The 60,948-nt window shown below is 40.1% G+C and overlaps 3 protein-coding genes across 14 annotated transcripts; 2 read left to right on the forward strand and 1 right to left on the reverse strand.

Annotated features, from left to right (window-relative positions):
* Positions 1 to 11,310: 11,310 nt before the first annotated feature.
* Positions 11,311 to 12,066, forward strand: LOC136164110 (A-kinase anchor protein 5). Its single transcript, XM_065928916.1, has one exon. It carries the CDS (start codon positions 11,311 to 11,313, stop codon positions 12,064 to 12,066), a length of 756 nt encoding a protein of 251 aa, XP_065784988.1.
* A 4,074-nt stretch (positions 12,067 to 16,140) lies between these two features.
* On the forward strand, positions 16,141 to 27,465 carry TM4SF20 (transmembrane 4 L six family member 20). The gene is made up of 4 exons (XM_065930448.1): positions 16,141 to 16,914; positions 23,269 to 23,334; positions 25,301 to 25,452; positions 27,174 to 27,465. Exons 1-4 carry the CDS (start codon positions 16,732 to 16,734, stop codon positions 27,463 to 27,465), a joined length of 693 nt encoding a protein of 230 aa, XP_065786520.1. The 5' UTR covers positions 16,141 to 16,731.
* A 4,250-nt stretch (positions 27,466 to 31,715) lies between these two features.
* Positions 31,716 to 59,972, reverse strand: MFF (mitochondrial fission factor). 12 transcript variants are annotated; one of them, XM_065930432.1, is made up of 12 exons: positions 59,821 to 59,972; positions 56,624 to 56,735; positions 55,673 to 55,848; positions 54,515 to 54,735; positions 53,295 to 53,464; positions 49,057 to 49,148; positions 46,230 to 46,304; positions 41,639 to 41,797; positions 37,967 to 37,999; positions 36,406 to 36,465; positions 33,427 to 33,511; positions 31,716 to 32,576 (listed from the first exon to the last, which is right to left on the reverse strand). In XM_065930432.1, the coding sequence occupies exons 3-12, from the start codon at positions 55,708 to 55,710 to the stop codon at positions 32,445 to 32,447; spliced, it is 1,065 nt and encodes a 354-aa protein (XP_065786504.1). In that variant the 5' UTR covers positions 55,711 to 55,848; positions 56,624 to 56,735; positions 59,821 to 59,972; the 3' UTR covers positions 31,716 to 32,444. The 12 variants fall into 12 exon arrangements, with proteins under 12 accessions (XP_065786504.1, XP_065786505.1, XP_065786506.1 ...); XM_065930433.1 differs by having other exon boundaries at positions 49,057 to 49,145; positions 59,821 to 59,971; XM_065930434.1 differs by lacking the exon at positions 37,967 to 37,999.
* Between the last annotated feature and the right edge of the window lie 976 nt (positions 59,973 to 60,948).

A 60,948-nucleotide genomic window follows, 5' to 3' on the forward strand; every position in this document is an offset into this window, starting at 1 on the left:
GTTTGCTGTCCCTTTCTGTAGAGTAAGGAGCAATAGTGATGGTACCAGTACTATCTGGTCTGAGAGTACCAGACCACCTGGCTTTCCAGGTGGCACAGTGGTAAAGAATCCGCCTGTCAATGCAGGAGCCACGGAAGACAGGAAGATCCCCTGGAGGAGGGCATGGCAACCCACTCCAGTATTCTTGCCTGGGAAATCCCATGGACAGAGGAGCCTGGTGGGCTACAGTTCATGGGGTCGCAAAGGGTCAGACTCGTCTGAGCAACTGGCCATGTACACAGTACCAGATCATACTTTTTGATGCCCTGGGAAGAGGCATCAGATGGAGAGGCTGAGCCTCAGAGATGTAAAACAAATCCTGGAGTTCCATAACCAGAAAAAGCAGAACCTACATCCAAACTTTATCTCTGAGCTTGTCAATACCTTCCAGGGCTCCTCTCTCCATGAAGCTGTGAGTGACAGGCCCTAAAGGATGATCAGGTGGGACTCTCAGCCACCACAAGCACAAGCAGAAACCTCACCGGTGAGCAAGCATCCAGACAAAGAATGGATGGTTGCTGAGAAAGCAGCGGGAATCTGTCACAATCCATGCTCTTCTCATGGTGGGTCCACCGTGCTCACTTGTCTTGGAAAGCCAGCCCTGACTATTTGGACTGCTGTCTTAATAGAATCCTCCTGGATGTGGCTGTGAGGAAGGGGTGGGGGCAGGACACTGTTTCTCCTGTTTCTGCTCTATGGCAGGCACTGTTGTGAGCCCTGGGTCTACACGGTGAGTTCAGGGTCTACAAGGGTGCAGGATCTAATGTGCGTACAGGGTCTTCGGTTGTGCCTGCGTGCATGCTCAGTTACTCAGTCGTGGCCAGCTCTTGCAATCCCATGGACTGTAGCCTGCTGTGCTCCTCTTGCATGGAATTTTTCAGGCAAGAATACTGGAGTGGGTTGCCATTTCCTCCTCCAGGAGATCTTCCCAACCCAGGGATCGAATCCATCTCTCCTGTGTTTCCTTATATATCACTGCAATTTTATATATACATATATAGTAGTGGAAGACAGGAAATACACAAAGAAAAAATATGATCATTTAGGTTATTACTAATAACTTACATGCAGAGTACATCATACAATGATGGGTTGGATGAAGCACAGGCTGGAATCTAGATTGCTGGAAGAAATATCAATAACTTCAGATATGGAGATGACACCACACTTATGGCAGAAAGTGAAGAGGAACTAAAGAGTCTCTTGATGAAGGTGAAAGAGCAAAGTGAAAAAGTTGGCTTAAAACTCAACATTTAAAAAACTAAGATCATGGCATCTGGTACCATCACTTCATGGCAAATAGATAGGGAAACAATGGAAACAGTGACAGACTTTATTTTTCTGGGCTCCAAAATCACTATAGACAGAGACTGAAGCCATGAAATTAAAAGAGGTTTGCTCCTTGGAAGAAAAGCTATGACCAGCCTAGACAGCATATTAAAAAGCAGAGACGTTACTTTGCCGACAAAGATCTGTATAGTCAAAGCCATGGTTTTTCCAGTAGTAATGTATGGATGTACGAGTTGGACCATAAAGAAGGCTGAGCACCAAAGAATTGAATTGTGGTGTTGGAGAAGACTCTTGAGAGTCCCTTGGACAGCAAGGAGATCAAACCATTCAATCCTAAAGGAAATCAACTCTGAATATTCATTGGAAAGACTGATGCTGAAGCTCCAATACTCTGGCCACCTGATGTGAAGAGCCTACTCATTAGAAAAGACCCTGATGCTGGGAAAGATTGAAGGCAGGAGGAGAAGGGGATGACAGAGGACGAGATGGTTGGATGGCATCATCAGCTCAGTGGACATGAGTTTGAGTAAGCTCCAGGAGATGATGTAGGACAGGGAAGCCTGGCATGCTGCAGTCCATAAGGTTGCAAAGAGTCAGACATGACTGAGTGACTGAACTGAACTGAACTAAGTTCTGAGGGAAGTCAGGACTTCTAAGCAAGAGTTGCTGGGTGAGGGAGGGTTTAGACTCTAGAAAGAGCTGATTGAAAATGAGAAGAGAGAGCCTCTGAGCTGGTGGGCTAAAGCAGAAGGAACATCTCTGTTGGTTGTTCTCTTTCAGCTTCAGCCCCAGACCCCATCCTCAACCCTCCACCAAAGGTGCTAGAAGGCCGGGAACTGTGTTTCCCACACCACCCACACACACACCCATGGTGCTGTGGGAGGAGGCCAGACAGGTCCATATGCTTTCTCCTCGGGGCAGGGTTTGGTCTTTCATGTGCTCAATATCCCTGCCAGTCACCCCTTTGGCAGTTGTACCCATCAGCAGCAGTTCCCTGATCCCCATAGGACCATGATGCTCCATTGTGTCTACAAAGCTAATCCTTTGTAATCCTTTCAACTAATGCATTGTATCCCCTAAATGGCATTTTTCTCTCCTTCAAAAGCAATCATTAGAGTAGCTTCTCTTTTCCTGATTCAATTCCAGCTGAGATACACTGTGAGTGCAGAGTTCTGAGGTGGGAACACATGTATTGGAGAAAGAGAGCCTGATAGGGCTGGAGGAAGGGGAAATGGTGCAGTAGTGGGAAAACTGAAGAGTTGATTCACGCACACCCCAAGAATGGCCTTGTGAAACACCATAAGTCTGGATTTTATTCTGAAAGCTCTGAGAAGACACTGGGGAGTTAAGATGGGGGAGAGAATTAAATAGGAAAGGGGGAAAATGGGCAAGACTGAATTGAAGAAACAGAACTAATGGAGTATAAATAAGTAAGTACCTAGAGGGGTGGGATGGAGAGGGGGGTTGGGAGGAGGCTCGAGAGGAAGGGGATATATGTTCACATATAGCCGATTCATATGGATGGTCTTACAGCAGAAAGTAACACTACATTGTAAAGCAAGTATATTCCAATTAATGAATTAAAATTTAAATTTTAAAAAGAGAGACTTGATTATGATCCAAGCCTCTAGGCATGGCCAAAGGGTCTGGAGAGAAATAATTTGGGCACTTATTAGGTCACAGCTGCTGGAGCAAGGATGGTTTTCCAAGGGTATTACAAAGTAAAGAGCTCCGTTAAATTTTTTTAAAAAGTAAATAAATAAATAAGTTCAATAATGAGGCTATGAATAACATGTTCTAGAAAAGACAAGAAAATGGCTAAAAGGTAATATAGTAACTATTTGTCAACATCTGAAGGGTTCTTTTTAATTTCTTGCATTTGCCAGATGTTTTCCATCAATAATATTCCAAAGACAGAGGAAGACCAGCCTCAAACTATAGAAGTGTTTAGGTTAATGACATGGGGAGAAAAAAAAAATCCCTGATTGCGGAAAGAGTTTGAATACCCATTTTTCTTAAGACTCTATACAAACAAGATGGACAACTAGTGATTTTCAGTGGGATGAAATCTAATTTGAAGACAGTACTGCGTGTCCCTAGCAGTTGGATCTACACAATTATGGATAATTTGGTCTCATGTTTAAATTCACTCCTGGAAATTTTGGCCTTAATTCTAATACGGTATGTTTGTTTACCTTCCATGTGTTCAGAAAGGCTGGTTTCTCCATCTTCCATAAAAGATAGTCTTCGTGTTAGAGAAACAAAGTCTAGAAATTACCTTATATATTGTCATATATTATATCACTACATTAACACTGATAAGAAATCACGAGTCACTGCATCTTGAACATGTGATAGGGCTGTTGCAGGAACCCAGGTAATGGGGCAAGAGGACCCACAGGCAGGCAGAGATCAAGGAAACAGCACAGCCGCAGTCCGTCATGACCAGCCGGCTCACCCACTGACGCAGGCACTCCGCTGAAGTTGCTGAGGTCAAGATTTTAGCTAATCACGATGATGTCACAGGAACAGATATGAAACACGGCATCCAGCACTCACCCAGGCTTCACCTGTCAGCTCTGGGCCCAGAGGGAGATTGGTCCATTCAAACCAGGTCCCACTTGGACTAGAGGTCTCTCACCTGGAGTTGGGCGGGGTGGGGCATGGAGCGTGTTTTTGCCCTGAAGATGGAAGCCTGGAAGACAGACCTAAAACTACATCCTGAATCCTGAGGCCAAATGGAGTGGGAGTCCCAGCTCGGGGAGAGAGAATGAGATACAGGCAGGGCAACAAGTCACAGGGGAGGTGGGCTGCAGCGATGCCGCTGGTGCTGCCGCCCCTCGCTGACGTCACCGAGACCTGACCCAGAAACCTGGCTCTAGGTCTCTGCTTGGGGTATGCTGGGCAAAGTACTTCACATTTCTGAGTCTCCGTATCGTCTTTTTGTAAATGGGAATACTGTAGGTCTTCATTATCCAGGAGTAATTGGTACAGGGGAAAAAAGTTCGAATCTAAACAGGAACTGAAGTTTCACAGCAAATAATTTAGCAACAAGTTTAATTGCAACCCGATCTTTAAAAATGAAGCTAAAAGTGATGCCTAAGAATTATTTTGTTTTATAGTTAATAAAATACAGGTTATAATTACTGCTGTGTGCTCATTTCTAGAACAACAAATAAGTCAGATTTGATTGCAGGGTTGTGGCATATTTTTCCTGATGGCATGCTGGAGGGCTCGATCATCCTCTCTAAGCATCTCTGCTAATATTTTGATAGGCAAAGAATTTCCTCCCCATGATGTGGCGTCCTATTGTCAGTATATTCAAGAACAGATAGGGAAAGAATAAATTAATTGTTGTCTTAAACTATAACTTTTTACAGCTGCTTTGGAAATTCTATTGATCATTTTCATTTCTGGCAATATGGTAGGCTAGCTATCCCCCAAAACCTTCCCCTTCTGCAAAACATTTACAGATTCTGCACAAATTTAAAAAAGCTCCCTTTTAAGTGTAGAGTTGACTCAGGAGAATAAAGGCAGACCCCAGCGTAAGAAATGGAAGAAGGCTACAAATATGACATGTAGCAGCCTTTGGTTGGGCAAAGGGGAACTGAAGCAGAGACCCCTGTTAGAAATGTTAGCCCTCAAAGAGTCACCCTCAGTGAAAGGAGGGCTTGGAAAAAACCCACTCAGGACAAAGTGGCTATTTAGTGTCCGCTCCAGTTTGGGTAGTGGGCATATGGGAGATTTTCACAGATATGCTTTGCTGTGTATCTCCTAAGATCTTTTCAAACACATGCGCACATGCACATCTACATGAGTTCCTAGCAAATTGTTCTGTAATTTGCTTTTTTCCTCTTCATCTTAGAGCTCTTCCATTGTGTACTATATGCATCTATCTGATTTTCTAAAAGCTGCAAATAGCACATAGTATGGATATAATTTAATTTGAAGTTATAAAATCATAGCACATTTCTAATTTTCCTTTACTTTTCCATTGAACTTAGCATGTTCTGATGTACTCAATACTTATCCATTATATTTATTTTGTTTCCTCCCATAGTCAAGGAAACGTCAAGTGTGTAAGGATTTGTGTTATGTCCATTCACTGATGGACTCCATGTGTATTTAGAACAGAGCCTGTCACATAGTAGATTCTCAAGTAAACACTTGATGAATGATTTGAATTAATCAATGAGTTACACTTCAACCAATTCCCCAATGACTTATATAATTTCACAACTCTAAAGAATACTGCAAACATCATCACATGTGCTTCTATTACACAAAACCACAGTCAGATCCTCTACATCTAATCTGCACTAGATTAGAAACTGTATGGAAAACTACCTTGGTGGATGAGAGAACCAATGATTTCACTCATGATTATTTATAGTAGATATGTAATAAACAACTCTCTTAGAAATATCAACAACCTCAGATATGCAGATGATACCACTCTAATGGCAGAAAGTGAAGAGGAACAAAAGAGCCTCTTGATGAGGGTCAAAGAGGAGAGTCAAAGAGCCGGCTTAAAACTCAACATTCAAAAAATTATGGCATCCAGTCCTATCACTTCATGGTATAGAAAAGAGGAAAAAGTGGAAGCAGTAACAGACTTTATTTTCTTGGACTCCAAAATCACTTCTGATGGTGACTGCAGCCATAAAATTAAAAGACACTTACACCTTGGAAGGAAAACTGTAACAAACATAGACAGCATATTAAAAAACAGAGAAATCACTTTACTGACAAAGTGATTAGCTTTTCATATAGTCAAAGCTATGGTTTTTCCAGTAGTCATGTACAGATGTGAGAGTTGGACCATAAAGAAGTCTGAGCACTGAAAGAACTGATGCTTTCAAATTTGGGGACTGGAGAAGATTCTTGAGAGTCCCTCAGACTACAAAATGATCGAACCAGTCCATCCTAAAGGAAATCAACCCTGAATATTCATTGGAAGGACTGATGCTGAAGTTGAAGCTCCAATACTTTGGCCACCTGATGCGAAGAGCCTACTCATTGGAAAAGACCCTGATGCTGGGAAAGATTGAAGGCAAAAGAAAAAGACAGTGACAGAGGATGAGACGGTTAGATAGCATCACCAACTCAATGGACATGAATTTGAGCAAATTCCGGGAAATATCGAAGGACAGGAGAGCCTGGAGTGCTGCAGAACATGGGTCGCAAGCAGTCGGACACAAGTTAGCAACTGAACAACAACTCGATGTGTAAAATAGGTAACTGATGAAGACCTACTGTATAGAACAGAAAACTCTACTCAATACTTTGCAATGGCCTACATGGGAAAAGAACCTAAAAGAGGGTGGATGTAAGTATAACTGATTCACCTCGCTATACAGCAGAAACTTAACAACAGTGTAAATCAACTGCCCTCCAATAAAAAAATTTTTTTTAAAAAAAGCAATGCTTATTTTCTGTGAGAAATGTTCTCAGACAATGAAATGTGGAATGTGATAGAGGATCAGGGAATGACCACCACATCACAGCAACATAGGATGTGAAGAAGAAACTTGGTGAGGAAAATACAGGAAGCAAGGAACCAGCATAAGCCGACTGTATAGAGGAGTCACCTTGCCTCCTGCCTCCTGGTGCATTTTCCTACTATATCAGGACTTTTCCCTAATTTCATGCTCTACAACATTCCCCTGAAGGATATTCTATCCATCGGCATCCCTTGAACAAGCAAGAAATGACCAGATAATCCATTTTAAAGAATGTGCTCTCTTTTTTCTAAATATTCTTCTACCTCAGGTGCTTCAGAGAAGAACAGTAACAAAACCCCACTGCTCTAAAAGAGGTGCAACTCCATATAAAAGCAGGATTTGCACTGGACCTCTCCAAACCCTACTTCCCATCCTTCAACTGAAGGGGCATAGCATCTTCTGGTTCCTCTCCCAGGAGCTGTGGTTCTGAGCTTCCTAACTGACTGCCCCGCCTGTTCACTGTTAGGGCTTCCTCCTTCCACTCCTCGACTTTCAGGGCTGCCAGTCTCCACAGGGTCAGCCAGGCAGTAAAGAGTGACTTTCAGGACTTCCCTGCTGGTCCAGTGGTTAAGAATCTGTCTGCCAATGCAGGGACACTGGTTGGATCCCTCATCCTGGAAGATTCCACCTGCCAAGGGGTAACTAAGCCTGTATGCCACAACTACTGAAGCCCGCAAATCCTAGAGCCTGTGCTTCGCAACAAGAGAAGCCGCTGCGATGAGAAGTCCATGCACCACAACGAGAGAGTAGCCCCCGCTTTCCACAAATGGAGAAAGTCTACGGGCAGCAGTGAGGACCTAGCACAGTAAAAAAAAAAAAAAAAAAAGAATAAATTAAATTAAATTTAAAAAACAGTATTAAGAGAAAAAAAGGGTGCCTTTTTTCTGGCCTCTTTGACTGTGGCCCCTGCCATCCCTGTTCCTCTCTGCTCCCTCCATTCCAGACACACACACACCCTGATGGTCCTGAGCCTGCCCTAATCTCTGTGTACCTCTTTTGTACTTGGGCTTGGGTGCGCTCTGCTTTTGTCTGCATGTAGCGAAGCCCTAACATTTGCAGGGCTGGGATTTGAGAACACATGGAACTTCGGACTATATACTTGCAATATTGTAAAGTAATAAATTATGCTAAGAAGCTGCTACAATGTGCTTCATTCTTTTGCCTGATCAAATATACCATCATAAAAACCATAGAAAAATTTGTGTACATGTGTTACTTTTGGCAAAATATCAAAGACAATTGAATTTAATCACTAATGCTTTGTGTTTGGGCTGTGTTTGTGTTTGTGTTGATGGGTCAGGATGTAGAGATACACATATTTTAGCTTTACTTAAATAATTTAAATTTACAATGGTCATTAATTAAATTTGATTTTCTGTTAATTTTGTAGGTAATTTTGAAGTTTTTTTTCAAAAAAGTTAAGTTTTAAGCGTGTGAAAAAATACTTTGACCTTTGGCCGCACCATGCAGCAAGCGGGATCTTAGTTCCCCAACCAGGGATCGAACCTGTGACCCTACAGTGGAAGTGTGGAGTCCCAGCCATGGGACTGCCAGGGAAGTCCTCATGGGACTTGACTTTAAACCAGGACTCAGATTGTGTCACTGAACTGGCTTGTTTGTACATGAGCACCTACTCCAGGGCAGTCTCCTTGACAACCTGTGGCTTAAAGCCAAAATTTATTTGTAATTTGTTGTGTTTCAAAGGTAACACATATTTAACTTGTCAAATGAAAATTATATTGAATAACTACTCCTGCCATCTATTTATATGCCTGCACGCTAAGTCACATCAGTCATGTCCGATTCTTTGCGGCCCCATGGACATCCACTAGATTCCTCTGCCCATGGAATTTTCCAGGCAAGAATACTGGAATGGGGTGCCATGCCCTCCTCCAGGGGATCTTCTCGACCCAGGGATTGAACCCGTGTCTTTTATGTTTCCTGCATTGACAGACAGGTTCTTTACCAGTAGTTCCACCTGGGAAGCTCCATCCTGTTTGTGTGCATGGTGGAAAGCCACCATGCTCTGGGGAAGAAGATGCTTCCTGTTCCTGGGCTGACAGGCTCAGCCATGGGTCCGTCTGTGGATCTCACTCTTGCTGTGGGATCGCATGTGGTTTCTGTGCACCAGCTGCTCTGAATCCTGACCCTGTGACCCAAAGTCCTGCAGTTCTGAGAGTCTTCTTTTTGTCCACTTTTGAGTGAATCCCTTCTTTGTAGAATCTGAACACTAACCAGGGACACTAAAAAGCCTGGAAAAGAATGGGGAAGACCCACAGATTATTCTTCTCCTTTTATGTGAGACACAGGAGGTCTTGGAAATGTTAAGTTTGAGGCTTCTTATTGGTAGAGACATCAGCCTCAGAAGTATTTCTTTGCTTCATCTCTTAAAGGATCAATGAAGACACTGAACAAAAGATGGGAAAGGTTAAACGTCACAATTTTACTCATGTTTATGATTCAGTTAAGACTTCTGAGTCAGACTTGCATGGATTGAACAGAAAATAAAGACGACAGTAATATATTTCAGATCCTCATAATCCTATTCTAAATATGTCCCTAAAACAAATAAATTCAGAACTGATATAAGCTATTTCATGAGGCCATAAGTCCTTAAGGAAGTAAACCAGAGGCACTGTAAACTTCTCCCAGGGAAATTGAGATAAACAACAGAGAACCAGTCATGTGCTTGGGTCATGGCCAAGCCAAACAGAGTAACCAGGGCTTCCTCCAGCAGAAGGAATTCAGACCTCCCTCCCCTCCTGAGTCTCACTCCTCACCTCTCCTGAGTCTTCTCTACTGATACCATGGTCTGCTGTGGTTGTGGAAGTTGTGGAGATGGCTGTGGTGGTGTCTGTGGTGGGGGCCGTGATGGTGGCTGTGGAAGTTGTGGAGATGGCTGTGGTGGTGTCTGTGGTGGGGGCCGTGATGGTGGCTATGGTGGTTGTGGTGGGGGCTGTGGTGGGGCTGTGGTGGGGGCTGTGGTGGGGGCTGTGGTGGGGGCCGTGATGGTGGCTGTGGTGGTTGTGGTGGGGGCTGTGGTGGGGGCTGTGGTGGGGGCTGTGGTGGTTGTGGTGGGGGCTGTGATGGTGGCTGTGGTGGTTGTGGTGGGGGCTGTGGTGGGGGCTGTGGTGGGGGCCATGATGGTGGCTGTGGTGGTTGTGGTGGGGGCTGTGGTGGTGGCTGTGGTGGGGGCTGTGATGGTGGCCGTGGTGGTGGCTGTGGTGGGGCTGTGGTGGGGGCTGTGGTGGTGGCTGTGGTGGGGGCTGTGATGGTGTCTGTGGTGGGGGCTGTGATGGTGGCTGCGGTGGTTGCAGTGGTGTCTGTGGTGGGGGCTGTGGTGGTGTCTGTGGTAGGGGCTGTGATGGTGGCTGCGGTGGTTGTGGTGGTGTCTGTGGTGGGGGCTGTGGTGGGAGCTGTGGTGGTGGCTGTGGTGGGGGCTGTGGTGGGGGCTGTGGTGGGGGCCATGGTGGGGGCTGTGATGGTGTCTGTGTTGGTGTCTGTGGTGGGGGCTGTGATGGTGGCTGCGGTGGTTGCAGTGGTGTCTGTGGTGGGGGCTGTGGTGGGGGCTGTGGTGGCGGCTGTGGTGGGGGCTGTGATGGTGACTGTGGTGGGGGCTGTGGAGATGGCTGTGGTGGGGGCTGTGATGGTGACTGTGGTGGGGGCTGTGGAGATGGCTGTGATGGTGTCTGTGGTGGTGTCTGTGGTGGGGGCTGTGGTGGGGGCCGTGGTGGGGGCTGTGGTGGGGGCTGTGGTGGTGTCTGTGGTGGGGGCTGTGATGGTGGCCGTGGTGGGGGCTGTGGTGGGGGCCGTGGTGGGAGCTGTGGTGGGGGCTGTGATGGTGGCCGTGGTGGTGGCTGTGGTGCGGGCCGTGGTGGGGGCTGTGGTGGTGGCTGTGGTGGGGCTGTGGTGGGGGCTGTGGTGGGGGCTGTGATGGTGGCCATGGTGGTGGCTGTGGTGGGGGCCGTGGTGGGGGCTGTGGTGGGGGCTGTGATGGTGGCCGTGGTGGGGGCTGTGGTGGGGGCCGTGGTGGGGGCTGTGGTGGGGGCTGTGGTGGTGGCTGTGGTGGGGGCTGTGATGGTGGCCGTGGTGGTGGCTGTGGTGGGGCTGTGGTGGGGGCTGTGGTGGTGGCTGTGGTGGGGGCTGTGATGGTGGCTGTGGTGGGGGCTGTGGTGGGGGCCATGGTGGGGGCTGTGATGGTGTCTGTGGTGGGGGCTGTGGTGGAGGCTGTGATGGTGGCTGCGGTGGTTGCAGTGGTTTCTGTGGTGGTGTCTGTGGTGGGGGCTGTGATGGTGGCTGCGGTGGTTGCAGTGGTGTCTGTGGTGGGGGCTGTGGTGGTGTCTGTGGTGGGGGCTGTGGTGGGGGCCGTGGTGGGGGCTGTGGTGGGGGCTGTGGTGGTGTCTGTGGTGGGGGCTGTGGTGGGGGCTGTGATGGTGGCCGTGGTGGTGGCTGTGGTGGGGCTGTGGTGGGGGCTGTGATGGTGGCTGCGGTGGTTGCAGTGGTGTCTGTGGTGGGGGCTGTGGTGGGGGCTGTGGTGGCGGCTGTGGTGGGGGCTGTGATGGTGACTGTGGTGGGGGCTGTGGAGATGGCTGTGGTGGGGGCTGTGATGGTGACTGTGGTGGGGGCTGTGGAGATGGCTGTGATGGGGGCTGTGGTGGGGGCTGTGATGGTGGCTGCAGTGGTTGCAGTGGTGTCTGTGGTGGGGGCTGTGGTGGTGTCTGTGGTGGGGGCTGTGATGGTGGCTGTGGTAGGGGCCGTGGTGGGGGCTGTGGTGGGGGCTGTGGTGGGGGCTGTGGTGGGGGCTGTGATGGTGGCTGTGGTGGGGGCTGTGATGGTGGCTGTGGTGGGGGCTGTGGTGGGGGCTGTGGTGGTGGCTGTGATGGTGGCTGTGGTGGGGGCTGTGGAGATGGCTGTGATGGGGGCTGTGGTGGGGGCTGTGATGGTGGCTGCAGTGGTTGCAGTGGTGTCTGTGGTGGGGGCTGTGGTGGTGTCTGTGGTGGGGGCTGTGATGGTGGCTGTGGTAGGGGCCGTGGTGGGGGCTGTGGTGGGGGCTGTGGTGGGGGCTGTGGTGGGGGCTGTGGTGGGGGCTGTGATGGTGGCTGTGGTGGGGGCTGTGATGGTGGCTGTGGTGGGGGCTGTGGTGGGGGCTGTGGTGGTGGCTGTGATGGTGGCTGTGGTGGGGGCTGTGGAGATGGCTGTGGTGGTGTCTGTGGTGGGGGCTACGGTGTGGTAAGGGCTGTTGTCAGTAGCAAGGCTGCCACTAGGCAGCGTCCTCTTGGCAGGTACTTAGATTTTCAGACATCCTAAACTTTCATCTCATCTGGTTCATCTAAACATCAAGTTTATACTTTAATAGAAAGACAACTGATTGGAGGTCAGAAACCCCAAATTTATGTCCGTGCTCTGCCTGAGCAACCTAACCATGAGTAAGTCACCTCAGCTTCCCTGTATCTGACTGTCTTACCTACTCATCTATACAGCAAAAAGATTGCGCTAAGAATCTCCATGAACCTTTACAGCTTTAGGAGTACACATATCTACTGAGCTCTCAAAATTAAATCCACAGTTTCTCTACCTCACAGACTTATGTATATTCTTTGGTTATAGCGGGCATTAAATTTGTTTATGTATATATAAACAGCTCTCAATCCAATATGATCCCTTAATCAAAATTCTCTAGGCAAGCTTGGTACTGAGGGTGCAAAAGTTCCTATTAATGAGCTCAGTGGAAAGAAATAATACTCTCAAAGATATTTCATTCTTTTGAAACATTTACTTTTCTGTTTCTGGGATTTCTCCACTTGTATTCCTACTTTACAGGCTTCCCCAGTGGCTCAACAGTAAAAAATCCACCTGCAATGCAGGAGACACAGGAGATGTAGGTTTGATCCCTGGTTTACAAAGATCCCCAGGAGGCAGAAATGGCAACCATTCTAGTATTCTCACCTGGGAAATCCCATGGGACAGAGGAGCCTGGAGGGTTACAGTCCATAGGGGTCACAAAAGAGTCAGACATGACTAAGCACAGCTTCCTACTTATATTTGTTATATATTGTACATTTCTTACAGTTTCTAATGTTCCCTAATCTTCCTGAATATAATTTATGAATAAAACTCTAGGAAAACATGGTATCTCACTGTTTTGTTTTGATGTAACATTTTGGAGAGGTGAGAGTGACATTGTTGATGTTTGACAGCATGTAGCAAAGGTTAGGACGGTTATAAGGCCAAAGACAAGGGATACACTGGATTTACTGGGGGTAATGCTAGCTACACTAACACTGACACATTATATGATGACAACGCAATAGACATTTATTGCTTGCTGATGTTAACTATCTTGAACAGTTCTAGATGGACTGAAAGGGAAGGGCATGGGGTCTCTAGCTGGTAGAGATTTAGGTTGCTGAAAGCTGATATTTTCAGCATATGACTTCCAAGGTAGCTTACTTGTCTGCAAACTATGGATGGAAAAGAAGAAAATAGATAAGGTCCGTCACTTTGTAAGTGTCTTAGATTGAAAGTGACTTCTCCTTGGTTAGAAGAAGTCACATGGCCCAAACTAAATGAATGGGAAACTGGGAACTATAGTTCCCAGACACTTCTCAACCACTGTCTTATGAAAGGTAAAAGCATAGCCATATCTGTGTATAAAGCCCAAGTCTTATGAAAAATAAAAGTTAGCCATATCTGTGTATAAAGCCCAAGTTCTAATAAAACTGGGTTGACTGGAGTGTGTTTTGAAGAGGATGCCTGACAGAACATGGGTGGGTGTTTAATACCCATTCAATACTTTCCTCCTGGGATAGTTATCCAGAGTACTGTGAGGTGCACTCGGAGCATGGTTGGAGCTGCTTAAGATCACATAACCTTTCATGCGGGTGGGCAGAAGATGGTAAAAGCTAGAGAATTTTAGGAAACGTGGTCCCCGATGTTTGACTATGATCCTTACTGCTCCTAGGTCCACAGTGTGCATGGGACTAGGAGGGGAACTTCAGGTTGGGGGAAAGAACAGAACAAAGTGCTTTTGCATTACCTCCTATTTTCACCAATGCCACAAACATGACTTGACCATGACTCCATGCTCTCTCATATGTTAACTCTCTTCTGTCTTGAAGAAACACATTTTCCTAATATTCTTAAGACTGTTCCCATTTGGAATGTTACATGTCAGCCTAGACATGTAAGTATATCTAGACACTCTAGCCATCCAAGCCATGGAAGAAACAGAAACATGATGGAAATCATGTTTAATGATACATAGTAATGGTAATACTCCATACTCTAGAGAAAGTTTCCTTTCATATCATTTAAATGGAATCACTATAGTGAATTATCTTGCTCAATGTCTGTATCAATGTCATTCTAGTATACGTTTCTGTACAGTAGAGATTGTGATGATTAAACACTACCTTTTCCAGAATACTCTACCATTAAGGTCTGGATGTTGCAGTGATTAGATCAGTCCTTGTGCTACATTGAAACAGAGGAAGATCCTATTGTCCTTGCCTCTTCTTCCATGTAGTTACCTTGCTTTTTGTCTGCAGAAAAACTTTAATCAAAGAATAAGTTTAATCAGAGAAGTAAGAAAATGCAGAAACAAAGGAAAACAGTCAAAGGAGACCAAATGATAGCTTGGTCATTAAGGAAAGACGAGGACCTTTAGTTCCTCTTCAAGAGCTATAGGTAATATTCTGAGTCATGTCCTGTGAGCTGTCTTATAGATACTGAAACCCTAGGGGGAGAAGTTAACCATATGATGACCAGACTGTAGCCATGACATACACTGCCACAATTCTGACAATTAGTCTCAAGGAAACGAGAACAAACCAACCCTGGAATGGAAGATTAACTGTATTTAAAGCAATCAAGATGATGCTGGTCAGATCACCGATGACCAATTTCAAGATGACAGTCAGAGCTGACTGTGCTGTTTTTGCATGTAGCCCCCCTCTCTTGGCCTATAAGAGCTCTTGCACCATGATTATCAGTGGTGGGGGGCAACAGGGGAGTCAGCCTTTGGACTGGAGTCTGTCCGCCCCTCAGTTGCTGGCATCTGAAATAAAGCAAACTTTCCTTTCCCCCTAGTTTGCCTCTTTATTGGCTTTTGAGCAGCAAGCAGCCAGACCCTACTTTCGATAACAATATGGAAGACAGCAGGACTTCCCAGATGGTGCTAGTGGTTAAGAACTCATCTGCCAATGCAGGAGATGTATGAGATTCGGGTTCGATCCTTGAGTCCAAAAGATCCCCTGGAGAAGGAAATGGCAATCCATTCCAGTGTTCTTGCCTGGAGAATGCCATGGACAGAGGAGCCTGGCAGGCTATGGTCAACAGGGTCACGCAGGGTCAGACATGACTGAAGCGACTCAGCATGCACTGGACGATAGCAAGGAGGTGGAGGCCCTCTTTCAGCCACTTCCATCTGTGGCTCTGAAGGAAGATGGGTGGGGGGGGGGGAGGCGACAAGCAGAAGCCAAGTTCAGTGTTCCGGGGTCTTGTTACCACCCTTGTGTGTGTGGAGGGGCAGGGTCAGCAGCAATGGCCGTGGCTCCCTGGACTGTGACTATCATGGTGCGTGCTTGAGTCTGACCCTTGCAGAGGTGGTTTCTCAATTTCCCCGCCTTTCTGAGGACTGCAGAGGCAGAAGCTCCCCTGCAGCCACGTCTTGGGAGGCATTCCTGGAGGCCATGCTGGAGCCTGCCCCTCCAGACCTCCCGGCAGTTTTATACACACAATTCCCCAGTTATACTTCCTCCAGCTTAATATAGCCAGAAGGGTTTGGGTTTTCTGCAACTGACTCTGATACACAAAATACTATTCTGATCATCTTTTTGTGTCAGATTCTAGCCATCTTCCAAAGCCTAGAGTAATCCTGATTCTTTGCCCATCTTGATAGAATCCTTCCTTTTTTTCTGAACTTCTTTTGCTGTTTTAGTACGGCATGTGACAAGTTATCTGTATACTTTTCTATCCTTGGTGTTAGTAACTTCCAGCTTTTGTTTGAAAAAAAGAAAAGAAAAAAGAAAGAAACCCACTTAAAGTATTAACAAGGAGAAAATTCATTATAAGAATAGATAGCCAATGGGAATTAGATGTATGTCTCAGGAAACTCATCTGCATCAACCTAGAGGGGTTGGGTAGGGAGGAAGATGGGAGGGAGGCTCAAAAGGGAGGGGATATGTGTATACCTGTGGCTGGTAAATGTGGAAGTTTGACAGAAAACAACAAAATTCTGTAAAGCAATGATCCTTCAATTAAAAAATAAATTAAAAAAAAAAAGAAAATAGAGGCATCTCAGGAAACGAAGAGAGGACCCAGAGTCAGTCTTCATAGGGTAGAGATTAAGAAGTAGAAAGCCTGTTTTGTGTGTATGAGCATACAGCCTGAAACTGAACCCTAACATTTCGACTAATTAAGAATGTTTGCAGTGGAGAAAATATTTTTTTTTCTCCCAATCTAATATATATTCTTTTTTTTGTTGAACAACTTCAAAATAAGGAACTTTCATAGTTGATATTAATATCACTACAAAAAAATAGGTTATATTAATTGGATATTCTTATTTTTATTTATTATATGGCATGAGTAAAACAAAATGCATTAGAAGAGTATATTTTACACTTTTTTAAAGATTTTTTTTTGCCTATTTTCATGCATAAATTTATCTAGTAGCACGCACAGATTTTTTCCACCTATCTTCCTCCACCCCATCATAATATAAAATCATCCTTACTTCCTGTAATACTCATAATAATGTCCTGCCCTATTGGACTCTGACCTGCTTTCTGTAATTTTTTTAATAGGTGCTGAGCTTTAACTAGAAGGCACAGGACAAAAGGCAAAACAGTGCCAGACAAACAGCCACCCAGACAGGACTCCTAAACCAGGGGTGACCATGACCTGCTGTGAAGGATGGACAGCCTGCAATGGATTCAGCCTGCTGGTTCTACTTCTGTTCGGAGTAATTCTCAATGCAATACCTCTAATTGTCAACTATGTGGATGAAGGCCAATTTTTTGAAAACCCCATCTCCTGCTTTGAATGGTGGTTCCCTGGAATTATTGGAGCAGGTGTGATGGTGAGTGAAATTTATTTGACTCAATCTGGGGAAGGCCTGCTTATTATATTGAAGATGATCTAAAGACAACCTTTCAGCCTTGCAGTGAGCTATGTCTTGGCTTAGGATATACTGTGGGGGAATGGGTATGGTATTAACTTGTATGGGCATCAGTGAAGAATGGCAATTTAAATGAACCGTGGTATAGGCTAGGGAGCTTGGGCCAAAAAATAATAATACATTGATAAAAGTTGGTTGGGTTATTATGTATCATACTGTTATCAAACACAGGTCTGGCAGCTCACTGCTCAAAAGCCATGAGAGTTCAGGCTGGTGGCAAGGAAATTTTGTTTATTTTGGATGCCAGCAATTGTGTGTGGGGGGGAGGTAGGGGGAATGCCTGTCCAAAATCGAACTCCCCCAAACTAACAATCAGTGGGCAGGAGCTTTTATAGACAAAGGGAGGGGGCTACATGCAACAGTACAGTCAGCTCTGACAGTCATCTTGAAATCGGTCACCAGTGGTCTGGCCAGAGTCATCTCGATTGTTTTAGGTACAGTTAGTCTTCAGTTTCAGTTCGTTCCAATCTTCTTAAGGCCGGTTCTCAGAATTGTGGCCGCTTATGTCATGGCTACATTCTGGTTGCCACGTAGTTAACTTTTTCTACCTGGCAGGGATTTCAGTATCTATAAGACAGCTCACAGAATATGGCTCAGAATACTACCTACAGCACTCGAGAAGGAATTAAAATGTCTATGGAATTCTCCAGGCAAGAATACTGGAGTGGGCAGCCATTCTCTTCTCCAGGGGATCTTCCCGACCCAGGGATCAAATCCCGGTCTCCTGCATTGCAGGCAGATTCTTTCCCATCTGAGCCACCAGGGAAGCCTGTTTAATGACTACATTGTTATCATTTGGTCTCCTTTCACTGTTTTGCTTTGTTTCTACATTTTCCCGCTTCTCTGATTAACCTTATTCTTTGGCTAAAGTTTTTCCACAGACAAAAGGCAGGCTGAGGACCTGGGGGGCAAGGATCATAGGAGGCTGCTCCATTTCAATACTTCTTCTCATATAAGTCTGCTTTCCCTAGCTTCAGAGGTAGCAGTAAAGAGTTTTTGAATTTGTTGCCTCAGCTTTTCTTCTGCCAATCCCAGTCTCTAGGTATTCACAGGGAATACAATAGGAGCGGGAAGTGCTCAGTAGGAAGGACATTCCATGCCCAGTGAACCTACTGGATGAAAATTGTGAGGCATGAATATGACACTGCCTGCACCTAGGGGAGTTGACCTAAGAGGTTTGGGACTTGAAACCCTGGCTGTCTCTAACCTCAGGGACTTTTTTGACTCAGATCTTACTTACAACCTAAACATCATGGTGTTTGTTTAAAGTGTGATAATTATTAATAGGTCTATCTTTGTTGAAGTCTGTAGCCAAGCAGTGTAAGGTAGAAATGCCCAACGTACCTGGTCATAAATCACCCCAGGCACTTGTAATACATGCAGATTTATATGCCTTTTCCTGGGAATTCTGATGTAGGTGGGTTAGGTGTGACCCATGGTGTGGCAACAAATCTTGTTTTCAGACCTGGCAGAATATCTCAGTTCTGGTTGTGTCCCCAGTATGTTACTACTAGCAAATCATTTATCTTGTGATTTTGCTTCCATATCAGTAAAAGTGGGAATGTAATTAAAGTTGGAAAATTCAGCATTCAAGAGGCTTGGTTTTGTTATACCATTGAGGACCTACTTAAGGGTGGTCTCATGAATGCTAGAGAAAGGCACCCTTGTTTGGATGTGCCTTTGTGTTATAATGATGATCAGTTACTCTTCTTAGTCTTATTCCCTGACTTACAAGAAAACGGTCTTTGTTGTTGTTGCTGTTCAGTTGCTCAGTCATGTCCGACTCTTTGTGACCCCACGGACTGCAGCACGCCAGGCTTCCCTGTCCTTCACCATCTCCCGGACTTTGCTTAAACTCATGTGCGTTGAGTTGGTGATGTCATCCAGCCATCTCGTCCTCTGTTGTCCTCTCCTCCTTCTGCCTTCAGTCTTTCCCAGTATCAGGGTCTTTTCTAATGAGTTGGCTCTTCACAGGTGGCCAAAGTATTGGAACTTCAGCTTCAGCATCAGTCTTTCCAATGAATATTCAGGGTTGATTTCCTTTAGGATTGACTGGTTTGATCTCCTTGCTGTTGGGTCATTATATATGAAACAGAGAAAGAGAGGCCACTGACTTCATACATTACACTATCTTATTTAAACTCTATAAAAATCTGGTTGAGTAGCTATTAACATTTGTATTTTAACAGACCAAGAGAAGGTTGAGAATGTTAACAAGGTAGCACAGTAGGTGTGAAACCCAATTCCAGATTTATCAGATTCCAAGCCTCTGTTTCCCATCAGTATTAGCACCATAATCCTCATCATCGATTTCAGGCTGACAAAGGGAAAGACAAAATCTACAGCTTAACCCATAAACTCAAGTAACCAGGAACCCAAAGCATAGAAAGATTACATAAGTATGAAACTGTTTCAGAGAATCTGGACTTTATTTCCAGATAGTTTCCTTTATCACCCTCAATAAATACTAACAATGTATTGCTATCACACCAGGTTCTTGCTATTACTCAGTATCATGCATCTTCACAGCATCAACCACTCTCTGAAGCATTCAATAGACATTTTATTGACAGAGATTCAAACTCTAGAATAGGCTCACAAGCAAATAGGTGGATGATAGAAGGGTTATTTTCTTGATCCTCGGCCATGTATAGAATATGGAAGAATATCTTTTTCAAAGGGAATTGTGTCCTTTACATCAATCTAAATACTGACTTAGTTCAAAATATTGAACTCTCAATATACTTGTATATACACAGAAAAGTTAATGAAGAAGAAATCACTCCCTTAATAAGTACTTTCATCATAGTTCTTGAAATCCAGTTCTAATCTGTAGCATTTTAAATTAGTTTCAAAAACAGGGAATTTTGCAGGAAATCGTTAATAATAAAAACTATGGAATTCATCATTGATCAGTTCATAAAATACAGTTATTTTACGGCTTTATGATTTACCCAAAACAGAAACGAATCTTTTCATCTTTGAAACCATGACTAAGAGTATTCAAATATTAAGTTACTATCTTCATGTATTATCTACTAAATGGAAAATCAATACACATTCTTTTCCCAAGTACCAAAAAAACAACTTGAAATGTTTCCTTGAAATATTTCCTCTAAAAAATAAAGACTGTTTTATTTTACAGGTCAATTATAAACCAAATCTTAATCATGATTATTTATTGAGTTCACTTACTGTGTAATAATTAATCAATTATTAAAGTCTTAGAGTAGAAATTGTTGAACGTTAAACAAATTAGAAAATACTGTTTAATAAGAATTTTCAAAATACAATTTTTATATTTATAATGAACCACGGTTTTATGTGTTACTTTCATATTCAAGTACTTTGACGAATCCCAGAAATCTGCATTCTAACAGAGTTGTAGTGGTCTAAAGCTATTCTGGACTTCTTATGAAATCATATGCCTTATTTCTAAAATTGGATGAAAGTATGGGCTTCTGTAATGAAAAGTGAACAATGCTAATTTTCTTTATAAAAACAAAAGACTATCAAGAAAAATAGGCTCACAAAAACTCTGATACATTCTAATGTGCTTAAGAGTTGAAGAGAAAGAGTATTCTCCAGATTACTTATTTTTGTAGAAGACAAACTGGAAGATTTATAATTCAGTCACACACACACACACACACACACTTTTACATTTTAATGTAAATCCTATAAAGAATCCCTCTAATCTCCAAAATTCTGAATGGGCAAAATGGTTGAAATACAATGAGTTATCAAGTTACCAGTAATAATGTAACAAAGATGTGTCAATATGCCAGAAGTCAACCAGGTGAGGATTCATATATGAAAAGCTATTATTTATTTATTTTTTTGAAAAGCTATTATTTATAAAACCCCTTTGTAAGAGAAGGGAACTATGAATGTATCTCTTTCAGCATCTCTGAAATTAATCTTCAAGAAATTTAGCAGAGTTTAATTTATATCAATAAGGAACCTGGAATGACTTATCCATTTAAATTATATTGTAATGGATGCTCCAACTTTCTTTTAACGGATTAATTAATTTTCTAAATTGGGGTTAACTTTTATTTTTCCCTGCAAAAAAGCCAGCTAGTGAATATTTTAAGTTCTGGGAGCCAGTCAGTCTCCCTCACAACTATTCACCCCTCCTGCTTGTGCACCAAACCAGCATGAAAAATTAAGTGAATGGGCATGTCTGTGTTTTCATAAAACTTTACAAAAAAGCAGCTGATGGGCCATAGTTTGCCAGTTCCTGCTCTAAACAATTTGTTCCTTAAGCTCAGAAGGCAGTATCACTTACAGGTAGAATGTAAGATGTTTAGCCCGTGAACACTGACACCTATTTGGGTGCATAAATTTCTTTCCTCTTTGCTTCTGGGCTCTCAGCAATTGAGGGTCTAGGCTACCATACATACACGTGCCCTCTGAATCATAAGGGTGCTGGTGTTCAAGGCAGTCTGTAAGCAAAGCTTGATAAAAATACAAAGTGTTTTCGGAGTCAGTTCATGGTCAGAGAAGGGTGAAGTTTGTCAGGAAAGCTGCCTTGTAAGACTGTTCTCCTGGAGAAGGAAATGGCAACCCACTCCAGTATTCTTGCCTGGAAAATCCCATGGACAGAGGAGCCTGGTAGATTCCCAGTCCATGGGGTCCCAAGAGCTGGACACAATTTAGTGACTAAACCAAGGTATTCAATCTTAGATCTGCTCTGAAAGGATAAAGGTAGACATTGTATTGGAAAGATAGATTGGGGGGAAGGAGCAATTAGGAGAACATTGAGATGACTGAGGGAGGTGACGGTGGTGGTAGGGATGAGAATGAATAAGCTCTGTGAAGGAAAAGAGAATTGTTACGAATTGGCCAGTGTGGTTGGAATGGTGGTAAAGAGTCTGGGCTCTGGAACCTTAGTGGCCAGCTTTGACCCCCCTCTTCCTCATCTCTTCCACTTTCTCAGGCAAGTTACTCAAGCTTTCTGGACTTCAGTTTTCCACCCCAGTGAAATGGGGATAACTAGCACCTAACTCATAGGATTTTTATGAGGTTGTGAATAAACTAAAACACATGCTGTTATAACTAACAAAATGTTAGAAAGAAAAGAGTGGGAGGACAGAGAACTACCCAAGGGCAGCTGTGCTGAGATGGCAAAAAAAAAAAAAAAAAGAAAAAGAAAACACACACACACAAAAACAAAAAAGCAATTTTAGCCTGTGGCTAAAGTTTTAGCAATTTTTTTAGCCTGTGGCTAAAATTTCTTAAGTGGAAGGAAGTAATCGACATTCCTCCCTTCAACGATATAAAACTTCTTCCAGGAAGAATTTCTAGTCATACCTGCTGACTGCATGAGCACCTGCTCAGTCGCTTTAGTCGTGTCTGACTCTTTGCAACCCCATGGACTGCAGCCCACCAAGGCTCCTCTGTTCATGGGATTCTCCAGGCAAGAATACTGGAGTGGGTTGCCATGCCCTCCTCCAGGGGACCTTCCTGACCCAGGGATCCAACCCGCATCTCCTATGTCTCCTGCCCCAGCTGCTGACTAGTTATTTGTAAACATTTGAACTTAAACTCCTGAGAATGTGACATCATTCCTTACAGCTTTCACCAGCAGTATGTGTTCCTTTGATATTGAATGTAATACAAGATTTCTGAACATCAATGTGAAGTGAAACTGTTTCATGCCATGGACACAGGAGTAGAAAGGAGAATGTGGAGCTAAAAATAATCCTCAAATCACAAGTTTGGGGAATGAGGGAGCTGGTAGTGACCCTGGGAGTGGGAGAAGGGTGATGATAGAATTCTTAATTCCCAACTGCCAGGCAGACAAAACCATCAATTTCCTTTCTGAACACTTGCTGGATTAACTCACACCATTTTAGGGAAATTGGGTAAGTGCTTGCAGATTATAGTTTAAAAAAAAAAGTGAATTTTGGATGATGCAACCAACTCTTTCAGAAACATTCCTGTCAACATAATTAATAAATAACTCACTGTATTTAAAATCCAAGTCTCTCTCATGATGACTCAGAGTAGTGTTAAAATGTAGACGGGAAAGTCTGAAACTGCTATCCTGAAATCTCCTATCCTTTGCCCTCTCTTGTAATCTTTATGGTCCAGACAGGGATCACAAGATAAAGGACATAGCTACACTTCCTTCTTGTTCTCTGAAGCCTTGGCTTCCCACAACTGCTGGTAAGCAGAAGGTGAAGATTACTGCTTTATCGTCTGCTGAGAAGTAATCATATTCATCGTTCCTGTTGATGTAATTTCCAGGCTATTCCAGCAACAACAATGTCCTTGGCAGCGAGGAAAAGAGCGTGCTGCAACAACAAAACCGGGGTGAGCACAGTGCGGCTGGTCTGGGAGCAGAAGGGCAGAAGCAGTACCTGGCATCTCAGCAAAGTCGCCGAGGCGTCAGCATCAACTGCATCAACTGTGTGACTCCAGTGGTGGGACTGGTCCTAGACACGTGCTATTTAGGAGGATTTAGACAATAATACTGAGACTGAAGTTGGTCTTTCTGCTTTCCCGTAAAACTTTATTTTTGGAGCCAACTTTCGGACCTTTCCTCAATCTTCAATTTCAGTCTAAAGGTTTTCAAAGAAAGGAGATTTATAAGTCACTCTAAGAGCTGTAATCAGTTTCATAATACTCAAGTACTTGTTATTTTTGAGATATGTATAAAGTACTTAGGGAAAAGTACTCTCAGTTTTCTTATGCACGTGAAAGACAGGTTTACTAGGAAGAGAATGTTAATTGTCCTTATGCAGTTAAGTTAAAAGAGAACACTCCCCCCCCCAAAAAAGAGAACATCCCATTTTTTTTCCCCAAACATTTTGGTATGTATAAGGTTGTTTAAGGTTGTAACTAAGTCAAAAGTAAAGGAGGACTTCTCTAGTGGTCCAGTGGTTAAGACTCTCACACCTCCAATGCAGGGGTCTCAGGTTCGATCCCTGGCCTGGTCAGGGAACTAAGAACCCACATGCCATTTGGTGCAGCAAAAAAAAAGAAAGTTTGAAAAGTAAAGAAAATTAATATTTACTAACCTTCTCTCACTGTGTGTGTGTTAGTCCCTCAGTCTTGTATGACTCTTTGCAACCCCGTGGACTACAGTCTGCCAGGCTCCTCTGTCCAAGGGATTCTCCAGGCAAGAATACTGGAATGGGTTGCCATTTCCTTCTCCAGTCTTTCACTGTACTCAGAACATTTTCAAGCACGTTATCTCATTTTTCTGAAAATCCATGTTTTATGATTTCTGTTTTATTGACTGAGAAATTAATCCTCAGAGGAAGCAAATAACTGCCAGTGTTACACCATTAGCAGGTAGATTTGTATCCACACCGCCACCATCAGATTCCAAAATTCCCACTCTTTATGCCATGAACATGGTTACACAGTAACTCAGGACTCCTCTCACAATTCTTTCAGGAAGCAAGCAGATCAATAAACCAGAAATCACAGTAAATATTCCTGGCTGTCTAAGGTTTTAAAGCAATGATTCTCAGCTTGATGGGAACATTAGAACCACCTGGGGAAAATGTTAAAAATACCCACGGCTTATGGCCCTCCCTAAGATCCTGTATCAATATTTTTCAAAAGCACTTTAAGTGATTCTAATATGCTTCCAGGGGTAAGAGCCACTGTTTAAAACTGTACATATTGATAACTATAAATTAGAAAATTAATTTAAAAAAAACCCTTTTCTGACATTTGGTATTTATCTAGCATTATAGTTACTTTGCTAGTTATTTATAGTCTCTCTCTGGTCCTGACACATTGTAGTGGTCCATTGAAATGGACAAGGTTCAGGTAGAGCATAAAAGTTCAGCTTTTTCAGAAACAATGGCAATGATCATTTATTGATTTTTAGTTGTGGCTGCAATGGGTCTTTGCTGCTGTGTGTGGGCTTTCCCTAGCTAGAGCATGTGCACTTCTCTTTTGCAGAGTGTGGGCTCTAGGCATGCGGGGTCAGTAGTGGGGCACAGGCTTATTAGCCCCGTGGCACGTGGGATCTTCCCAGACCAGAGATCAAACCTGTGTCCCCTATATTGGCAGGCAAATTCCTAAGCACGGGACCACAGGAAGTCCAAGACCAGTGATCTTTTGAAGTCTAGTTGAATGGCAGGGACCTTGCCCTCTGCTTTCTTGCACAAGTCCCACCTAATCACACCTAGATCCTAAGAATGAGGTCTGTAAGGGAGCTGGACAATGGCAGTGGTGGATGATAAAGACCACATATGCTGCTGAAACTTGCGACAGACTACGCTCATGTAATGTGTGCAAACGCGCCTACTTTATTTTTCAGATGTTTCTTTCATCACTTCTGAATGCCATCACAGTCATTGGAGCTGCATACTGCCTGCTGGTGTCCGTCCAGGCTCTCGCGGAGGGCCCTCTCATTTGCAACTCTCAAAGCAACGCAACTTCCAGTTGTGAATTTTCATTTAAAAACTTAACGTGAGTAACCGTTTGCTTCCTTACACAGCTGCAGCTAATTAGGTTAGAAGAATGTGGTGCTGACCCGGTGCCATGTTTTCTCTCACGGGACAGTCTTACAGATTTAGTACAGTAACCCCAGTTGGCCCAATCTCAGAGAAATGAAGGAATCACTGCATTCAGAATGCTTTGGGTATGGTTTTGGCTAAAAGGAGTACTCTTGGATGGATTATCCTTGTCTTCCAAAAATCTATGGCAGCATATGTGCATGGATATAAAAAGTTTCTGAAAATGTGCACCAGAAACTTCCATCCTCAAAGAATGGTAATGGAGGATGCCCTCGGAGAGCGAAGGGAGCACTAACTCTGATCAAAGCAAACTTGTAGCGCAATGAGTGAAAGTGTTAGTCACTCAGTCATGTCTGACTCTATGACACTCCATGGACTGTAGCCCGCCAGGCTCCTCTGTCCATGGAGTTTTCTAGGCAAGAATACCAGAATGGGTTGCGATTCCCAACTCCAGGGGATCTTCCCAACCCAGGGATCGAACCCAGGTCTCCTGCATTACAGGTAGATTCTTTACTGTCTGAGCCATGAGGGAAGCCCCATTATACTTGTAAAACCTAAGCATATATTACTTTGAAAATCTGAACGAAAACACAGTTAAGTAAATAAAATCTAGAGGCTTACCACTAAGCCCTAAAAAAGAAACAGCAGCAGCCAGTGGAATCATGCAAACATAATATAAATACACTATAGGCATGGGGCTGAATCAAAAGTTTAAGTCACGGAGTAGCACGTAATGCTGAAGAGTTACATGGTAATGGTTCATTTCAGTCTTCTAAAATGGTTCTGTGCCTTAATCTAGGCACAACTGGTAAAACTGAAAGAAAATAACAATCTCATTCATTAATTATATATTGTTCAGTATGGAAAACAACTAGCATTCACTTTCGTGGTTATAGGAAGAAAATCGCTCCCCTTTTTCCCTATCTTGGTTAAAAAAGAAAAATCTCTCAAAATTTGCATACCACAGTTGTGAATCAAAATCCAAAGAAACTCCCTTCACTAATAGAGTTGAAATAGGAAATCAGAAGGCTTCCATCTGGGTGACTCAGTGGTAAAAAATCTGCCTGCCAATGCAGGAGACTCGGGTTGGGCTCCTGGTCTGGGAAGATCCCCCAGAGAAGGAATCGGCAACCCACCACTTTCACTTTTCTTATTTATGGCTATGCTGCTGCTTGGGCTTTTCTCTAGTTGCGGCAAGTGGGGGTTATTGTTGCGGAACACGGGCACTAGGGCTCACAGGCTTCAGGAGTTGCGACTGCCGGGCTCTAGAGCACAGGCTCAGTAGCTGTGCCTGAGTTGCGGGCTCCGTTGCCCTGCAGCATGTGGGATCTTCCTGGACCAGGAACCGAATCTGTGTCCCCTGCACTGGCAGGCAGATTCTTTACCACTGCGCCACCAGGGAAGCCCTAGAAGTGCTTGTTGAGGAGATACATAATGAATCAACCTTTTATAGCTGTTAAACATACAGGGGTACATCCTCTGGAACCCTGATCCTAGCGACAGTTTCTGGGCATAATATCTTCTTTTTTGGGGAGGGGCAGGGCACAATATTTTAAAAGCAGTGTCTGTTTTACTGGACATGTCCTTTTCTGGAGGCCACGCTGCATTCTCGAGATGGTCAGTAGTATTTCTGAGTATTTTTTTTTTTAATCATTTCTTTCCTTTTTTTTTCAGTGCCAATTACCACGAATCCTTTGATCTGCAGTGGTTCTTCGAAGACTCTTGTGTGCCTCCTACGGATTCCAACAATCCTTCCATCACCAACACAACAGTCAGTAACTGGAGAGTACACAACTTGCACTTCAATTCTATAGAAAACAAACACAGGATTATCCATTTCTCAGTATTTTTAGGCCTGCTGCTCGTGGGCATTCTCGAGATGCTGTTTGGACTCAGTCAGATCATCATTGGCTTCCTTGGCTGTCTGTGTGGAGGAGTCTCGAAGCGAAGAAGCCAAATCGTGTAGTTTAATAACAATAAAATGGAAATACTAGTTTAAATCATTTGAGAACCTTTAAAAGACATGCTTTTAGAAGTTCAATAATAGAACATTAACTAGAAAGCTGTGGATGAGTCAGTTTAGCCCAAAGGTTGTTTTTATTTTATTTTTTTTTCAAAGGTTGTTTTTAAAGTCAACCTTGATATAATTAAAAAACAAATCACATTTAAGCATGCTGGTAAATGCAAATTCTCATATGGAAAGAAAAATATCAGTCACTGACTTTGGAGAAAAGTGGGGAGAAGCTTTCTGGTTATTTTGTGTCTTTCTATACTTGTGTATTATTTGGATTTTCTAACTATATTCTCATATGTGGAGAAAGGGAGGGAGAGTAAGCAGGACAGAAGTTATAATAGAAGTCAAAGTATGGGATTTTTCTCTTTTTTTTTTTGTATTTCTTTATAATTAAAAATAAATATATACAATTGACACTTGAACAACTGGGGTTTCGACTGTGCAGGTCCCCTTGTGAAGCAGATTTTCCCCAACAGTAAATACCAGAGTACCACATGATTTTCAGTGCTGTTGGCTGAATCTGTGGGTACAAGAGCCCTGGATACAGTCGAACAAAGGATATGGAAAAAACAGGCATATTATATGGAGGACCAGCAACATTTTCTTGCCTGGAAAATCCCATGGTCAGAGGAGCCTGGAAGGCTACAGTTCATGCGGTCGCAAAGAGTCAGAAACGACTGAGCAACTAACACTTCTAACATTTGATTGTGTAGAAAGTTGGTGCCCCTAACCGACCAAGCTGTTCAAGTGTGAAAAGTAATCTGAATATAATCAAGTTTTCAGACCTCATTCAGCTTACAGGAAATCCAAGAAAAGAGGACATATTCAGACAAATTCAAAAGGTGGGATAGCACATAACAGTCAACTGTTCTCAACAAGAAAATGTAGTACAAGAAAGAAAACAAAAAGTTGGATGGGTTGAGGGAACTATTCTAGGTTAAGAGACCAAAGAGAGGTATGATTCAAGCAAATGGACTATGTGGACCTTGTCAGGGGTAACTGGGGGAACATGTACAAGGACTGGTTTAGGTATTATTAAGGACTTATTGTTCGTTTTTTATGACTGATGACGGTTTTATGGTTATGCAGGAAAATGTCTTTATTTTTCAGAAATGCATATTTATGTGTTTGGGGAAAACATCATGTTTTTAAGACATTTCAGCTAAAAAATGAAGATTTGGAAAAATGTTAATTATTATATTTAGGTGACAGGTATATGGCAATTCATTACATGATTCAATTTTCTTATGTTTGCATTTTTCATAGTAATTAAAAAACAATCAATACCTGGGGGGAAAATCAAGTCTTTCACAATCTGGCTTATACATATGCCAAGTTCAAAAGACAGGATAACAAAACAGTGTATTGGCCATATTAAAATGTTATAGACAAAATTCAAAATCTACCATTTTCTGAATTATGATCATGCCTGCATTTTTATTTCAATTACTTATATATTATATTCACTGGGCTTAAGATTCTAGAAATAATTTACAATTCCTATGGCTGCCTGCGTCCCCCAATCAGTAACATCAAGAGCTTACAGGCATTTTTTTTCTGAATCAAATTATAAAGATCTTCTCCCTATGCTCCTATAAATACCTACTTACCCTTAAACATCTCCTACTTGAGAAAGCCTTCCTAGAGTGCATGATTTCAACAAAAATCAGCAAGTACCGAAACCACTCTTATCATACCTCATGTCATGTCCCAGTGTAACAAGTTACTTGTTCTGAGAGGCTTTCCCTAACAGCCTAATGAAAAGTGGGCTTCCCATCCTCTCTCCTTCAGCATTCTTTCATTTACAGTACTTATCGAAATGGCAACAGCATTTTAACTTGTGCTTGTTCCTTAAATTTCACTCTCCCCCATAAGACCATAAGCTGCACGGGTACAAGGATGTTTCTTTTATTCACTCTGGTACAGTCAGGACCAAGTACAGTACCTGATACAAAGTAGCAATCCTATGAACACTTTATTGCAGAAATGAATCCGATTTTTAGAACTCAGCTTTTAGCCAAGACTCACTGCATATTAAATGAGGGCCAAACTGCTAAGAGTCATAAAATTAAAACATAAGTAAATGTGACAGCTCTCTGAACTTGACTAAACAAGTCAGTGATGATGTATATAATCCTCATCAGCCTGGAAATGGCTGAGATGACCCCAGTTCTCTACAGGGTCATGAACAGAGACTTGAGCCTCTCATTTCGGAAGGCAAAAGAAAGGATGGTTGGCAGTAGCACAATTGGCTGAAATGGCTGGTAAGTTATTTCTTTGCTGTTTTGGTCTTGTGGGAACTGCTGCCATGGTGTATAGCAGATACACCTAAATGCCCTTAAATGCCTAAGGCTGATGGGCCACTTGCGGTGGGTTGGTTACATGTTATCTCTACCCTGATACCTAAAATTACAAATGTATGTCTGTAAAAACGCCCTCCACCCCCAACCCAACAACATGCACCTATACTTGAAAATGTTAGTCACTCAATGTGTCCAACTCTTTGTGACCCTAAGGATTGGAGCCCGCCAGGCTCCTTTGTCCATGGGATTCTCCAGGCAAGATTACAGGAGAGGGTAGCCATTCCCTTCTCCAGGGGAATCTTCCTGACCCTGGGATTGAAACTGGGTCTTCTGCATTGCAGGCTGATTCTTTATTGTCTGAACCACCAGGGAAGCCCAACATGAACCTAAGTTACTTACAAAGCTCATTGCTTTTTATTTCTCACTTCCACCCCCATGTTCAATCTCGTTTTGGAAATTTTTTTTTTTTTTTTTTTACTGTATCCATCTGAAATAGTCTCTCCCTATTCTTCAGCATTTATCTCAAGTTCCTTCTCCTTCATAAAATATTTTTATAATCCTCTAATTCATTAATGAGCCTTATTTCCCTCCTCCTCCATCAATCTATCAATTTCTTAACCGTGGGGCTTGTGGTGGTGTATCTGCTGAAACTGCTTACTGCTGAGGTCAGTGCTGTGCTCACAGGACTGTCTGTTTATTGGGAGAATAAACTGTAAGTAAAAGAACAGTTACAGTAATTACATTTTCCAAACCTGAGGCCAGAAAAAGTTCAAATTCAATGACAATTATAATGAAGAAGCTGGATAACAGACATTCATGCAGGAAAAGAAGGAAAGCTCTCTTGCAAATGTATTTTCATAAAATCATCCCCCAAATGTAAATAACCAGCAAATGCTTCAACAAATATTCCCAGAAGTGAAAAAAAATCCAACCTTTAAATAGAGTTCTGAAAGTAGTGGCACTTGCTACACTTGTACTTGCTACTTAGTTGTTAATGGCCCTAGTGAGCCTGGGAGGTTGAACAATGGGTTACTGGCCCTAACTGTATCCTTTTCTCCCACTGTTTGCTGCATCTGAAATCTTTTCTTCATTCTCTGCTTGTTGAAATCACATCTTTATTTACTTTGAGATTCAGTTTGAATATCTAAGATGTATTTCCTGACCACCCTGATTGTTTTTTAAGTCACTTTTGTAGTTTCAATTATTCACAGAAATTACCTTGAGATATACATATAAAGAGAATTGCTATAATGAATGATATCACAAGGATATTATTAATATAAAAGTCAGAAGACTTTCATGGGTAAAAAAAAAAAACTGCCACCAAACTCATGATAAACCCTAAGAATTAAAGAAAAGAATCCCTCCTCCAAGTATTTTTTGAAGGACAGGGAAGAAGCAAGAAAAGAACAGTTGAATACACCTTTATCTAAGGAATTTCCCCTAATTGCCTTTCTCAAAACTTACTGCCTTGGTAGAAAGATACTGAAGATGTATGGCGAATGCTGTACCTAAGTAAAATTCTATCCACTTCTGAACCAAAAAAAAAAAGGAAAAAAACAAATAGTTTGGGAACTAAAGGCTCCAGCACTTCGTTTGCTTAATGCTTTTAATGTCATGAAATTTAGAACATCAGCTAAACACAACGGAAGAAGCAACAGAACTGATGGTGCTTCTATCTGAATCACTTCATAGACAATACATGTTAGAAAAACAGCTGTAAGAAAACCAGTGTCTACCACTACCAGGATGAAGATCTGACTTGCTCCCTGCCATGTCATTAACTGTACTAGTTGCTCCAGAGATGGGAAGACTTAGGTGCATATAAAGAAATATGACATGGAATATAGCACACAGCACAATATGATGAAATAAAATCTTTCAACAGACAAATACAGCTTTGGTTGACGGTTTATTAAATACACTACATTTGTACCTTATTCTGTAGTTTTTTTAAATCATTCACACACGGACTTAGTAAAAATGTACTTTATAGAAAACCATCTGCAAAATAAAAATAAAAATGCACATTTTAACCCACATTTTAGATAAACCGCTTAAAATGTTAGGAATTATTTTATTGGAGGTGATCATGAAACATGGGGTGGCTTGATTTTATTAAATCTGACACCAGACCAGGACTTCAGTAGTGTTAATGTTGACATGTGGATGCAAAAATGCCTATTAACTAAATTGTTTAATCTAACGGGGTTTGAGAAAACACTACAAATAGGACAAAGTGAAGTATTATTTTTCCTTTACAGACATTTCGCTAAACCCATTTTCTATACACTTTCTCACACTCAAGAATTAGTGGTGCAGACTGAAGAGGCAAAAAAAAAAATTCCTTAAAAAAAAAACCCAACTAGATCCTATTTACAAAACATGCAAAGTGTGAATTTTAAGTAGGTGTTATGGCAGAACTGGTTAAAAGTAAATACAGTCAAGTGACAGAATATACCTTTACTTCTGCAAATGTAAGTCCTTCCCCCTCCTTTCTGGGAGAAATACATTTTCAGGGCGTGGACTGTGAAACGGCATACAATGCAAAGACAGAAAACAAAGAAGTTTGCAAATTCTTTATATTTCCAGCTGTTGAGACAATATTTCTGAGAGCTGAGGTTACCTCTAGCGGCGAAACCAGAGCCAGCTATTAAGCAGCCAGAATGCTACAGTAATTGAATACATGACCATTTCTCTTTTAGCCCGTTCTTTGTTCTCCTCTTCCAGAAGCTGTAGACGTCTATTTAGTTTGATTATCTGAGTGAAAAACAACATCGAAAAATGAATAGAAGCTTTAATGCATGATGCAATCAGATTCTTATTAAGTAGCTTATTTTCTCAAAAGAATTATTACAAACATGAGAAGTTTCACTCGGCACCAAAAAAGAAAGTTGTATATAGGGAAAAAAATGTTACCCAAGACAGCTTAAATTCATTAAATTCTCTTAAAAGCTTCTGTCACTCAGCTTCAGTTTTTCCTATTTAGCCCGCTTTAACTGCTTTATGCTTTCTCTGAGTTACTCAGAGGGCTCCGTGTATTTACCTACTGGAGTGGGCCCTGTGACCTGCCACCCAGGCCCTTCAGGACTAAAATGCTGATTCTCTACCTGTCAGGAGGGTCACTGGTCAACAGCACAGTTCCTGGCTGTTGGTCATTACTATGAGCAGCCCTGGGCCAAACAACTGTCTCGCCAAGTTCATGCTCCCTTATAAAGACAGTGTGCACCCAACAACTGGTTTGTGATGGTGTTAAAGGCCCAGGTTCCCTGCTCCAACTCTGAAGGGTTATCCCAGCTTCAGAGCAATATACAGCTGTATAGATTTGCTTAAAATGTTAACACCCTGTGTTACTGGCTAGAATTACATCAATCCATTTTGGTAATACTGTTTTATGCTGATGAAAACCTGTAAACTGTGATTTAATATATCTTTAATCAAAATGGGAAGATCAATTATGGTTTAATAAACAGTTTGATAGAGAAAGTATTTTAATTCATGGATTACAATGGAGAGAAAAATGATAAAATGGATAAAATGTTAGGAACTACCACTTTACATGTAGCATGAATGGAATTTAGGGTCACATGCTGTTTGGTACATTAAATACCTGTCGTCTTAATGAAGCTGCATCTACAACTGTCATGTCTTCTGAAGTTCCTTCAATCATTGCATCTATATTTGAAATGCCATACCTGAGAAATAAAACACGATTTAATATTAGAACAGAACTAAAAATACTTTGCAAGTCACGTAACATATTATGTAACGCTCAGAGGACTGTTATAAAGACTGGTATTTAACAGTACAAATTATTAAAATATTTATCAATCTGAATGGGTATTAATAAAAAGAAGAGCTTAAGGGAACAACTATCCACAATCCTGGGAAAGTGTCTTGAAGGTCAGAGAAAGAGAAGAAACCCAGACTAAGGATGTAAATAAGGAGACACTTTTCAACTCAGAGAGACTGGCAGCGTTAAAAAAGGATACCTGGTTGAAAAGATCTGAGAGCTGTCATTTGCTCAGAAGTCCCTGCTGAGACTCACTGGCAGGGAATACCAAGTAAACAAACTCCAGCTAAAAGCCTAAGACTGGTCTTTTTTTATTTCTCCATCTCTTCTCACTGCCATTTCTACTTCCCCTCTTATTTCCAATTATCTAATCTCTCCTGTATCTCCAGAGAAGCAGTTCTAAAATAACCTGAACACACCTTGCCGCTACATTCAGATCCAGAATTTAAGGACTGTAATTAAGGAGCTGTGTATAACATAATGCTGGAAGGCCACTAAGACAAACTCTTGAGAAAACATTAAAAAGTTGTTCTTTTTCAAATGCAGTTACTTCTAAAGGGGCATTGATTTTTAAATAAATGACAAACAACTACTGAGAAACACACAAATGCTATTATTCCTCTCTGTCCCGACTTTCATTTTTAAAATATATTTTAAGTAAGATACAACTTACACACCTGATAATTCACCTCACACGTGTACAGTCTATTTAATCCTGTATGACTATTTCAATAAAATGGGCTCATTAACTTTGCTGAATGAGCAGATTATAAATAAATCAGATTTAAAAGTTACTCCTATGTAATCTAGAGTTGGCACATACATCATGTTTTTAATACTCTAAGCAAGTCCCCATAACAAAAAGCACATTACCATACAGAGAGGTACGAAGGGGTATGAAGAGAATTATATTTTTATTCAGACATGTTAAAGACAAGTCTATTTAGAAAATCTTTTTGCTATAAATGCTACTGAAAATAATTCAAAACTACTTTAATAAATAATGTGAAACAATTTTAAATTTTATAATCCTGCAGTGCCATCATTCTGAACACCAATTAGAATTATACAGGTTGCGGTTTCAATGACACTTGGTGTGTACTGACTTCAGATAACCTAGAATGATCTCTAAACACTCCTTTTATGGCTAAATTAACTGGCTTTCTCCTAATCTGCCCTTTCCTTTATGGGGAAATAGAGCAAATACACTGGAATATTGAGCGTAACTGCATCAGGTAGAGAAGTAAGCTACCAACTCAGTAGGTGATCTGCCCTTTCCTTCACGGGAATAGAGCAAATATACTGGAGTACTGAGAATAACTGCATCGGGTAGAGACGTAAACTACTAAGTCAGTAGGTGCTAGAACTATGGGTTTATAAACATCTGAATTCCTCTTAACACTAAGCAGAATTATTAGACAGTGGAAAAAAATAAAGGTTGAAGATTCCTCTTCTCTACACTTTATCCTTAAAGTAAAAGTTTTCTATTTCTGTGAGGTCATATATTAGATAAATAATTGGGAGGAAAAAATCAAACAACAGAAGCAACTGCTTCAAAGGTAAACGGACCCAGACTGAATGCAGAGAAATGAACTGTAACTGAAAGAACTCCCCACAACTTACATTCTGAATTAACTATAGTTTTAAATATCTGTAAAGGAAATCTTCATTTGCTAAGAAATCTAAGGGTATGCAAAAGACTCTACCTGTATAATTCAACTTAAAACATGTGTGTTTTAACCAAAACATGTATTTATCAGACCTAAAATCTCTGTAAGAAATTCTAAGTCAGATCATTGGCTTAAAATAACAGAAAAATAAAAGGATCACAAACTTATGAGAAATACACAAGGAAAAACTTGTTAATAATGTAAAAATAAACTAGTCAGTTGAGTGGAATGGGACTCCTAAGGACACATTTTTCAATTTTCCAATCAGAAATTAGTATTAACGGGAAACCTATGTTTCCCTCTTCTACCTAAAAATGAAATGTGCCAGTTCGCTTCCTCTCATCATTGAAATAATGCTGCCAGTTTGAAATCTACTGCTGCAGATTTTGCTTAAAATAAATAAAATTGGCTCTGAAAAAATTACAGTATTGGTATCATTATTGTACCATTTTTTTTTTTCAACAACTTGGGAAATGAGAATTTGGGTACTTGAGAACCTTAAGTATTAGTATGTGCCATTCTATCTGTCCTTGTGCATGACAGGAAGAAATGCCTACTTTAGGCTAAGCATTACTCAAAGTGAGAGGGACAAAGTAAGAGAGAAAAGCTTCATCAACAGATGACAAAAATGTTTAAAAACTAAATTCTCTTTCTAAACATTTAACCTTTCAGGCTGTCAATCCTAATTTCCCCAATTTAAAATGATGCTTTACAGACATGTTTATCTATACAGTGAAAGTGACAAAGTGACATTATAGACAATTAACAACTAAAAAGGAAGTGGTGGACAGAACCTCAGGCAACAATTAACATAATGCACACAAAGCAAGGTTTAAGATTATTTTTTTCTGTGTACTAGCATGATCGTCCATTAAAAGTGTGTTTAAATACACCGTCTCAGACGTTCACACAGAGATGTATTATAACTTTTTCTTTACACTCTCTTGGCCAAATGTCACGAGGGATTAGACTCACTGTTCTCAGAGAAAAGCAGGGGTCCACCTAGAGAAAACTCTAGAGGTTAAAGCTACAATCTAAAGGCATGGCTACTGCATGCATTATGGCCTGCAAAATAACACATTCAACCAACTGTTCACCCTGGTAATTACAAAGTCTCAGAGTTTACCTGACGTTGTCATGATGAGGATTAGAAGTGGCGGCAGCAGACCCACCACGCAACACAGGTCTAAGGCGGGTTTTTGCAGGAGAAGGCACAAGACAGAATCAGGAAACAGAGAGTAATGAAATAAAAGCAAAAATAAGACAAACATGTCAAATAGGGTTATATTGTATGTTTCAATACAATATATTTCAAATAGTTTACGTATCTTTGTCTCGCTGTCATCCATGCTATGACTTTCATGAACTGAGCATTTTACAGTGAGTTAGAAAACAAAGGGAACCTCTTATTTTCGTAACAAACAGCACCAACGTACAAACTAATTTTTTGGTGCTTGTACTTGACATCCTACTAATTCTGTTCAAAATGCGTAAGTCCTCTCTTCGAGTGGGGGGAAAAAACCATCGGCAACTTCAGAAGCGTGTCAGGAACTGGTCAGCAGCGCCTGCGTGGTCGTGGCTGCCCGTCTGGTACCAACAGCCATCTCGAAGCTACAAACCTGAAGTAACTGCCACTTCCCACAATTCCCTGCCTCCCGCCTCAGGAACTCTGCTTCCTGCCTCGGATCCTAATGCAGCCGGGGCTCAGGCAAACCCTCAGTTCCCGAGAGCAGAACTGGAGCCCAGTTCTGGAGCTGAGGGGGTCGGGGACACGTCTTGAGGGCATATTACAGCACACCACAGGAAGTGCACTGAATGTGAGCGCCTGACCCCGAGGGGCAACCAGGACACAGGGGCTGCTGGAAACGAAGACCAGGGCGCGGCGGGAAACTTTGCGGGGACCTTCACTGAGAACACACTTTGATTCTAGTGCACAATTAGCTCTCTGCTGGTAAGAGAGAACCTCTCCAATAAATTTTACTTTTTAAATCAGGAAACAAAGGCTCTATGTGCTCACTGGTCAACTCCCCCAAAAGGAATCAGCAATACTTATAACCAGAGAAAGGAGGGTGGGGTGCAGAAGCCACATTGAGGGTTTGAAGAATTATTTTTCTATTTTGAATGTCTCATTCTCTACAGGCTGATCAGGTTTTACCTGAATTTAAGTATCAACACAATTCTTAGAGGACACACTTAACACCAAATGTTACTACTTTTTTTTCTGTAAGTTGGCACAGCTGTAGAATTTTTGTTACAATATAGACCCCTATTTTATGTCAAATCAATTTATAAGAGAAAATCTTAATGCTTAGGTTGTATGTTTCCTAAAGGCACTACTGGTGCTTAAAGAAATTTACAGAACCTAGAGGGGAAGGGACTTTTGAGTCAGATATTAGACTTCTCCTTTGTTGGCTAAAGAACGGTAAGAAATCATAATGCTTGAGGCAGGTTTTTTAATTCATCCCACCCTACTAATTCATTTATTCTGTGACATTAGGAAAACTTACTTTCTGATCCTACATCACACTAACATCAGAAAGGTTAAAAGTGAAGCCACTGCTGTGTGCTACCTAAAGCTTTTTAAAAAAATTCAAGTATATGCTCAAAAGGATCTGCCATATCCAACATATTCCACCACAGAGATTTCCCTTTTATAATGCAGAGCCAGAAAATAATATGGTCTTTACCTTTCACAACGTATTTCATTTTGTCTTCTCACACTGGCAATTGACACATATAATATAAAAGTAAATTAGATAGGTGTTTGGCAAAGTTAGAAACTTTATTCAAGTACCACTTTCTACTGTAAATATGACTTAATACATTAAAAAATCATTTTAAGTTTGAAAATAAGTAAGATTTAATGTATTAAAACATCTTTTCAGGTTTGAAAATATGTTTTGTAATTAAAGTGGTAAAAGGGAATGAGATTCAAGGCTCTTCCAGTACTAACTTGTATATCAACATTTTTCAGTAAATAAATGGTCTTAGTAGAATGTTTTTTTGGTAAAAAAAAAAAAAGGAAACTGCTACAGTAAGTAAACAGGGTAGATGTACCAGGAATTACATGTATTTTTTAAAAAGATAAATTATAAATAACAGATACTGTCTCAACTGCAACTCTGCATTCCTAGGTCTTTCAAGTAATGTATTTACATGGATACTTGCAAAAAATATAAATTACTTACAAACTGGCTTCTTACTCTATTGAATCAAAGCCAGAAATAATTAAGCCCCTCTTTTTTTTGGGCTGTGCTTGGGCAGCATGTGGGATATTAGTTCCTTGACTAGGGCTTGAACCTCTGTCCCTAGCAGCTCTAGTGAGGAGTGGTCTTAATTACTGGACTGTCAAGGAAGTACAAAACTTAAGCATGCTGAGCATGACTAATCTGAGTACTTAAATAAGTGTTCTTTCAGAGGTACTAAGTTACTTTTTAAAAACACTAATATTTTGTATTGGAGAGTGAGCTACAGAACTCTCAAAGCTGTCAGGAGATGTGAGCATTTCCTAACTAGCATGGACTAAACAGCATTTTTAAATCCAAAGAACACACCTGGTACTTGCTATTTCAGATGTTTTGGTAAATTTTTTTTCTTATACCTCAGTTTTCCAAATGCACAGCACCGACCTATGTAAGTAAGCTTTTCCAATGCATACCTAGAATTTAACTTTGTTTTCACGCTGAACTTGTTTTGGGTCATATAAGTTCTCAAGATGAGAAAATAAAAACAAAATACATAAACCTTTTCAACAGTGACCCTCAGACTATAAACTAAAAATAATTCTTATGCCAAGCAACTGCGAAAATGCCTTATTTTATGATAATAAAACAGGCAGAAAGGTTTTTTTCATTCTTTCTGTCAAACAGTTCTAACTTTACTAACTGTATCTAATACAATGGCTTAAGACCAAAGATAAGACACTGCATTAGCATAACAGCCAGGAATAAAAAAATAGGAAGGAAAAAAAAGATATACAGAGCAAGGAACATAAAAGCACTTCAAACTTTATATGCAATATTATTTAATAGTCATGCAAGTAGAACATTATCCAAATTTCACATTCCTATTTCTTGTATCTGATAAGTCAAGCTAGACAGTTCTCCTAGCAGAAATAAAAACTAATTTGACATCTACAACTCTGATTAAATCTTGTACAACATTTAGATTAGTAAATACAATGGGGGAAAAAACAACCTTTCAAGTTGAAAGCAATCAATAATACTAATGATAATCTATTCTTCCAGGTTCCCAGGTATATATACAGGAGCAAAGAATTATTACTACAACTACTTTATGAATTTTTAAAAAAATCTCACTTAAGTGACTAAGAAAAATACTTCCTTCACAGAAAAGGGAATTTTAAAATTATCAATTTATTTCAATTAAAAAAAATCACTTAAAGCTCAAGATAATTTTTCATAAATAATAGAATACAAAGCAAATTTTACAATTAATAAGATTTCTTATGATACTTTTGAATTTAAGGCAAAACTGTTCCCTTATGGATTAAAAAAAAAATACAACTATTTTTCCATACACTGCATTGAGCTGTGTGTATGCAGGGGGATGCATCTTTGTCATCTATACAGGATTTATAAAATATCTTTCCCATTCAGATATTTTCACTGTAATAGCATTTGATATAATAAATTTGACCTAATAAACTAGCCTCTTGTAAGGACCTATTATAATTAAAAAGTTAAAGAGAATACCTAGTAAAGAATAAATCTATGTTAAGGAGGGAGAAGAAAACAGGCATTTGGAAATACTAGTCAAGTGCCAGGTACTTTATATTAAATATCTTTTTAAGTATCTCTCATGACACTAAACAAAAAATTTGAGGCCATCTTTATATCTTAAAATAAAGACAGGGGAGGAAAGAAGAGTCCTCACAAGAATCCAGAAAACTAGGTAATATTAGTATTAACAGATGAAGAAAACGAGGCCCAGAGAAGCTAGGCAATTTGTTCAAGGTCAGCATATGGTAAATTACTCCGTGCGGTGGACCAAGATTAAATCCGATCCCTTCAATCCAAGCTTTTTGTTCTAAACCATGATGCTTCCTATATAGTCCTTGAAGCTTTAAAGAGTGTAAGAGGGACTCTAAACCCTTAGGGAGGGATAGATATATACACACACACATATATATATTCATAATGTGTATATATACACGCCCACACACACCCCCACCCATACATGAATACAGGTACACATAGATGCAATTTTGCCCTTGCCATGAACTTTCTCTGTTACGTTCTTTCTAGTATGGCTTTAAGTCCCCGGGCCCACACGTATGGGAACCCCGGGAAGGGTCAGGAGCCCTAGTCCAGAGGCACGATGGGTGCTCATCAAGGACAGTGAAACAGCTGGGGCTTGTGTGAGGCTCAAGAGGAGGTAACAAGCAAAAGTTTGTTCAGAGTAAGTCAGGAGACATGTCAGTTCCCAAGGTAAGAAAGAAGGTCTACTGGAAAGGCCTGTTTAGTTTATTGGAAATTCTTCAGAAAGCAAAGTTAACATCCAAATAAAATGATTATGAAAATTCAAGCACTGACTCAACAGAGTTATTACTACATAAAATGTTTCGAGTTGAAGTGAAATTGACTGTACTTTCCTCACATTCTGCCAAAAAAGCTCTCAAATTTCATCTTTTTAAAACACTATCTACTAATGAAGCAAGGAGAAAAAGGTATTCGAAATAATGGCAAAAAATTCATTTGAATGAACAATTCTAGGTATACTACTAGTGATTTTAACTGGAGGCATTCAAAAGTGAGACACGCCATCCATATTGAGAACAATCAGTATTATTAACAAAAAGACAACAGCACCTGGAATTTTTAGCACAGGCTTAGAAATCCCTAGTGAAGAGGGGGGAAAAAAAAAAAAAGCCCTGGCAGCTACACTGACTTCATCTTCTAAGATTTGCTTACTAATCCAACCACATTAGTATCATAAATGATTAAAGAGTTACTAACAAAAATGAGTACAATTCAGCCTAACATCCCACACTGGATCCAAAAGTACCCCTCAGCATATCCAAAATGGAACCAAGTACTTAGAACAGCTCAGCAAGGTCTTAGGGGGAAAAATCAATATATTTCCTGTGCATCGGTAGTTATTAACTATATCCCACCCCCTCCTGTTGTACCTCAACTGAAGAGAAGCTAACAGAATCTTCTGAAATGTGAATTTTGGACAATAATTTCAAATTAAAAGAAAGCAAAGCAAGTTCTTTAAATCATTGCGTCTGAGAAAGAGACAAAGGTGCAAACATAAAAGGAAGACACCACAGTCCACTAAAAAGGAGCCAAAAAATAATGCAGAAAAGTTGGCAAGAGTCAGTGATGGCCAGTCACCTGCGATTTTCATCCAGCACATCCAAGATCTGCTGGTAAGCCCTACGAGTGGAAGACTGGATAAGCGACAAAATGCCACGAGCAGAGGAAAGATTAGCTCCGTCTTCAGGTAACATACGGGGAGGGCAAACCCGGACCTGCGGTGGCGATGGTGTCACACTGTTCACACAAGCACAGCAAATGAAGAGAAAAACACTCAAGTCAGATTTTTGTAAAACCCCAGCTCAACATTTTCCCCAAACACCCATATTTTAAAAATTAGCTTAGTTTTCTTGCCCATTTCCCCCACCCTTCATTGTCCCCCCAAAGAGTCAGGTCAAATAAGTTAATAAACATGTTAAATTGTTTCTGTGGTTTTTTTAAAACCCAGCTACCATGAAGCATCTGTAACGGTGTAGCTTTAAGCATCAAATTAAACAGACTGAATATGAAAGGACAACTTTAAGAGGGAAGAGAACCACGGCAGAGTAACTGCAACCCCCGCCTCTGGAGAAACAGCGTTCTTTACTTAGTGTGAACCCAAGCCTCTAACAAACAACACGGCACTGGAACTTACAGATGATCAGAAGAGTGAGATAGGGAATTTCAGTATACAGCTGTCAGGCAAAGTTTACATGCATAAAACGAAAGGGATTCCGTGAAAATGCCAATTTCAAATACTTCACAAAGACAAAGAAGCAATTAGTTTATGCCGAGTAAATTTAAAGAGGAATCAAAGTTTCAGAAAGCTAAAAAAAAGCATTTTGATTACTCAATTAAAGCATCCATTCCCTGGCTAAATGACCAATTCTGTGAATACAATGAAAAGGCAAGGATACTTCTTAAATTATCCAGATGGAGGTTAAATGATCATTTTTTGGTTTCTCAGTAACAATAATCTTGGTCATTCTTTTATGCGTGAATTGAGACTTACAATGTCTTTGGTTCCACTTACAGTTTCTCCTAAAAGCTAAGCACATTTCAAAGAAGTGATTTTACAGTTCTAATCTGGATTCTTATTTTCAGAGAACTGTCTAATTTTAGAGCATGATCAGCAATATGAGGTATTTAACTGATTTAAGGACTTGGCATCTGATTTGTTACAATAAGAGAACTATGGGATGTGGGCTCAATAATTTTTCTCAGTGTCAGGCAAGAACACCTTAGACTGAGCCTCATCCTTGCACATTATATACAGAAGAGAGCAGGTGGAGCAGATAGTGAACAACTTCAAGAGAAGACTGTTCTAATGAGATGCATGAAACTGCAGCCCATGATACAGAGTGAAGTAAGCCAGAGAGATAAACATCAATACAGTATACTAACGCATATATATGGAATTTAGAAAGATGGTAACGATAACCCTATATGCAAGACAGAAAAAGAGACACAGATGTATAGAACAGACTTTTGGACTCTATGGGAGAAGGCGAGGGTGGGATGATCTGAGAGAACAGCATTGAAACATGTATATTATCAAGTGTGAAACAGATCGCCAGCCCAGGTTGGATGTTGGGGCTGGTGCACTGGGATGACCCAGAGGGATGGGGTGGGGAGGGAGGTGGGAGGGCGGTTCAGGATGGGGAACACATGTAAATCCATGGCTGATTCATGTCAATGTATGGCAAAAACCACTACAATATTGTAAAGTAATTAGCCTCCAACTAATAAAAAAAAAAAAATTGGGAAAAAATAAAAAATAAAAATAAATTTAAAAATTAAAAAAAAAAGAAAAGATTGTACTTTGATCCGTGTAATTTTTTACTTAATATTTTTGGGAACCACGAAATGAGTGGGATAATTTTTGAAAGGGTAACTGTCATCTAATATTATTCCCAGAGTCCCAGAAAGTTAAAAACGAAATCTTCTCCACAATTTTGTGAATAACTTTCAATGTCTTGATGATCCAAAGCAAAAAGTACGAAATACATGAAAACCATGTTTTCCAGTAATCTGTCAGGGCTGATTCACCATATGAATGAGGCCTCATGGTGTCAAGAAAAATGTAAGTTTTCAGATGCAGACTCATGGATGGTTACCTGAAACATCTGTCCACAGACTAGGAAACTTCTGGAATATATATAACTTAGCAACAACAATAAATATCAACTGACCCATGGTACTCAGCAGAACCCAAACTGGGTATCCAAAAAGAGTAAAAGAAACAGTAAATCTGGGACTCAAAGTCTAGGTAGTAGGCTTGTACTCAACATTCTCTTCAGGCAGCATAGAGAATACCAGAAGTTCTTGCTCCTTCTAAGAAAAGACTCAATTCATGTTAGAAAAGTGTCACTAGAGGCAGGAATAAAATGGCCAGTTCTTCATCAACATAAACAGGCATCCATCTGACACTGTTCTTGACAGCAACACCATCATACCTAGCTAAACTGACTTAAGCAAGTTTTAAAAGACTATTCAGGACAGTATCTACTGACATAATTGAAGCTTTTGTCTTCATATTCTGGGGCTTACATTGAACACTGCATATACCAATTTGAAACAGTATATAAATGAGCTACCTATATAAAGTCTATAATGATCACTATTTAGAATTATAATATTAAGAGTAAAAATGCCAACAAACTGAATCCAAATCCATGAAAAAGCTTTGATGGATTTTTGCCCATCAAAATTCAAAAGGAAAGAAGGCTTCCTTGGAGAAAACTCACTTTGTCAGAAATAAGCAATAGGAATGGAAATCCCATACATGGGAAATCAGGTCATCAAGCATAAATTATTTTCAGATTAACTGCAAAGCGTTCTTCAGATGGAATGCACAGAAGACTGAGTTTTAAAAAGTCTGCAACATCACCTTCAATTCTAAGATTCCACGATCATATAAAATTGGAATATGGTATTAAGTGGAAAAAAACCATACACAGTCCTCAATGGTAACTTAGTAAGAAAACATATTAATGTAGAAAGATAAAATTAAAATTGTCTTCATTAATGCTAGTAAAGATATTTCATCAAAGATTAACATCAAAAATATATTTTGATTTCAAGTTTTTCTCAAAAGAAAACTTTTTCTCAAAAGTTTCAAAGATTAGTAAATGCCCTTAATGGTTAATCTATTTCTATCTACAGATGAACTGAATGATTAAATCTTAAGATGATCATAGCTACACTAATTAGAAGAAAGAGTCTAGTAATTCTTTCTTTTCAAAGCTTTAAGCAGTCTTGCGAGTCTCTTTAAAAATAAACAAATCTAAGAACAATAAAAGAATAAGCCCCATGTTAGTGATAGGCCTGATGCTAGCTGGGATGCCTGGCACTGGTGGCATTAACCATGACAGGAAACAGTGCTTTCAGAGCTGAGTTTCATCTCAGCCCACCCATCCAAAGTGGAGTGACTTTGGTTTTTTGTTTTGACACATGAACTCCTGTGAAAAATAAGTAAACATATTGCAAAGGCACTGAGATTATTCAAGCAAATGTTACAGTATTAGTGATTTAATAAAAATGCATGTTGACGATAAATTCATCCTAGTAATGTTACAAAACAGCAAAATCTCAGCTTTACCTTTTTCTTTTATAAAAGGAAATTTTGAAGAATGTACTTATGTGTGTCATATTATTTCATTAGTAATAGCTCTCTCTCATGCCTATATGAACTCTTACTATGCGAGTGTTGAATAAACAACACTGGTCAATGTTAGAACTCAAATTTAAATGAAAATTGACTTGGCATAGCTATTATTATAACGTAAGTCCAAAGTCAAACACCTCTTTTTCCCACGGGTTTTCATAGGAATAGTGTTTCTCAAACTGCGAGGATAATATCTTTGATGAGGCTCCAGTCTCTTCCAAAAATATAGTAACGGTAAAACAGTAAGAGAGGGAAGAAAAAAATTTCACTGAATCACAGATTTTGCACCACTTCTCTTGAAATTTTAAATACAGATAAAGTTTTAATTTCTTGCCACTAAGGTAATTTACTAGTTCTTAGAAGTATAATAAGACAATCAGAATTAAGAGAGAAATCACCGGTTGTCAGAACGGTTTCTGGTACTTGAGAACTACACTAGCTGTTGGATCTTATACTGCATGCCAAAGTTTCTCCTCCCCGTAAAAGGCCAGTCATTCCCATCTCTTGCTGTATCACACACACAGGAAGAGTGGGCTTAATGATCTCACAATATTCTTCTAAAGCTTAATTTTAATATATGGAATTAAAAAAAAACTTAAGTGACTCGTTATACTCAGACTTCTTTTCTCCTTCTGAGTGAAAATAAACAATAAAAGATAGTGTGCTAAAATTTTTTAAAGATTGAAACCACTGAATCTGATTGAACTGGATCCACAGAGAACTAATATGCCAATGAAAGCAAAGAAACTAGAAAGGATTTTTGGTATGAATTATTCCATTCTACTTTCACCATTATACTGCAAATCATACATAACTTTCTTAGGTGATCTAGCTTTTTTTTTTTTAAACAAAGTGTATGATAACAGCTTGAGAAATCCTGAAACAGAGGTACTCAAAAGCCAAACAGTAAGAGAATTAGGGCAGTACATGCCAATTACCTGGTGAAATATTAGTGTCACATAAGCCTGCAAAATTAAAACAACTCCTAATGGTGAAAAGCAGAACAGACAGATAAAATCTTACGTGTACTCCGGTGCAGAAATCGGTGCCTGGAACCTTGAAATTTTATTTCTTGGGGCAGAATCTGATCTGTGCCACCTTAAATAATAATTATGCTTCTTTTACATATTCAGCTTTTATAACACAAAGAAAAAAGCTAAATACGAATCTATTGATCATTTTTGTGTCAATAAACAGCCCTATTGTCTCTTTGAAAGTAAGTGAGAAAAAAAAAAGTAAGTGAGAGAACAAGGTCAGCGCTCCTGCTCTTATACCCCTATGGACTTCTATTCCTAAATCCAAGGAATAAAATAAAGTGGAGGCAGGCAAAGGTTCATGTACAATGACACATAATCAGATCAGATCACAGAGAAAAGGCTGAAGTAGCTAAAGACAGGAAGAGTCCAATGATTACTTTGGTAGAGGTAAAATACAGCTGAACCATGTTAATAGCTTCTTCCTTACCATATTACCAGCATTAAATATATAATTTGCTCATTATATAAAAATTTGAAAGTTTAGCAAATGTATATTCTTAAAGATGAATACAATTATAAATAATAAAATTAATAACAGCAGAAGAAGAAAGGGCAAGGTCACACTATCAACAAAAAGATGGTTAAGTATCTTACCATGGTAACATACATAACTACCAAAACAAAAAGTATGGTTAAGGAAGGTAAGCATTCTATTGCAAAAAACTGTATAGTTGAATATTCATGCTATTTTTACAACTAAAAATTAAAACATGAGATTCTGTTTCATTAAACATCTAGAATAGCAGTTCCCAACCTTTTTGGCACCAAAGACTGGTTTCATGGAACAAATTTTCCACAGACGGAGGGGCAGGGGCGGGGATGTTTTCAGGATGATTTAAGCACATTACATTTATTGTGCACTTTATTTCTATTTTGTGGCAATCTCAGGACATTCTGCCTTGACACTAGGGTTAGTGTTTGTGCTCCTATGAGAATCTAACATCATCACCGATCTGACAGGAGGTGGAGCTCAGGCTGTAATGTGACCGATGGGGAGTGGCTGTAAATACAGATGAAACTTTGCAGGCTTGCTCACTTCCTGCTGTGTGGCCTGGGGACTGGGGTACCTCTGATCTAAAAAATGCCTTTCAAGGGGCTTAAAGAAACAAAGAACTCAAATATTAGCTAACTTTGTTCATCTTTTCTGAGGAACTTTCATCACTGGTAGCTGCAAAAATATCTATGAACTAGTCATTTACTCCAGCTCATGCTTCACAAGCCTGGTTTTTATGTATTATAGAGCAGAGCCGTTTACTTTCTTGTCAACTGAACCTAGCTATCAGTAATATATACTTTGTGAGGGAAAAAACCAAAAGTGATGCTATAGTAAAATAGTCCTATTTTTATTTCATTATGGGAAATTTCAAAGTAATCATGGACCTACATAAAAAGCAATATTTTTATATAACAGGAAAGTTAATTAGAAACTTTCGGGGCCCTCAAAAATATTACTAATAGAAAATAACAGAAGCCCTTAGGTCTATGTTTAATCATTCTGAGAGGGTTCTAAACATCAAGAAGCTACCTTCACCATAAATTAGGTAGTCTTTTCACCACTTGTGTAACATATTTTAATATAGTCTAGAAAAAGGAATTCCAAGGACCAGCTGTCACTGCCAGTCATGGGCCTGCAGCAAAACATACAATTATCACAAAAAATTTCTTTATTAAAAATGGCTGAACCTGAAGGAGACATATATTCTTTCAAACTTCCTATCTTCCTATATAATGCTTCAGAATAACTGTAACCACTTTAGGAGGCATTTCAAGATTCCCCAAGAAATGAAAACAGTTACAGTTCTCCTTTGCACCTAACACAAAAAAAGAGAGACTCAATCCCCATCAAAGTCCCTTTTGCATCCCTATATTCTTTAGTCAAGCCCAAGTTAAAACTTCATACAGTTTAATACAAATGGCATAATTGTATTGTGTGGTATTTTCCATGTAAGTTTAAATGTTTTGCTTTTTATCTAGATTTGCAAGCTGTGAGAGATAACACCTCCTGATTCTTTATTAGTTCCCAGAGAGATTAACGTGATGCCTGACATCAAATCCGGTTCATGATAATTGAGCTCATGAAAGCTGAAAATTTAATGAGGAAGAAACAGTAATTTATATAATTTAAATCACCAATGGCTTTGAGACTTAAAAAATTCTGACCAGAATTTTTAAAGGGATATTTTATTTTAAAAAACCAATCAATTTTAGTAAAACAACAAAAATCACTTGTCCAATTTAAAACATCTTATGGTAGGGGTAGCTTTTAAGATCAGGGTATGATAATATAATCAAATGAGAAAGAAAGGTTTACACAAATAGTCCTTTAAACAATTACTTAAATTTTTAGAAAATGAGAAGGGTCTAAGAATTCTGTGACTCAGTAGGAAGAGAGCTAAAAAAATAATCCTGGAACACAAAAACAATGCCATTTGGTTATGCTATATTCTTTACCATGGCTCATTAGAAGCAGAGCCGGCTAGTCCTTTTACAACCTAATCACAAATTAAGTAACCTGAAAATGAAGATGTTTCCTTAACAAAGTGTTTTTATGCTTTGTTTCTTTCCCCAAATTTAAGGTTATAAAGAGTACTACAAAAACATAAAACTGATGTAAATGTATTACATAATAAACTGCAAACACTATTAGAAGTAAATGACTTTTTTCTTCAGGTTCTTAGGTATAAAACATACACTTCATCCTTTTTTTTCTTTTTAAATATTTGAGAGTAAGTAAATCATTTGGAAAAGGATGGGACAGGCAGTGTATAGAGACAACTTATGAATGAGATACAATGCTTAGTGGTTCTACTCACATGGAGTCAGTTTTGACCAGCTGTCCATTTTGGCGAACAGCATTTTCACTCATAGAGCGTTCTCTTTTTAGCCTGCCAACTGCACGGATCTGCTAGGCACAAAGAAAGGGAAACGAACAGAAAATATTCTTAGTAGTCTAGTAGTTGCTTAGCATCAAAAGGACCTTAATCTAAGGCTACTCACAAAATTAAAAAAGAACACAACCATGAATTGCTACTTGGTGTGTGTATTATATGCAGGGCATGTTAAGAGAAAAACCTCTACTTACTATAATGCAGATAAACTTCGGAATGCTTATCTTCTTTATGAAAATAGTGACTTCTAGTTGCTTTTTAAGTCTCAATCTTACCTGGTACAATTATTATTATTTTTATTATAATTATGCAATAAACTTACATTCAGTTCAGTTCAGTTGCGTCCAACTCTTTGCGGCCCCATGAACCACAGCACGCCAGGCCTCCCTGTCCATCACCAACTCCCGGAGTTTACCCAAACTCATGTCCATTGAGTCAGTGATGCCATCCAACCATCTCATTCTCTGTCATCCCCTTCTCCTCCTGCCCTCAATCTTTCCCAGCATCAGTACTTGCATTACTTACCAACAATTCACAACAGCTTTTAAAGGCACTTACACTATAGGAAATGGGATATATTTGTAAATATTACAAATAAGGCTTCTGAGGTTAAAACAAATTCAGATTAGATATTTGAAAACTAAAAAAAATCTCACATGCTTAAAAGTTTTAGCATTCTAGAAATAGCTACAATCTTCCACCTTACATGCTCTTCTTACAAAATGTTATCACTGATCTCTTTCCATTAAAGAGATGGAATTAGAGGATGAATCTATGTTTCTTTCCCTTGAAATTAGGTGGGCTAGTGACTGCTACAGAGATGATAAATATGACTTCTGAGGTTAAGTGAGAAACAACACTAAGGCTTCTGCTTTCTTTCCCTTTCATTGTCTGGAACAACAGCACCAAGACCCAAGAGGCCAGACAGAAAGGCCATGTACAGTTATGCCAGTCAATAATCCTGGCTGAGGTCTACACAATAGCTAGTATCAACTGACCTATGAGTGAGTAAGCCTTCAGATGACTGCAGCCTCAAGCTGTTGAGTCATCCTGAGCCTTTGAGACTTCCTAGCCTAGGCCCAGATAATATACGACAGAAACAAGCTTTTATGTTTGATGCAAACACCTCACCCAAAAAATCCATGAGCAAAATAAGCAATTTCTTTCTACTTCAAGCCACCAACTTTAGGGTGGTTTAATGGGCAGCAGGAGATAACTGGTGGCTTCCCTGATGGCTTAGACAGAAAAGAATCTGCCTGCAATGTGGGAGCCCAGGTTGGATCCCTGGTTTGGGAAGATCCCCTAGAGAAGGAAATGGCAACCTACTCCAGCATTTTGCCTGGAGAATTCCATTGACAGAGGAGCCTGGCAAGCTATAGTCCATGGGAATCACAAGAGTCGGACATGACTGAGTGATTAACACACACACGCACACAGGAGATAACAAACAATGGTAATCATGAACTTTCTTGCTTAAAAAAAAAAATTTTTTTTTACTGGAAACACCTCTGGCGGCTTAATGGTTAAAAAAAAATTTAGATTTTATTGTAAATGACAACTGGTGTGTGAACCAACAGACTTGAAGATTAACATTCTCAAAATGCAAACCCAGTCCCAGTATCTATTAATGCTCTTAAAAAAGACTTGGGACTAGATCACCAGGGTATAAGCACCATCAGAGCAGAAAAAATCCTGTATTTCATGCCAACAAAACTTAAAATCATACTAAGCGGCACATAACTTCAAAGCGTGGTTTAGATTTGGTTATGATTATGAACCACTTATCCATCTGAACAAAAGAAAAAAAAAACAGAAAAGGAGTTGGCTTGGAGCCTACTGCAAGAGTTCTTTACAGTTAAACCAAAGTCAAAATCACTTGAAGGTATTTATATATAAAAACGAATCCTGGACAAATCAATGTCCATGAGGTCTTTGTTTACTGATTCTCCAGATTTATTCAGATCTTATCTCTCCCTCAAGAATCTGCTCAGATGCCTTAGTATTTTCCCCTATAATGGTCCGTTTTATTTTTTTTCATATAATTTTGAAAAGTTACACTCTATAGTTATTACAGAATACCGACTATATTCCCTGCATTGTACAATACATCCTGGTAGCCTATCTTACACCCAATAGTTTGTACCTCCCACTCCCCAATTCTTAATGCCGACCCCTCCACTAATAACCGCTAGTTTGTTCTCTGTGTCTGTGAGTCTGCTGCTTTTCTGTTATGGTCACTAGTTTGTTCCATGTTTTAGATTCCCCATATAAGTAATATCATATAGTATTTGTCTTTCTCTGACTCATTTCACTTAGCCTTATACCCTTCAAGTCCATCCATGCTGCTGTAAATGGCAAAATTTCATTCTTTTTATGGCTGAGTAGTATTCCATTGTATTTGTGTGTTTCTCTGTGTGTATCTCACATTTTCTTTATCCATTCATCTGTTGATAAGACACTTATTTTCATATTTTTTTGCCAGAGGATGCTAACTTTCATAATAATGATATTTGTACCTATTGATCTTTTAACATCAATTAGAACCATGTGCTAAACATACTATACCTATTATTATACCTAACTCTCTCAATAATCTTATGTACTTGGCATCATTCTCTTCTTTATTTTAGAGATGAGCCCTGCCTTGGAACAGTTAAACAACTAGATGAAAGTTATGTGGTTAGTAAGCAGCAAAGTAGGCCCTCAAAATTAAGACTAATTCTCAGGCTCAGTTTTTCGCTTCAGTGCTATACACTTTGGACATTTACCACATTTGACTAAATATCACAATTACTGCAGGAGTAAACCTCACACAGGCTTAGAATCTAGGTCTACTGAGGGAAATCTTGGTAAAAAATTTTCTATCACTCATCCTTAATCATTCAGAAAAAAGGGGGTGATTTACAAAAACATAAGTGCCACTTATTTATTATTTTAAAATAAAACATCATTTTAATTAAAAAATAGTCACTCAAGACAGTGCTCAGCTTGTTTTCAGGCTGGTTATTCACACCAAGCAGTGTCTAAAACAGTGGGATCACGAAGATCAGAAGGCAAACAAAACTAAAGGAATATCAAAGGGATGGTTTCTCTTCTGGCAGAATCCTCATTCCAAGACAGGATTATTCACAGCCATCAGGGTCTTTCCCTCACTCGGACCACTGTGAAGGAAGCGTGTCTCACTGCACTGTCTTACACAAAAGCTCAGAAGATGTCTGTTAAATACAGTCCTGCAAGCACCTCGGGCCTTTTCATCATGTGAAGATTCAAATTTAGTACTTTTCATCAAGCAAATATGTGGGATGTCTAAACTGGTACCTGTAAGTGTATTATCTCAGCAGAAACTTCCAGCCTAAGAAAAGGCTATACCTAGTACAGGGAAACTGCACTCCTGTAGGTTATGTGCATGATGTACTCTCTTAGGAAGGACTATATGAAAGATGAAAGACAAAGGCAGTTTCATTATCAATAAAAACTTATCTTTGCATATTGTCTTTTATTAGAATCGTGACAACATAGGAATTTAGGAATTAAAACAAAAAAGTTGCAACTACAGAAATCACAGTAAAGGAGTTTTACAAGACTGGCCCTTAATTAACAGCAAAGGCAAAATCTGAACTTTGCTACTAACATCTTTTTCTTTTTTTTTTTTTGCTACTAACATCTTTTTAGTCCATACACTGCCATATTTAGGTCAAAAGGGTTAGTAACCTAACAAAACACGATAACTCAGTAGAAACTTTGGAGCAAGCAAGAGAATAGGTAGTGTCAAGGGAGAAAAAAAGAGCTTTTCCCAACTGCCAGACAGCTTTTATAACAAAATGAGGCATTAATTTTTTCCCATGCTAAACTTCCCCAAATTTTCTGTACTGCTTAAAGTGACTCCTAGCCATAAAAGCTCTTCCTTCAAGACCCCATGATTGTTAATGCCTTCCACAAAATTGTCATTTTCCTGAAATATGATATTTAAATTAAAAAAAAAAAGGCACAATATCTTATTTCGAGTATCTATAAACCAGAATTTATAGCAATCCATGGCCCATGCAGAAGGGTATCATTACATATTGCTAACGACAGGATTTATAGGGTCTTGACGCCTCTTTAACTTTTGCGGTTGTCTATGTTATTGCCAGCTCAGATGCTGTTAAAGCGCCAGTACTTACTTCTTCATTTTGAGGGGTTGGAGCAGGTCTTTCTAAATCCAGAAAATCTAGCGGCCTTTCACTCAGTGTAAGCACACGAGGTGGTGTTTTTAGAGCCAGAGGCTTAAAGGGAGTTGACTGTATAAGGTCAAGATCTGCTGGTCTTGAAAATGGAATGTCTTCATTATTTCCTGAGAGTAAAAACAATACAGAGGAGGAAGGTTTTTAAAAAAAAAACTGGTTTTATTCAAATGTATTTGCCACTACACACCCACCAGGAATAGCTAAAATTAAAAACGCTAACAATACAAAGTGTTGGCAAGGATGCAGAGCAAATGGAGCTTTCATATGTCACTGATGGGAACATAGCAGGGTACAATCAAATTCAAAAATAGTTTGACAGCTGTTCATAAAGTTAAAAGTCAGAACTTATACTGTGATCTAGCAACTTATTCCTAAGAGATATGAAAACGTGTCTTCATAGCAGCTTTATTCTTAATAGCACTAAAAAAGGAACAACTCAAATGTCCACCAACAAGTGAATATATAAACTAATTGTTGTATATCCACACAGTGGAATATCAGAAATAAAATGGAAGAACAATCGATACAAGCAATAATATGGAAGACTCTCAAAAACGTAACACTAGGCAAAAGAAGCCAGACCCAAGAGTATATAATATAGTGCTATCATTCTATCCATACAAAACTCTGGGAAAGATAAATCTGATCTCTGGTTATAAAAAGGAGATTTTGGTTGCCTGGAATTGAGGGGTAAGAACTGAATAAAAAAAAGTTCGGGGTGGGATAATGAACAGTTCTATATCTGGACTGTGGTAGAGGTTACACAGGAGTATACTTTTGTCAAAATTCATCAGGCTCTACACTTTAAAATTACACACATTTTATGTATGCAAATCATTCTTCAGTAATTAGTTGAACTATTAACAAATACTACTTGAAATTTCAGACTATGGTAATTAATAAACTTTTTGAAGAAAATGTAAAGTTGCACTTCTCAATCCCTTTTCTCTGTGCTCAGTCGTGCAGCTGTGGCCGACTCTTTGCGACTCCATGGACTACAGCCCATCAGGCTCCTCTGTCCACGGAATCTTCCAGGCAACAATACTGGAGTGGGACCCAATCCTTTTTCCTAAATCTTTTGAAAAGTTCCAAAAGTTTTCATAAAAATACATAAAATAAAGATTTATCGGACAACTTTATAAACAAATATAAAATACCTGCTACCACAATTCTCTCTGGAACTTGCATGATCACACTAGCGTTTGAAACTCCTTCTTGAAATCCTTGCTCCAGGTCAGCGTTTGGTGGTGCTACCTTTAATTTTTCCGGGACCCTCATTCGCTGACTAATACCTTCGGTGTATTCCATTTCATACTGAATTCGACTAATTTCCGCCATCTCAGCAGCAGTGGGAGAAGGAAAGGCTGCCCCACTCACTCTGTGGGCAAAAAATTTACAGAACGGGGTGAATGAGTGCTAACACGCCAGTCTTCTCTATGTAGTGAGTTAGAAGACAATGCCTTTTAGAAAAAGCACAAGAAGACTTCTCGTTTGTGAGTACTGAACACATACAAAGGAAAAATACAAGATGGAAGAAAACGCTTTTCTCAACATAATACCGTCCCACTTAGTTGAAGTTGCACCTTGAGGTTATTATTTAGGAGCAAATTTTTAAAATTTGTGTATAACTACAACATGAATATGCACACACATACACTCTCCTCCTCGTTGCATAAACAGGCAGGCATGCTGCTTATAAATAAAAACTGCTGAAAATAAAACTCAAATAGAAATTTCCTAGTGAATTATTTGAAGGGAAGCTGCTAGGACTTTATAAAAATGAAATTAGAAACTGCTATCATGCATGGAAAAAATAAAACTTTTTTATGATGAAAATCAGATTCAGAAGGTAAATAATGTTAATTCTAAATTTACTAAAAAAGAAGCAACCCCTTGAGTTTCACAAAATACAAATTAAAACTTCTCTTACTGAATTTATACCTGATGACTGAGATGAAATTTTGAAAATCAAATAAAGAATATACATTAATAAATCCTTAATGTATGCATTCATTTTGAGGGACCATAGTGTGAAAGGTTCACGCTATTCATCATTTGTACTGAATATCATATTTGCATGTATATTTTTAAAAAACATGACATGCCTTCAAAGGGAAAGGCAAAACATATGCACTGCAAAATCTTCTAAATTAGAGAAGAATCCATGCTCCAAGGAAAGGCAGCAGAAAGGAAGTTGCCCGAGATAAAAAATGTTGATCAAAATGTAAAAGATGATTAGCCCGTGGGCAATCAGCTTTAAAGCCACTATGTCTCAAGCCTATAATACCAGCTCAACTGAATAAAACGTCACTGACCTTCCTAGTGATGTGTCATTGCTTGTTCTTTTACTCATTTTTAATACAGTAAATACACGTCTATAAAAGCTATTAAAATACTGCTACCCTGGAGTTGTTTACTTTACACAACAATTCCCCTACAGATCTGAACTTTTTTGAAGGTGTACATAACAACACGGACACTGCTTTTCCAGCTGTAAAAAAGAAAGAATAACAATCAGTATTTCAACAATTCATTTCATATGAAAACTGTGAATCAAAGTAAATATCTACGTAAAATTATTTTTCGATTTCAACCCAAACCAATGTTCAAATCTCTCCTAAAAAGAGTTCTTCTCCACCTCAAAAATCACAAGGGCCATTTTAGGCATAGTCACTATACTATGATTTTGCAAACAGGATCAAGAAAAGCTAATCAAACATATATACAAATGTGAAGTCAGATTAGAAGAAAACATTTTGTCACAAAATTCCTCTAAGTGTTATATTCTGAAGGGGGGGAAATCCTTTTCTTCTTTAGACTAAGTAAAAATGAAGAAATCACAAAGACAATGTAAAGGGCAGAAAGATTTATTTGTGGTAACTTAATATTTGATGTATAAGTAATGATTTCTTTAAAAGCAAATAACTTTGAAAGCTAAATTACACTAAGATTCCAGTGAAAAATATTATATTTAAGTCAAGGCCAATAAAAATTAAAGACAATAAAAAAATTAAGGAGTATAAGTTTAAGTCACAGTGGGGACATTTCTTAAACTCCATGTCAGAGGCACATCACACATCTACGTCACTGACAAGCTTTGGAGAGTTCTTAGAGGTTGGTTAAGGGGCTAAACCCTGACAATTGGTAATTATGCCTTCTAACTTGCACCTTTTATTCTTTACCAAAATGTGTGAATTTTAAGGATCTGGCATGCAAATGGTTTAAAGACTAACACAACAGACCCCAAAGAGGAAATTTTTACTCACAAATGTGTACCAATTACTGCTTGCTCTTTGGCATTATCTGCTTCTGTGCTTCATATTAAATCCATTAACTTGCCTCAGTACGCACGTGCTGGATTTAGAGCCACTTTTGTCCCTGGGGGAGAAAAAAAATGGAACTAACTGAAAAACTAGATGATACTGACATCAGAGATTCACTGCTGGAAATCCTCTGAATGATGAAAGCCACTAAAGATGCATAGCCTTACATTAAAAAAAAAAAAAAAACACTAAAATAAATAAAGAAAAAAATGAACAAACTTACCACCAATTTTAGGCCTGGAGACACAGCCCTACAACCATTCACTAGTTAATGCAAGATAAAAGATTATTGTTTCTGATTTGAATTTAGAAAAACATAGCTGATGAAATATATATATGTTTAACAGAATCTTAATACTTAGGCATATATGTGTGTATATATACATACACAAATTAAGAAGAAACAAATGCACTGGCGAAATTTTCATCCAGCTACTTTCATTCAGTATTTAACTTCATTCGTAACTTTAATTCAGTATTTAATTTGAACCAGTAACACATGCACATGGTACAAAGTACACAAGAAAATACAGAACAATGAAGTGTCCCACTGATTCTATACTATGTAACAACTCAGGTACCCAGAGGTAGCCTCTCATCAATTTCTGTGCATCATTCTAAAAAGAAATGAGATATCCCTCCTATACTTACATGTACATGTACCGGAAGCACAGTAAAAGCTTGTATTTGGAAATAACACTGAAAGAGACACTTCAAAAGGAGTACAGCCTTAAGACATTTTAAACTGAAATTTTATAATAATAAACAAGGGATGCAAATTGCTAGAACAGTATCTCCCCAAAATGTGCTATTCTCCTTACTCCATTTACTACATTTCAACCTTGGTATTAACTTTCCACTACTACATACCAGGGGTCTCAACATTTCATTATACAGCAACATCTTTGCTTACAAGACTTTCTGAGTTTGTAAAGTATCATGGATTTAAATCACCAAAGATGGACACTGAAAAGACAACTTCTAGAAAAAGCCAATTTCTCCTGTAGCCAATCTGAACTACTTACAAGGTAGATTAAACTTTTCTACTAAGATTTAACATTGTACTATTCCAATTATTGGCTTTTCTGCTTAAGTAAATTAGATCAAAATCTCATTTCTTTTTTTCTCTCTCTCATTATACTATGACATTTTTGGTAGTATCTGTCAGCAAAAAAGAAAATAAATTTCTCATCTGGAGTTAAGACATTAACTCCAGTTTTGTCACTTACAATCTACTAGGTACATGAGTCTCTGTGATATAACTAAAGAGACAAAATTCTTTAACGTACACATAACAGGTAACAAAAACATAACTCTTAAAAAACCCCTCACCTGCAAACCACCTAGTCAAGTCACATCTACTTTCTCGTGACGGAAAGTGTCCCCAATTTGGAGAATGAATCAAGCTTTACCTTCTCATTTTCTATATTAGAATGCTGGGATCGAAAGACATAGCCCAGGAAGTCACAGAAAGAACCTGGGTCAAATTGATTGTGGTTACAAAGATTTCTATAATTCCCCAAATACTAAAATAATGTCAGGTTGTTTGTCATTTATTGTGTGGACCTAGTTCAAGGCTTTTATACCAGTCACACTATTTCAGTTCTCTTTTCAAGTATCTATACTTAAAAGAATCCGTCTGCAATCTGGGAGCCCTGGGTTCGATTCCTGGGTTGGGAAGATCCCCTGGAAAAAGGAACAGCTACTCACTCCAGTATTCTGGCCTGGTGAATTCCATGGACTAGTCCATGGGGTCGCAAAGAGTTGGACATGACTGACTGATTTTCACTTTCATATTTAAATAATGGGTGTATAAGAAAATCACAGCGTAGTAACCCAGGATTCATTTTTATTTTTAAAGAAAAGTCACTGAAAAGTTGGGGTAATACCAGTTAACGAATCTTAAAATAAGGCTATCAATCCACAGAAAACAAGTTTCAACACCAGAAGGGAAGACAGTAACCGCTAAACTTTGTAATCATAAAATGCGGTAGCCCTATCAGACAGGAAGGGATAGAAAACACAATTTCCTTTGGGGAAAAAAACAAAAGAGCAAAACCAACTCACAAGTGCTTGCAACCAAAAAGATAGCAGGTCCTACACACAATTTAATTACACGGGCAGAGACTCCGAGGTACAACTAAATCGTTCTAATTCTCTCCGAAATCTATTTTCCTAAAGGTTTTTCCTTTGGGATCTCATTAGGTGATGCAATCAACACCAAAAGAAATGTTTTTTCCATCTAGGGAGAGAAAACATTTAAGATCCTTCAGTTAAAGTCTCTCTGTGGAGTGAGAGGCCTGTATACAACTGGTTCTATATTTGAAACAAAGGCGCTAAGGCTTTCTATCTTCTGCAACTAAAAGTCGCCACCACTTTTGAAAGGGTTCTCTTCCCTCGAGAATGCCTCTCGTAGGAGGCAGCCAGGGGTTTTCTTCTACCACAGAAGGGGAACTCGTCCTGCAGACGAAGGTCACAGGCTGACGGAAGGTGAATCCGAGCTTTCTCCAGTTTCCAGCTCCTGGAAGGAAACTTTGGACCATCTCCCGACATCCACACCTGCAGCAAGGATGCTTCCTAATCGGCGCGACCAGGGGCCTCCCCGGGGCGCCTGGGCTTCCAACAAGGCCTTTCTTTTCCAACACGTCCCGCCTCCCCCCACACAAACTAAAAGCAAAAACAAACCAAAAACCACTTTCAAAGAGACAGGCGTCGGGTTCAAGGTCAAACTGGAAGGTATCAGGACCTTGGCGGGGAAGCATGAGAGGAGACTACCACTGAAGCCTCCCTTGAAGCTCTCAGGACGCCCTTAGGGTTTCCCACGCCAGAAACTATTTTCTACGTGGAAAACTCAATTTTTCGACCAAACGAAGGCACAGAACTAAAGCGGAAAAGGTTAGCCCCAGGACGATTGCAGCAGGGTGCGCGTCTCTCCCGTGCTTTCCTCAGACACTAAAGTGGGGAGCAACGCCCCGAGGAGAAGGAAAGGTCAGGGTTGAAGCGGGGAGGCCCCTGGGGAAGGCCAAGACCGCACCACGGACCAGCCGGTCCCTCCATCGCCGGAGGATCCGGGCCGCGGCGCTAGGCCCCGCATCCGGCACGGGCCCCGGGTCCCGGGTCGGGAAGGCGTCAGCACTCACCCCTGGCCCCGCTGGAGGGTCCCCGGCGAGGGCCGCCGCCCGCCGGCTCCCTGGGTGCTCGGGTGGGCGGTCTCAGAGGCCGTTGGCCGAGCGCACGGAGGCGCCCGGGCAAATCACCGGCCGGAGACGCCCGCAGCGGGCGGGGAGGGAAAGAGAGACGCGAGAACGCCCGGGACTGGTCCCTTCCGGGAGCTGTAGTTGAGACAGGTTCGTGGTCATGTGACGCGAGGAAGGGCGGACGTAAGACCCACGCAGAGGAGCGGGGCTGTGCGACGGCGATTCCGCGACATCTTTGTTGTGGGCAAAGTGCGCCCACCGCATCTCGTGTTTAAAAGGTAAACCTTCTGTAGCTAGTTAAATAATTAGGTTTCAGGACTGTCCGCATCAAAATCAGGACTGGTGTGAGGCCTAATAATCTGCATATTTCGCCAGCTCTGCACGTGATTCTTAAACAGTATACTCCAATTTTGACGATTTTTCAAGCCCTCTGTGTCGTCCTTAACCCTGACCTGCTTTACTAACCCGGTTTCACAGTAGCTAGAAACCCTGTTTAGTTTCCAAGAAATGTTTGCTGTCTAACCATTTAAAGTGAAAGTGAAGTCGCTCAGTCGTGTCCGACTCTTTGCGACCCCATGGACTGTAGCCCGCCAGGCTCCTCCATCCATGGGATTTTTCAGGCAAGAATACTGGAGTGGGTTACCATTTCCTTCTCTAGGGGATCTTCCCCACCCAGGGATCCAACCGGGGTCTCCTGCACTGCAGGCAGACAACCACATAACCATTAACTTTCTAGGAGAAAGTCAGTACCTTGTTCGTCAACACTGGGGCGAATACGTATGTATTCTTCGATGTTGACAAACAGCCAAAGATACGCATGAGTATATACTTTTCTAGAATCTAAAGATACTTTAGAGATGTTCACTTCAGTTCAGCCGCTCAGTCGTGTCCGCTCTTTTTGACCCTATGGACTGCAGCATGCCAGGCTTCCGAGTCTGCCACCAACTCTCGGAGTTTGCTCAAACTCATGTCCATCATATTGGTGATGCCATCCAACCATCTCATCCTCTGTCGTTCCCTTGTCTTCCTGCCTTCAATCTTTTCCAGCATCAGGGTCTTTTCCAGTGAGTC

The sequence above is a fragment of the Muntiacus reevesi genome, chromosome 3 (assembly GCF_963930625.1).
Source record: "Muntiacus reevesi chromosome 3, mMunRee1.1, whole genome shotgun sequence".
In the NCBI taxonomy this organism is placed as follows: Eukaryota; Metazoa; Chordata; class Mammalia; order Artiodactyla; family Cervidae; genus Muntiacus; species Muntiacus reevesi.

Excerpts from the sequence above, each read along its gene's own strand:
- LOC136164110 (XM_065928916.1), top strand. The coding sequence starts at position 11,311 with ATGGTGGCTGCGGTGGTTGCAGTGGTGTCTGTGGTGGGGGCTGTGGTG.
- TM4SF20 (XM_065930448.1), top strand. The coding sequence starts at position 16,732 with ATGACCTGCTGTGAAGGATGGACAGCCTGCAATGGATTCAGCCTGCTG. Across the intron at positions 16,915-23,268 it reads TTATTGGAGCAGGTGTGATG|GCTATTCCAGCAACAACAAT; the intron begins GTGAGTGAAATT and ends TGTAATTTCCAG. Across the intron at positions 25,453-27,173 it reads TTTTCATTTAAAAACTTAAC|TGCCAATTACCACGAATCCT; the intron begins GTGAGTAACCGT and ends TTTTTTTTTCAG.
- MFF (XM_065930432.1), bottom strand. The coding sequence starts at position 55,710 with ATGAGTAAAAGAACAAGCAATGACACATCACTAGGAAG. Across the intron at positions 41,798-46,229 it reads ATTTCTGCACCGGAGTACAC|TGTGACACCATCGCCACCGC; the intron begins GTAAGATTTTAT and ends TTGTGTGAACAG. Across the intron at positions 32,577-33,426 it reads CAGCTTCATTAAGACGACAG|ATAATCAAACTAAATAGACG; the intron begins GTATTTAATGTA and ends TTTTTCACTCAG.